This window comes from Pelecanus crispus, chromosome 4 (genome assembly GCF_030463565.1).
Source record: "Pelecanus crispus isolate bPelCri1 chromosome 4, bPelCri1.pri, whole genome shotgun sequence".
Lineage (NCBI taxonomy): Eukaryota > Metazoa > Chordata > Aves > Pelecaniformes > Pelecanidae > Pelecanus > Pelecanus crispus.
The window spans coordinates 41685964-41751461 of NC_134646.1; the positions used below are offsets into that span (position 1 = coordinate 41685964).

Consider the following 65498-nt stretch of genomic DNA (forward strand, 5'->3'; position numbering starts at 1 on the left):
TAGTCTCTTCAAAGTTTTGCATAATGTCATTATAGCCCCAAGACAAAATGGGAGGATTTTTTTCTCAAAAGTATCTAAAACAATACCCAGACAGCACTGCATTAACTATCACAGTTCTGAGGAAGCACTGTAATGCTTGGGAGGACACTGGAGGAAATGACGATGTTACATGGCAAGCTTTTCTGCTCCAAGGAAACCATGTTGTGCACTGTCTGTCTGGGACAGACCTTGCAGCAAACTACCCTGTCAAGACAGCTATATGTCAAAAAGTATTTGGTTCACTCCAGAAGGAATGAGGAAGCACGAATGCAATGCAGATATTCATTAGACCAGGACCCTGAAACAAAAGAGAGCATTAGCCGTCTTGGCAATAGAGATCAATCTCAGGTCAGTTCTCTTTAAATTTATCCGGACTTCTACCCAGATGACTTGAGAAGATTGTCACTGATGAGACCAAGTCCTGGCTGAACCTCTGAGAACTGCAATGGCTGCCACATCAGTTTTACCTCTAACTTCAACAGCACTGCAGGCTGCCAACTACTCTTCTCCCCACCTTCCTCCTCCCAGGTTTTTGGGCTGCAAATTTTTGCAATGGAGAACATGGCTTTCTAGCAAAATTACATATCTAGACTATCAGGTTTGTGTTGCAGTGGTACACTTCTGGGGAATTTTTGTTGTAGCTTGTTCATACCAACCTGAACTAAGAGGAAATGAGACATGCAGTTTTCATATTTTCTTCTCCTCTTAACTATTAGCACTTACTTGCTTTTTGTGAGGGCTCAAATGGACTTTCCATTAAACATCATCAAGAATATCACAGGCAATCACTTATTTAAAAAAAAAAAAATCCCAAAAAACCACCCACCTACCAGCCTTGTAGACGTTCTAGAAAAAGTTTAAGACATCCACGTACTTTCTGACTTCACATGCCCTTTCTCCTCATAAACAAAGTATTGCCAGATCTTCTCCTTCAGCTAAGAATAGGCTGGAGAAGTCCTGGCCCGCTGACATTTCCTCTTCCCATAGCAGTAGCTTAATCTGTTACTTCTTTCTTGAGATTACCACTCAGCTATGTGGATTCAGATGCACTTTCTACTACCTGTTTTAAGCCCTACACATTTGGAGAGAATTGCATGTATCTGGCTTTGCTGAGCAGCCATCTCTGGGAAAAAGTGCTAAAGGTTCTATAATCATTGCTTTCTTTCCAAATTTCCTCTTGGGAGCACAGGAATATTATACCAATGACAAATATAGGAAGTTTTTCTTTTGCATCACTTCCCTCAAAGAAAGTCCATTAAATCCTGCTAGCGATGCCTGTCAAACTTCCATCAACAACTCCATTCTCCATTCCAGCTTCAAGCTAAGTAATCCCTCCATTTTACCTTATTCAGTAACGCAATCCATAATCCAATACTCTCCGTATTACAGAATAAATTCAATTCAGGTAGTGCAATTAATTCTTTCAGTAAAGAAAGCATTGCCCCCAAAGCTGTTTGAAAATACAGGGGGGATTGTAGTGACCTTTCTCTTTGCCTATTTTAATTCCACTGGGAAAATTCAGTGCTGTTGCATTACAGTGTTATTTTAATCATGTAAAGAAAACATTTGACCACTTCTATATTAACCCCTTTAATTTTTCACAGATGGCTAGCTCTAAGCTTAGATTTCTGAGTGGCAGGACATTATTACATGAAAGAGTACACTTTTTTCCCTTACATGTTAAGTCAGATGAAACTATGGGTTTGCATTTTCTAGGTAGTATTTGTGTTTATTCTGTTCACTGAGATATGTCAAATGCTGTACTGGCATAATTCAGAAGAATCAGACCAGGAAAAGAAAATATCTGGAGCCTTCTTTTTCATGAGCAATATTTACTACCTGGGGGCATTAATGTCTGAACACCAGAACTCCAGACCAGCTGGGATATGTGCACAGAAAACTTCTCTACTGCCTTGTGCTGCTCTAATTCATTCCTGGTTTAGCAGGTAGCATGCTGAAATGCATAAGGAACTCTACAGAGGTACACTGTGCAACACTCTGCCCAGTCCTTAGCACAGAAACACAAAGGGAAAGTATTTTCTAAACCTCTTGGCTTGGTTTTACCTCTCTTTTTTTTCTCCCCATAATTTACTCTTTCTGTGCCTTTTCTCTGCTGTGCAGCAACAAATTTTAAAATAAGAAAATAATTTTATCATCATCACTTGGCACCACATAGCGTATACCCATACGCTACAGCATTTGGATCTGTGTAGTCACAAAATGCCACACTTTTGTCAAGTATTCCCCCACTATTTCCATCTCCAGGTCCACATTGGAGCAGGAGCCCACTCCAGGATGTGCCAGAGGGAGCAAGGACTATGTAGTTGGACCTCAGTAAAACTGTGAGACCCTGGCCAGCATGACAGAGTAAGAGTAGCAGGAGCTCCATTCGTCTTAGGGCCAGATGGAGTTAGAGAAACTCTCCCTGTGAACAGAGAAGTGCAGGGACACTCCTTGCTTTGCAGTTTGAAACAGGTTGAAGGAAAATCTGCAGAATTTTCTGGCATTGTCCATGAGGCTTTCCCATCCTTCTCACTTCTCCTCTCTCATAGTCAGTCAGCTGAAACCCCCACGTGATGTAATTTGGATGCCTTAAAACATCAGATTTTCTTTCTCTTTCTTTAAAATCAAGATCTAGAATGTTTTCCTTAACTTTTTATTCAAATGCTTCTCATTGCTCCACTTCCCCCTGAAAAGACTCTTTCATTTTGAAACTAAATCTAGTAATAAATTAAAGCACACTGAAAGAAACTTAACTTTTCAAAGACTACATCAATAAATTACAATTTCCTCTTCTTTTTATGAAATAATGTATAGTTATGTATTTTTTGTGTCCATATCTGTCTCCTCAGGGGGCAAAATTACTAACTATTAGATCTTCAAAGGTAGCATTCCTCAGGTTTAGGTCATCTGACTTACATCTCAGAAAATGCAGTGTCTACACTTTGGGGAAAAAAGTGGTGTTCTTTTAAGCCACTGCAAAATCTGTATGTCCCACATATCTATAAACATTTCCATCTGGTTTAGGTGTACAGTTTGGAAGAGGAGGACAACGATGGTGGGTAAAACTGTGTTTTTGTGGGGTTGTTTGGGTTTTTTTTTAAAACAGATCTTATTAAAATGTTGATCTATTATTTATCCTTATTATCAATGTTATTGACAAAATAATTCTATGGCTACAGAATTCAAAAAGAGGCATTAGGAAACTCTGCAAGCAAATCAAATATACATTATCCCTGAAAAAGTATAGTCCATGTAGTACTTTTGACTTAAACTTTTGACTGTGACTTTTTTTGGTTTCACAGACCTTGATTACATCTACGGTCACCATCACTAAAATAAAAAAAAAATCCTTGAAGATTACTGCTGCTAAACCTCAACTACATGAACTCTCCAACTGGAAAACTTACTGTAGGAAGGCAAAATAAAGAGACTGTACATATCAGTATTCAGATAAACAGAACAGAGACTTACTAAGGGAAAGTGAAAGTCTTGCAGGCTTCCTGAAAGATTTCTGAACCTGTTAGACCATTTCACTTATTTTGCAATTATGTTGTCTAACTTATTATTTGTTTTCTGGAAATTCTTCTCTATAACCCAATTGTTATTAAAAAAAAAAATCTATGCCATTATTATTAATTTAAACCTTTAAGGTTTAAATGGGCTGACCAATAGGTTTATCTTACCATGGTAACAAAACAGTGTTATGCTGCTTGAGCTCTGCTGCAGAGCAGAAAAATCTGTGTGTCTATAAAATTTTTAGCTAATTAACTCACTGCTCCATGCAGTGCAGTAAAAAAATATTTGACATATATGATGTACTTCAGATCCCTAGTGCTACTGCACACACTCAAATATCTGATTCATTCTCCAAACTCTTGAAACAGATATTATCTACACAGTAACAAAACTATTTCAAGGACTAACATGCAACCCATGCCACACCCTGGCAGAAGAGCACTGGACACGAGTACTTGCCTCGTCTGTTCCAGTAGTTAAAATATGTCTTCCAAAACTGGAAGTGCAATGTAAGAACCTTTCTGAATAACACTGGCTGAAATCCTACAATTTCCTTCATCTATTCATGGTAAACTGTAAAAAAGTTTGAAAGTCATGAGAAAATATGTCAGGTGTTGCTTCAGGCTGTAATTAATAAGACTGCATACACTAAACTATGTAAGCTGTGATATATATGCATATCTACAGTTGACTGCAATGATAAACAGTCATTTTCAGTCTTCATCCAAGACTCAAATAAACAGGCATTTATGGTACTGAAAAAGTACAGTACATACTGTCTCTCAAGACTACCTCAGTTGTACAAGGAAATTCTAAGAAAATAGGTCACAGAGCATTTTAAAAGTAGAATCATAGAGGCTTAAGCAGACTCCAATTATCAGAGCTATCAGGTGCTGCCATTCTACAATATTTCAATTTTCCCAGCCTGATATTTTAACAGTAGCTTGAAAGGTTAAAAAAAAAAAAAAAAAAAGAAATTACCAAGATGACAGCTCAATTGTGCAGCAAAACTAAGTCATATTATATAGACATTCAATGAAGAATCTCTTTTCACCGATTTTTTTTTTCCTTTGTAATCTTAACATATGGTTGGTTTTCCTTGATGCCAAGAAACAGTCAACAAAAAGAAGCTTTTAGTACCTTTGTTCTTCCCAAGCCTTAGCAACTGTTTACCAGTTCATGGCTGCAGTAAGAGAAGAATAAGGGGAAAGATTTAGTATGGAAGAACTCTTTATTACTTACCTGAGTCCAGCTTTAGTCTCGTATCTGACGCTAACTCATAGTACCAAAACTGCTAAACACTACCCCTAGTGACAAAACCACTAAGAACAGGAAAAAGCATCTCCCTTTTCTACTCATTTCAGACCACATCCCTTGAGCTGAGCACTGCCTGACGTGACCATTTTCTGCAACAGTAAAAGATGTGAATTTTTTATTTGAATGTATTGTGGTGAGCAAGCTCTGTTACGTAGCTAGATTAAATATAGAACATGAAGCTTCTTTGCCAGATTTTACTGAGCACAAACAGTACTATTCCACTTAATAAATTCAGAATCAGACCAGAACACTGTACTATAATAGCCACAGGCACAGCTGAGGAGGGGACCTGGTGACATTTCTCAATTCTCAGGTCCAGGTCTTGTTGTTGCCATGTCTGAAGAGCATATCAGGACAAAATATGGAAAAATATATTCTCCCATGTACAACAGATTCCTCATGTGGGAAGCCTGGATCAGGAGTCATTGGGGTACTTCAGCAGGCCCCTAGTGCTGGAAAATCAGAGGATGGGAAAAGTGGAGGCTCCAGACGAGGGGAACATTTGCCATGGAGCTCAACCTTGTGCATCAGAGTATTTTCCATTTTCCTCACCATACTTTGACATGAAAGCTTGAGTTTGTGTCTCACAGAAAGCCACATTATCATTATTTTTCCCTTTTTTTTTTTTAAAAAAAAACCCACACACCTGCTTTTTACAAAATCTGCTGACCAAAAAATCCACCAAAAATTATTTGGATTGCAAGGAACAATTTTTCAAAGAATTTCCACATAGACTTACAATGGCTATAAGCTATGGCACAGCCGTTAAAAAATATCTGGTTTTGATGCAAAAATGTCAAGTAATGAAGAATTAGCTACCCCCAACAGTTGTTTCTGTGTCAAATTACCTTACTTTAAACATGTGCTTCCTCCTTGCAATCCAAATAATTTTTGGTGGATTTTTTGGTCAGCAGATTTTCTTCTATATGTACAATTTAAGTAATAACGGACTTGATCTACTTAGGATGACGAGGAACATTAACTTCAAATTTATCAACAATCCACTTAGCTTGATGTAATAAACTCCTTGGTTACTAGAAATACTGAGGTTGTCTAACATCTTTTCTGTTTATTTAAAACAGCTAGTTAATCCTAAAATAATGCTGGTTCAGGTTACTTAGGATCTCAGGTGACATGTTAAAGACATACTAATAATCTTCTACACCTAACAATAAAAATTGCTACTTAAATCAGTGTTTCTTCAGTTTATGAATTTTTGTATGATCCTGACTATGGGATGGTTGATGCCTGAAAGCTTCAGGCTCGGTTTTGATGTTTCCAATAGAAAGAGTTATTTAAAATTACACCAAGGAGATTAAGAAGCCAATTCAAAGCCTTCAAAGAGAAAAAGCTACTTACATTAATCTTAAATACCTTTAGATCAGGCCTGTAATTTAGGTATGTGCTGAGGCTCCAAAGAGTGTGTCCTTTTTAAGAAGCTTCTCATTTTAGTTCCATGAGGACTAGAGGGATATAAAATGCACAACATTAGGAATCACTTCAGCTCCAGTCAACCTTTTTAAATAACAATGTTTTTTCTTTCATCAAGACACAGGCTAAAGATATGGCCATGTCCATCATTGATCCTAACTGCAAGTTCTAAAAAGACATTACAACAGAATCTCCAGCTGCTGAAATTATTTCACTATAAATTTAGCTTTAGCAAATTATTTAATTTTTTTTAATGTGAAGTTATGGTTCTTCCTGAAAGCACCTTATATTTGCAAGCAACTGATTTCTGTTCAGACTAGGCTTATAAAGGAGGTGTCAGCTGAGCACCATGCAGAATCTTAAAGGGAACAGCAGGAAAGATACCTCGGGATGAACACGCTACCTCAGCAACCCTTTATTTTGCAACTAAAATATCTGTCAGGCACAGAGACACATGATAATTCTGCACCATTCCTGGTTATACTGCCACTGTAGCTGCCAATAGGCACTGCAGTGGATTTTGAAAACCTGGATCATGACAGAAGTTATTGTCCTCCTATGGCAAACACCTAGTTTGTGTGCAATCATACCATTTCTGTTCTGTATCAAGGCTCTAGACTACAAAACCAAAGAATTTGCTTGGGTTCTGTTTCATAACCACAGTATGCATATAAGCAAGTCACTCAACCACATCATTGCTAACTGTAAGAGCTGTACAATCAAACCTCTCCTTTACATACAATGCCACTCCTCCACCTCACCTGCCCAGCCTGTAGCCCTCCATCCCACCACTCCAACTGTGGGACTTGTTCCACCAAGTCTCACTAATACCAATGATGTCATAGCTCTGGGAGCTGACCAACACTTCCAGTTGATCCTGTCTGTTTCTCATACTGCATGCATTGGTGTACAGGCATTTCAGATGTGCTCTGGAACCTTCCATGCTCCCAGGAATGCCCTCATGTTGACAGCATTCAGGTCTGCAAAAAAAGGAAACGAAGCGAGGGGAGAAAAGCGAAGCGAGGGGAGAAAAGCGAAGCGAGGGGAGAAAAGCGAAGCGAGGGGAGAAAAGCGAAGCGAGGGGAGAAAAGCGAAGCGAGGGGAGAAAAGCGAAGCGAGGGGAGAAAAGCGAAGCGAGGGGAGAAAAGCGAAGCGAGGGGAGAGGGGAGGAAAAAGAAGAGAAAAGAGAACAGGGGAAAAAGAAGAGAAAAGGGAAAAAAGAAGAGAAAAGAGAAAAAAAGAAAAAATAAAAGAGAAAAAAGAAGATAAAAAGGAAAAAAAAGTACTTAAAAAGCACTTAAGCATCAGCCAATTTGAAAAAGCAATTCAATGGAATTTGTTACAATCAAGATAGCAACTTATTAAAGATCCAAGAATGGCAAGGTTCGCTCTATTACTTACATGGAAGAAGTACACAAAGGAAAATTCAGCTACACTCAAGTTAGAATGATACATTGAGGGATCATGGGTGCGGGGGATAAGGGGGATCCTCCCATTGAGTCATGAGATTCAGAATAGACCCCCTTGCTTTCTAAACCCCTTTCAGAGAGGAGTCTAGGTGCAGCTCCTAACTCCTAATCTTTGTCTCAGACTTGGTCAACGGTTTATGTGAGTAGGGATAATATATATGGATATATAGCCAAATTGCACGCACACACACACCCCAAGGTTAACCTGTGACTAAAATTTCCCTTTTTGTGAGTTTCATGAATTACTTTTATGTGCTGGCATCAACAGACAGTCAGTGAACCTCACGAAGTCAGGCCTTTGAGTCCTTGCAAAATCACTGGACAATCCTTCAATCTTCACAAAATCTACCCTTAGAGGTGTCCCAGCTCAGGGGGAGATACTGGGTCACGGTCTGCTGTGGTCCCAGAGAGCTCAAAAAGATCTCCCTCTTGGATCGCTCTTTATAGGATCTCGAGATGATTGGCTTTGGTCAGTAATTTACATTCTGGCCACAATTCACGCTGAGTCATTCTGGTACACAACTCAGGCAGCAGATAGCCCAGGTGTGGACAGAGATTGCCTGACGCCCAGGTCATTATGACCAAGGTAACAGCACCATAGGGCTTATCCTGGGATCTCCTGAGTGGCCCGGGGGGCTGCACCACCACAGTAAGTTTTGCTGGCATTTAGGCTTCTCACTGTGACCATCTTCAATCTTGCTGCTTGTCTGTAGTCACCTCAGAACACAAAACAGATCCTTAGGAAAGGCTATGGAATAACCTATGAAAATAAAATTTCTCACATCTTTCCCTGCGAAAGCATTTTATCTTCTATAGGATTTCTCCAATTGCTCTTAAATTATAAATGTTTTAATTGTTAACTATTTTTTTAATAGTGTTGAGCTACCCTCTGCAGCTGAATCGGAGGTAAAAAAGTGTAGGAAAAATATTATATTGTGATTCATGACCTATTTCTAACTGCTCATAAAATCATGTTCACTCTTGCTAAGATCTCAAACTGTCCAAAATAACCCAGTGTGAGTTTAATGAGCAGCAGGTTTAGAATATTGAAACAATGTTTATAGAAAGATTTAAATCTTTTTGAAGAACTTGCAAGCATTTGTCTTCTCCATTTCAGGAACGAAAAGGGAAACTGTTTGGTGACCAAAAAAGGTTTGTTTTTCACTATTTACCTTTTGGTCCTCTTAGATCACAGGGTTAAGATAACATTCAGAACAACCTTTACAAACATGTTCACCTGCAAAAATAAGAACAGTAAAATAGAAGTCTTGCTGACAACTTCAAAGAGCAAATTCTTGTCCAAGAATTGAGTGTCTGAACCCATTGGAGTTTGACTGACTTATGCCATAGATAAAATATCAAGTGTCTCAAACTGAAGAGGCTTTTTTTCTTCTGGCTCAACATAAGATAGAATATTAGAATTATTGTTCCTACTCACTTGGATTTAGTGCCATTCATGATACCATGTAAATTGTGATCCACTGTTCTACATGCTGAATAAATACCAAATAAATGCCAGTTCCCATGAAGAAGATGATACAATTTACAAGACAAATAGTAAAAGCTGACATGGGATTGAGTACAGTCTCAAGTGCTTTGACTAGTCCTAATGACTAGTTAAGAAATCACACACATTCCTTCATGAAAAAAGAGCAAATTTTAATAATGTACACTTCAAATAAAGCACTGCCATATTTGCCAGAGATTAATAAGGGGTAATGAACGATGGATCTGCAAAGCCAGAAAATTCCATTTTCTGCCCCTAAGAAAATGCTTGTGAAAACCGAAGTGAACTTTGCAGAAAAAAAAAAAAAATCCCAGTCATGTCTTGAATGTATGGTTTTTTGCTGTATCTTTCAAATATTAATCTCTAACTGTGCTGAATCAACACCTGCACAGCATCAGCAGGAGGGGAAATACTGGCACTTGAGGCTCCAGTCAGCAAGTACAGAGGAGTTGGGTAGCTTGGCAACAGCGATACAAGTAATCTTTAAAATTTCATCCATTTAATTCCTCAGGGAGAGGACTCTTAGTGAACTGAGGTTACTGCTAAAAGTGATAGTACAGCACCTACAGTCACTGATCAATTTAAAAATGTAATAAGATTCAGAATGATTGAATGTAGTACAGAACTTCTGAAAAAAAATGGTTGCTTTTTTTTTTGTTAAGATTACTTATATTCTTATATTTGCAGGCTAGCACTGAATACCAGTTTCCTAGAAGACCACAGGAGAGATTATTTTCTACAGTACTGAATTGCTGAAGTATAGTCTTAGTTCAGGGTAGGCTTCAATTCCTTATTTCCTTGAAACACTGGCATCTCAGTAGAATGATAAAAATAAAAAACCAAAACAAACAGAAAAATCACACAGTAGTTCTCAAAGAATCTATGAGAAAACAGCTTGATTTTTAAAGTTAATTTCCAAGCCCATTTACTTATATTGTACCCAAAAAGTTAAAAGAAAGCAGAAGGCTGACTGATAACACTTACAAATTTGATACAATCTATGAATAGAATGGTTTATAGCAAATTAGCTATAATGCATCATTATTTGTAAGTACAGTCAACTGTATCAACAGTTCTTGTCTGGTCTCATTTATGAGCTCTTCCAAGTGGTTAGGAAAATGCAGATAGTCTAGAGACCACACATCAGAAAAATGTTGAAAATAACACGGCACAATGAATTTTATTGCTGAATTTTGAATGACAGTAATACTACCTTGCAACACGCAATTATACACTTATATGCACAGAGATGCTAAGTCCTTAAAGTTAACTTTAACATTATGACTACCACCTGTACTTGCTTTCATTACACCTATTTTAACAACAACAATATTTTTTCAGTCTACAGATTCCTAACACCACCATTTTGCATGCTTTCGCTGAGCCGAGAGTGCTGAGCTGAGAGTGAGAGAAAGGTGTCTGGTGGAACTTTTATCTGTCTGTCTGTTTAAAGCAGAGCTGCTTTCTGTCCCTTTCCAGACCTGGTATCCCTGAGAGAGAATGGAAAGAGAGAAGAGCAAAAGCTGATCTCAGGGGGGCAGTGGAGGGAGAGGAAACATTCCGACCTTTCTCTGCACTCTCCTCCTCCAACTTGCACAAACCCCTCTTCAGTTCATGAAGAGAAGCCTCTGCTTTTTCTCTGCAGCTGCCCTCCCAAGGATAAAGACGATGGGAAGAAGAGCTCTTTCTTGGAAAGGGCTGAGATTCCTGACAGAGCTGGAGCTTCTGGTGTTATTGTGAGAAAGCCGCCAGCTTGCGACAGAATAATTCAACTGACAAATACTTTGAAAGTTGGTAACTGTAACTCTTGCCGGTACCACTTAAAGAAAGTCTCCTTTGTGAATTTAGAGCTTACGAACAAGCAGAGTATGAGTAATGTCGTTGCCACACCTAACAAAGATCAAATCCCAGTGAATCAACCATGTGGGAACCAAAATATCACAGTGACAGGCACTTCAGAACTACATCATAAAGCCTCTTTTGTAAATATGATGGGTTAAATCTTATCCCTATTGAAGTGAAAGCTCACTCAAAATCAAAGAATGGACTAGCATGCCTCTAGGGAAATAAATTGTTCAAAGGCTTATCTTCCTAGCAGTATCAGGCTGATTCTCACACCTTGCTCTGGTTCTTGGTCTGCCTCTGACGTGCTGTGTGATGCTGAATAATTCACTCACCTCTCACCTCTGTGCTGTGAACCTCTCTCTCAGACTGAAGCTGTGCTTTAACAGGAGATAGGCTGCTTCTTGCAACAAAACACAAGTCAGCTGCTGCTAGGTACCCAAATGCTGACACTGTAGTACAACTAACAACCACCGCAAATGTATCTATTTATCTTTAGAGAGTTTGGGATTTTAGTTGTTGTTGTTGCAGTCCTATAAACACCATCTTCTTTGCACTTAGGAATCTGGGAGACATGAAAGAGAAATTGCCTGTCAAAACAGAAGCCATGAAAGGACTCACAAACCTAACGACCACAGATGAGCCCCTTTGCTGTAAAACAGGATGACAGCACGTTCCAAAATGAGGTAATGCCTTCTGAATTACAAAAGAAAAGCAGAAAATTAAAGGAAAAACAAAATAATCATTGAGGCTTGCCAATAAAAGCTATTTGGAATTGTCCCAGCCTCCAAACAGGTAATAAGTTAATCTCTATAAAATCAAGCAAAGGTCATCCAAAGTTGACAGTTTCAGCTCCCAGCACCGAACAGACAATCTGGGTGTACTTAGAACAATACTAAATTCGTATCAGCAACGGAGCAATAGCACCTTAACAAACACACAGGCTATTGACCAAGCACGGAAGAAGGCAATTTTAGGAACGTGATAAAAGTCATGGCAATAGCACCTCATGGAAAAGAACAGACATTTAAAAAGCCTTTAGCTAACTGACCCCCTTCCACTACAACTATGTCTTGAGGCCATTCAAGGCTGTGGAATAATCCAGCTCAAACAGGTATGGGACAGAGTTGTGTTCCTGAATTATCAAAGCCACAGTGTGCTCCTGAAGAGAAAAGACACACTATTATTCCACAAATTTTCTTCGCAGTCATCCATGAGAAACTAATCTTGTAGAAGATCTTTCTTTTGCCAGATCTGCTTCATGGTCTACACAGCAGTCATTATGGAATATTTCTTACGTGTAAATCTGACATCTTCTATATGGTAAAGTCACTCAGAAAGGAAAACTGAGCTACTTATTTTGGCAAATAAGCACAACATTCTACATGGTAGTTACAGTCCAAAGGAGCAGAAAAGCAGCTATATATTTCACCTAAATTAGATGACTAGTGATTCTCTTGGCATGGGCTATAGAGAGAATAAAGTTCTGGAATAATTCCTATCTATGGATGTCTGCATCTGGCTCTTCAAAAGTACCTCATTTCCTCCCTCTTGTGTTTTCACATCAGTGAAGTAGTCATCCTGTGTCCTCTCCATACCTCAATGCTTACGATTTCTTATTGACCATAGGAAGAGTTACTGCATTCAGTTACCCAGTTTGCCAGCATAAAATAGTTTTCTGGGGGGAAAAGGCAGTGTAAGTCACATGAAGACTTACGTGCTTTTTTTGGTGTTAGGTTTTAGCTGTAGAAGTATGTAGTGGGTATTAGCTTCCTCTAAAAGTGAGTGAAATACACTACCTTTAACTTTTTTCAAGCCCTTTATGGTTTAAACTTCTTATTAACACAAATTTGTTTTTTAAGCCATCAGAAAGCCACCTGCTTTCTTCTGCTTTCAAGTCCCAAGACTTGATCGCTCTAATGGAAGTCATTTTACAGGTATCCTAAACCATAAAAATCTACAATATTTATGGTTAGTCTTTAAAATAATTTCTCTAATAACTTCTCAAGGTATCATTGTCCTCTGGAAAGTAGCTGAGATTATTATACACAACATTATGTTTACTTGTTAGCTGTACAACTTCATCGAATACTTACATGGTGTGCAGCTCCTCTTCTGCAGATGTCCAGGAGAGGCTGATTTAGTGTCTGCCAGTTTATTTTTGAAAATTATTCTAACATCTTTTTGCACCTGTGCAAGGTGCCAAATTCTTTTTTCTTACCTTTTACTGTTCTTCTGTTAACTCCAGCACATCACAATAATTCTCTGCTTTTCAGATATATCCCTGTCTTCTCAGGTAAGGCCTCTTTTTTTTTTTTCTCTCCTTTTAAGAGCTTTCTTCAGCAGCCTTCTGCTGCACTTCATCCCTTTGATCTTTTGGTCATCTTACATCTACAGATGTCTTCCGTGGAAAGGAGGGCTTCTCTGTGGAGGGTTTTTCCTCAATTTTGGTTTAGCTTCACCCGACAAAGATCTTCTCTGAGGTCACCTATCTATGCATCTCACTGCTGTAAATGACACCATCTCCAAACTGGTTAAGCAAGATATTACTCCTTTACTTTCACTTCATTTACAAAGGTAAATAAGCCTAAAATACGCTCATTTTTCAAATAAATTTTACTTTGACTAAGAATAAAGTCTTAACACATTTTCAAAACCATCAGAGTGAGTACTGACCATTCTTGACAAAACCCAAGTTGTTATGTCTTGCACTCATGCCAGAGGAGTGTGGACTGCACTCACAGTTAACTACCATTTGTCTTCACTGAAGAGTGGGTAGCAGTAGAGGAAATAGAGAAGGAGCAGAAATACTTTTTATGAACAGACACTAACATACAGCACATATTGCATCTTCTTAAAGCATTATCATAAGATAGTAAGGTAAAAAGCGTCAGTCTCCATTATTGCATGAAAACTCAAAAGGAGTTTGAGCTATCTAGAAGCAGCAGCTTATTTTCTTTTTTTTTTTTTTTACCCTCTAGACATCAATATCCACCTCCTGGTCTGATGGTTAGGTTCTCCTTCAAAACATACTTGGGTTTGCATTTAATCACTGAATGCAATAGGAACATTAGATGTCAATATATATTTTGAAAAAATTGTTTTTCTTTAATCCATTTTTTCTTTTCTTCCTATCACTTGAAGTTACATCGTTCCCAGTCTTTTCTGTATCAAGCAGTAGAGTTAACACTTTTTCTGCTACGCCTAGCACATTTTCTTCTATATTACTCCCTGTAGTTCAAGCAGAGAGCTAATACACAAACCCAGTTCCTTTGCAGTAGAAAGCAAAATTACATATTGAGTCAGGCATGTTAGTATAATCTTATTTCTAAACAAGATAATAAAAATAACAACATAATATTTCTTCCACATTAAGGAATAATAATAACATTGCATGCAATCTTATTTCCCAGAAGGCCATATCTACAATCAAAGCTGTAGTTTCGGTGTTTGGAAATCCCCAAACCCGTCACTCAAGAGCCATATATCAAGCTAAAAAAAATCTGGTCTGTTTTCATTCCTGCTTACCTCTACACCTGACTCTCATGGTTCTTTGTGGCTTCTCAAATGCCCCTCCAATAACTCTACATGCATTAATGCTCTCCTGCTTTACTCCTTGCTCTATGCTAGGCCAGCACAAGCATTCATACACTTAACGCATGAGTCAGACTGGGGCACTACTGAAGCTGAAAAAGACATCTAGCAGAAGAAAATAGTTAGCCTGCTTATATTAGTATTGTCCCTAAGAAGCTATGGGCCAAACTTCATCCTAGAAGAGTGCCCAAGGTTTTTTCTGGTTGGGGGGTGGGGGGGGGTGGGGGTGTGTGTTAATGGTTTTGTTTGTTGTTTCTTAACTAGGTCTGTGTTTTTATTTAGACCAAAATCTTGCCTATGGGCATTTTCAAACCTACCTATACTTGCACAGAGCCTGCTTCAGCTGTTAGCACTGTAACTCTCCTTCTCTGGGTCACTTTGTTCAGCAACTTCTACCAGGTGCCAAGAGACTCCACAAAGCAGTACATACAAAGTTCAGAAGTACACACAACAATTATTTACTTGTGAATACACACAAGAGATGCCTAGGTGTAACAAGCAGTATCTAGACATCAATATGCTCTCCACTCTTGCAGCAGTCATCACTCAGTGGAAAACAACTGATCTCTATTGCTCCTCAGAATGGGATAATCCTGAACCTTATTGAATTGTCAACTTCTAATTCCCTGCTTTTTCTCCTAGGGCTTAATACCTTTTCTTATCAGTGTTCTTGCCTCTTGAATCCTTCAGAATTAAAACAACTCACATTTTAATAATTTTCAGAATAGAGCTATGACAACATCACATTGCTCTGCAGCACCAAACCAGACCTTCAACCACAAACTGCTGGAGCCCCAGCCAGCAGTTGGGGTATATGTTGTCCAGGTGGTACCATGTCCTTACACATTCTACTTCTTGCACCTAGGATGAAATGTGTATTTGTTACAAAGTTAACCCAAGGAATTGTCATCAACTTAATTTAATCTCAGCACAAGCAGACAGCGCATACCACCTCCAAATCAGTCTGGCCTTAGTGCTGCTGCTGCTGTCTTTTGCAGTGTGGAAGAACTCTTCTTTCCATATACCTGGGTGCCAGTGCAGGCAATAAAGAGGAGAGCAGACAAACACAGGGGAAACCTTGCACAAATCCAGCACACACAAAGCATGTCAAACTAATAGGCAGAACATTTCAGAAAAATTCCAAAAAGCCCCTTAACCAGAATTTTCCAAGTAATAAATGTTGAAAATATTTGCATAAACTTCCAGGGGACCTCCAGTGAAACCAGGCACCTTTGTCACACCACAGCCTTAGGGGCTGGCCGCTCCTGTCACTGGCCACACAATGAACTCAGAGTAGCAAACATTGTTTCCAGAGTTTCCAAGCTCCCTTTAAGAATATTGCCCCAGGAATTTCACTAATCGATACTTTTTCAAGAGATATTTCCATTTTGACAGATTGATATTTTCAGATGCACAGCAGTAATCTCCAGTTTTAAATACCACTTTAAATGTAAGGTTTTATACCTTTGTTTAAAAAAAAAAATCAAAATAAACTCAACAAATGTTTCCTTTATCTAAAACCAAATTTTGGTATCCTTGCACAAGTTTTGCAGGATCTGCACTAAAGGCTAAATCTCTACTGTTGACTCATTGCACTGGAAAAATTGTGCTCCTTCAGTATAGTCTGGAAAGAGTAATTTGACTGTGCTCTTTCAACGTATAGCTTTGAAACCACACCTAGGAGTCTATCCTAGGAGTACTTCCTGGCATGGTATTCTGGTATTCCCAAACTGGTAACATTCTAAAGTTTTCAGCAGTTTCTGCTTATGTATCTGTTCCTACATACCTATGGTTGTTATGAGTGATCTATAAATAAACACCTAGATTTTGGGAGCAGGAAAATGAAGGGAGAAATTTGGCAAGAGGCAGAAAGGGGCAGCAAGAAATCTCCTGCCCTCTTTAAAACTACTACCACAGCTTCAATGTACTTTAACAATCATCCACGATTCAACTGGGAAGAACATTAACAACATCCTGTTTCACTTTGTTCATACTCCCAAAAGAGCACAACGTATTTAAATCCTGGCACTTTAAATGACCTATCTCAGGCAGTATTAATTTTATATCAGTGGTGGTATTATGCTCTAATTTGAAGGGAGAAGGTAGGATATTGGAAGGGCAGGAATGAAAGGAGGGGTAGATTGTAGGAAGTCCAAATGAATTTGCCAAAGACAATTAAGGATACAAGTTTTTCTAACACTACATGTCCAATTCTTTACCCAGGGAAATCCCCATTGACATCAACATTGCTATTTAAGACCAAAGGTGAGATGTCCTAGGGAGTTTAAGACATTTTGCCATCAAGAGGTGGTCTTGCTCATCCCTATGCTCCTGGTCTGTACTCTTGACCTCTTCTTGTGTCCACAGTAGTAAACTGGATTACTGAGCTTATCAATCTAAAAACAAATACCTGCCTAGTACAAACACCTGTCTACCTACCAAAAAAACAGCTTAGATATTATTTCAACGTGATAGTTTTTTCATTACGGGAAAACAGTGCTCCACACTGAGCTGCTACAGTATTTAAATTGGACTGCAGTTACAAGTATCTCTTTAAGCATATTGCGTTAGTCTGGTGAGACTATGTAGGCTTTTCCCTTTCCAAAGGGTTATTTCTTTTGATCGTGAACTGAAAGGCATGTGAGCCTAATTATTCGGTCCACTAAAAAGCAAAGAGCAGAGATGAGGCAAACATAAATGAGAGGGCTTGCTAGCAATATAAGCCCTGTAATATATGAAAAATGGAAGGGTGCTTCTGTTTTTTTATAAGCCATGTGACCGATTTTCTATGCATCATTTTTCAATTCAAGTGTATTCTGAAGCATTTATTCATAATGATCATAAAATGATGTTGCTTCCAAGTTTTCACCCTCAAGAGATGAAGGTGATCTGTAACCGCTATATTTAAAGGCTATAAATGATACTTGTCTGTCATTGTGCTCTAACATACTACATTGCTTTCTGTTTAGACATAACAAAATTGCTCAGGATTAAGCCCTAAAAGCTAGATTCCATAATATACTTGGACAATTTGTGAGTATAAATACAAACTCTAAAATGTCAGTGTTGACTGATGATTATTGTGCTTATGGCTGACTATAACTAGCTCTCTTGTGTACCCCATTCAAAGACCATTTCCATTTTCTTGTCTTCTGTACAAGACATAAGACATTTGCACACATAACTTTTGTAGTGTAGCACTATTTATTAGCCTATACAAATAAGAATTCAGGAGGTACTACCAAATAAAGATTATTCACAGGTATGTTTTGTGGATTGTTTTTCTTTTGTATTATATTCAAAGCTGTACAAGTAACTGATCTCTCTGAGGCATTCAACGTCCTTAGGCCTTGTTCAGAAAACCTGTATACAAATTCTGTTAATTCTTTTGGATCGGATGCAAATAGAGACCTCTCCCTTTTGTGTTTGTACCTCATATACTATTGTTTCAGAAAATTCTTTCCATACCAGAAGAGTGAGGGAAGAAGGACTTCTTTAAAGGGGGGAGAGGGTGGGGATATGATGTAATCAAGTTTGATTCTGTTTCTGCTGCACACAAAGCATATTCTAATAAATGTTAAGGGATGTAAAATTTCATCCTAAGTAATCAACAACATCAAGAAAAATGTTTCTTTGGGGATAAAAATAGTTCTCTTTCCATGTTGAAATTTTTAAGTGCATCTAGTTACGCGTTATAACGTATCTGTTTTACTTGTGGTCTCTGGTCTTTTTGCATGATGTTGTAAGTGAAAATAAGAAAATACGTGTAAAGTAATGTTTTTAATCATCAGGATTACTTGATTGTCAAGAGGTACTGTAATTACATCTGGAAGTTATCAAATTGTTTCTTGAGGTTAAAAAACCTACTCTTTTTTATAATCACAATTTAATGGAATTTGAAATGCAATAATACATGCCACTAGAATTGAGTATAGGAAACAAGTTAGGATAGGAAAATTAAATTAATCACTTTAAAGGCACAGCAGTAAAGTTGAAGCTCCAGATTATTAATTTTTCAAATCATTGTCAGTTTGACAGTGCTAATAATCTGAAAAAAAAAATACTACTAAAATGAAATTGTAGTTTCATCATAGAGACATATGGATGTTGAAAACTTCTGAAACAATATGGAAGACCACCTACTTTCAAGACAGTATGGTAAGCTACATTATCATTCAGATCTCCTCGAGATCTTTTGCCTTGCTATTAGGTTTGCTCTTCAGCTGAGTCAGAAAATTGGTCCCACTGAAAGACGAGCACTGTTATTCTCAGAAGAAACAGACAGGAACATAGCAGAGACGACATGGCCACCTTTTCAGTGCATTTTTACATCCACTTAACCACTCATGAAACCACCCCCTGAATACTAACAAAATAAAATTAAAAAGGCAGCCAGGCACAGCTCCCGTATGACAGCAAAGCCCTGGTCTGCCAACATACCATGTGGAGCAGAACAGTAAACCACCACAGCAAGCGACTTCAGAGGAGTGTGGATCCCTCCATGCCATCATTTGCACAGGGAAAACACAGGGCACAGCCGTCCTAGCAACTACGGGTAAAGTGAGGAAAATGCTAACAGATTTTCCCAAACAAGAAGTGCTTTCTTTGTCTTGACGGATAATTTAAATTAACCTTTTACTCAATACAATGCAATGGAATAAAAGCATTAACATGCTCAGCCGCTTTGATTCAGTAGCCATGCAGTAACTGGTTAAGCAGCACTAACTCAGTATTTTGCAATTTTCTGTCTGCTGCCAAAACTTAGCATAAGGCAGGCTAAGTTATATTTGTTCAGAACAAGTAACAAATATTTGTTTATACGTATGTAGTCATATATATAATTACTAATGATAATTTAATATTTCTATTTTAAAGTGCATATATAGATTATTATATTATATATATGCACAAATTTCTTTATATTGATACTAAAACTGTTTACTGGAAATAAAACATTAGATGATACTTAAGACCAACCCTAACAAAACAAAAAAAAATCTTCCTTGATAAAAAGGGCATTTGCTTCCCAAGATTACTTCTGAAAATTAGAATCTAAGCAAGACATAAACCATAGCTTCAAAGATTTTCTATGTCTCCTCTTTTATCACATTTTAATCTAGTTCGGAGTCAGTCATGATTATTCGTTGTTTACTCGCTTATGTTCTCTATTCTGACACTGAAGCAGAACATCACAACTTAACTGCATTAGTGATTGACCACCTGTAGGAACTCAGCCACTTCTGTAGGTTTCTGGCTCTAAAGAAAAAAGGCTCAAGATTAAAAAAGTGTGGATAGGCCTAGAAATTTGACAGAGAAATACATAATGCTTTCTGGTTATGGCTGCAAAGTTGGGAAAGAGTTTGAAAGTAAGACATCTGCATCTCTACAAGCAAGCATCTAATGCTGATGTTTCCAAAACTGCCTTTTTCCAGGCTTTAAAATCCCAAATTAGTGCCAAAATATTCCACTCAAAAATCCTTGGATGCCTGTTGAAAGAGAGTTTGTTTAAGCTTTTTCCTCCCAAAACAGGTTAGAGTTCTCATTTTCAAGTCCCTCTGTGCCTTATTAAATGCATTTGCAATAGCTTTACATTTAGATTTACTTGGGTTTAATGACAAATTATGAAAAAAATTCACCTTTGAAGAATATCATCATCACCCGACAGTGAAACATTCAAAGTTCAGGAATGCCAAGATTAAGCATATCTTTACAGATATACACTTTTTCATCCACAGATAAAAAAGAAATAAGCTGGGGTTTAAATAGCTTTTGGATTAAAGACTTGGAAGTCCTGCTCATAAGACCTTTAAAAGCGGTACTATGCAGTGGGAATGTAGGATCTATACATAAAGTACATCATGCAAATACTTGAGTTATCAACAAAACACCCAGTACCTGAATCTTGATAAAAAGGCAAATCAGATTAGTCTGTAATTTTCAAAAAGGAATTAATTCCCTGAAAAGTCAAATAAATATTCAGTATGTCAACAAATCCTATATGCTGAAGTCTCATTTGCACCAGTATTCAATGCAAATAAAATTATTTTACCATATTGTAAAAATAAGTAGGAAAAGATCAGACTCTTCTAGCATTTTAAACCGTTTTTAGGTCAATCTTCTCTCTCAAAGCAATTTTAGGTTAACATTTCCCTAGAGGACTACAGAAAAAGAAAGTCATGGGATTTGGACACATTTCCCATTAACGTTTCAGGAAGATATGAATCTAAATCCCTTATACTTTAAAAATGCTGTGCTAATTTGCTTTTCTCAGGCCTGAGATACCTTGTTGTCACTCACTGTATCAGCAGTAGCTCAATTCCTACCTTCTAGCCCTTTGCCTCACACACCTCTCGTGTTCAGCAGTTTTCTTAACACCACAGAATAAATAACAAATAAATGTCAAGGAATGCCCAAATCAGAACTATGAATTAGCCTAGCCATAATAAAGCAGAGTCTAAAAAAGATACTAAAGACCCTTAATTATAAAGACACTTAACTCTAAAACTCTGAAGAGAGATTGTTTGCATTTTGTTTTGCTTATTCATAGAATCCATGAGGATGATGTTATTTTCAGTATCTATCACAGGTATGTTATAATACTCAACAATGTAAAATCAAACTGCTGCAAAATGTCTTTGTCTTCCTCTTTGTCTGTAGCTGCTTTAAACGATACAAAATACATTTTCTCATTGGCACTGTACAGTTCTAATTTATATGTATCCTGCTACAAATTAAATTCAAAGTAACCTTTTCCAAGATTACACTTTACTAACCAAATTATGTGCAGAAGTAATAAAAAAAAAATGACTGAGTAAAAGCATTTTACACTAATTTCTATGCTATCCTTATGTCACACAAATGCATAAAGTTGGGTCTTTAAAAGTTTCTAAGTGGTTTAGATTCATGAGCATGGGACAAGAGAAACCTAGTATCTGACCCCAAGTTCTCTCTGAAATGCAAATTGAATTCCTCTGAGGATCCAAAGTTTTAACGTTTTCCAGGTGTCCATACTAGCCAGATTGATTCTGACTGAAATTGCTTTTTAAATGTAATCTCTGAAGCAGTTACAGCATACAAGAGACACTGACCCAACTTGTGACAAACTAGAATCATCTCTTCTCTAGAAGAACACTTTCTCTATGGTTAGTTATAATAAAGTCATCTTCCAATATGTTGTATATTCCACCAAAATGAGTTTGAACTTAATAGGAAATATTTTGCGTAAGAATCCAAAACTTGATATCAATGCCATAGGTTTTTGCTGGTTTTCCCCTCCTGCTTCTCCAGTGGAAGAAATGGTTAATTTCCTAGAGAGATTGAGGGTGACAATGATCCTAATGTCCTACACTGTCACGCCCAGACACGCCTCAATTTTGGCGGGGTATGATAAAACCCTTCCTGAAAAAGTCAACAAGTCTTTCTTCTTTTACTACATTGGAATAGTAAAATGAATAGCAAAAAGGATTCTCTACTTACAGACAAAAGAGCATCATGACCTACATAACTTACCCAAGGCTGTATTTTTTGTTTCCATCTCAAACTTCGATATCACCACTTCATCACCTTATGCTGGAGGGGTGGAAATATTTAATGCCTAAGCAATGTCAGGGTCAGAATTGTACTGAAAGCAAAAATCAGATATACCATAAATAGAAAGAGAACATAATGGGTATATACTGAATACACTGCAAGGAAAAACACAAAACGGCCAGTGACCAAAAGCAGAATATCAATGCAAGTGGTACTGAGCCTCTTTTTGTTATATAACAGAGGAAGAGATGAGTGTTGTGGAGTGTCAAGAATTGGGAAAAAAAACCCCAACATACCCATGTGCTCTCTACCTTGCAGAATGTGTTAACCAAGACCAAAGACCAAGTACATCGCTATGTGGCAAAGTAAAGCTGTGGACACTGAGGATTGCAGGGTATAATAGATGTATGTAAAACGATCTGTGAAATAAATGCATCATAGTGAAGAGTATAACCAAGAAACTAAATGCTGACCATGATTTCTGAGAAAAAAAGCTCACAAAAATGCCTCTTAATAAAGTTTGCTCAGATATAAGGGACATACCGTTATATAGGACAACCTAGAAATGGTGGCATCAAGCGTGTGAAGATCCAATAGAAAGGTTAAACAGGTCTTCATAGTCTAGGTATACTTTTCACTTGTAAATTGAATACTGTAGAAAGTGTGCTTTTGGTCAAACACTCAACTAAAAGATTCAACTGAAAACACACAAAACATGCTCTTTTCTTTGGTTCTATGAGGAGGAAAATATTTTGTTATTTCAGACCTCATGTGCATGCAATCTCCACAAAGCAGGTTTAAGATTACCTAATTTATATATTAAAAACTGAGTAAAGATTATTAAATGAATATAGGTAATGACATTTTTCTTCTCTTCAAAGAAAATCTTACCTGTATCACTTCTTCCAAAAGACAGAACTCCGTGACAACTTAGTCTGAGATTAAGTAGCAGCTTATTCTTGATGATTAAGAAATTCCTAGATTTTTGTTTCCTACTTTCCACAGTAGGAAACTTACAGTGAAATCTTCCTGCTTAGAACATAATGCAAACAATAGCCTTTGAGACTTAATATAAACAAACTTAGACACTTCATAACCATCACCACTCCCATATTGGTTTCAGCACTTGGTGGATCAAGTTAGTTTATGCTTGTGTAGTCGCACTACTCAGGTGGGCACAGAATAGCCAAAGAGAGAAAATTCTCTTTCCAAATTCAAAGGTAGAGTATATGACAGTTGCCCACCGCTGTCTTTGTGTATAGGTGGCTGGCTTTGTGCTAATAAATGGCAGGCATTATGCATAATTTCCATCTATTTTAGACTTCAGAAGTCATATAGAAAATTCTAATAAGGCCTTTTCGCAAATCATTACCTATAAAAATTAAGGGCATCAGGTTCACAGGAAAACCAACGATAATATCCTTCCATAGTTACCACAGATTTCATTTACAGCAAATGAAGACTAACACCACATTCCATAATGCTGGGTAAACTTTCAAGTGATTAACATAAAGAACGAACATTACTTGTGCTTTCCAAAATTATAATATATATGCCCTGAAAGGTAAGCTGTTCTGTAAAAGCCTGGTGCTATACCTACAGTCATACTTTTTTTTTTGGCTTGTCATCCTTGGCAGTGTTTTCCATATTTTCACCTTTCACCATACCAAATTCTATTATCAACTGTTCTGTGCAGATTCAGCAACCCTTTAAGTTGGACTATGTGCATTGCTAAATTCACTAGACAAGAATAACTGACTATACCTTTGACTTGCAAAGAAATAGAAAACAGAACCTGGAAATAGCTGAATATAACCTACAAAAAAACCTGCTTATTTCTAGTTTTCATCTGTGTAGCACTAATATGCATCCTGCCATGAGTGCCCAGTGCGATTCAAAAGGTCTCCACTCAGGAAAAAAATCCCTTCTTTAGAGAATATTTGTTACAAGTTATTCTCAGGGTTTTTTGGTTTGTGTTGTGTTTTGTTGGATTTTTTAAAAACTTTTTTGGGTACTTTTATTTATTACATCATTCTCAAAATAAATTGTACAATACAAAATGTTTTACCCCCTAAGGGAAAATGACAGCAACTGAGACTTTCATTAGCTTCAGTTCCCAAACAACTAATAGAGGAACAATTCTTCAAATCAGCTTACATCCAGTGAAATGGAAGCAGTCATTACTTTCCACAGCAAGTCCGACTTTTAGCACAGCATGCATATTTTAGATACAAAAATCTGTAGGATAACGAAAGAGCACAATAGCACAAATGAAAAGCTAGGCTTCCTGAACACCAGTAATTCAGGCTAGGCTATTCATGCCTTTTAATATCTAGAGACAAAAAGTCTCTGGTGGGAAGACAGAACTCCAGAAGAATGACAGCAGTGACAAGGACAGTTTAGGTTGGGATGGCTCTCATGAGACCCTCTGGTCCACCTCTCCACTCAAAGTGAGACTAACTTGGACATTATATATCACACAGGCCCTTGTCCAAAGTCAACTTCTGAATCCCTCCAAGACTGTAGGTTCCACCATCTCCCAGAGCAACCTGTGGCAGCGTCAGCTTCCCCCCCTCTCCTCACAGCACCTGCCAGAATTTTCCTTTAAGAAACTTGTTTGTCCTTTTGCTGTTCATCTCCAGGAAAAGTTCAGCCCCTTCTCACTACTGACTCCTGTTCAAACTGGAGTTAAAAGCCAGGAAAAGTACTAATGTTGTTTATTTACAAATTTAAGAGGAATGTTGTCAAGTATGTGATTACAATTTTCATTTTCCCATGTTACCATAGTTACAGTCATTTATACAGTACAACAGTTTACTGCATCCATACTTCTATTTATAAACCTCAGCCTTTTGAGAAATGATAGCCAATTTCCCTCTAAGCCTCTGCTTTTCCTTGAGCCTCTCCCCTCTCGCTTTTCACTCATCCCATACCTTAAGCTTTCTCCAGAAAGCAGCCCATGAAGAAATGTTAAATCCCATGGGGGAGTAACTAAAAACATTACAGAAGTGACAGGAGTCTATTGCAGCTCTCCAGGCAGAATCTGAAAATAGACATCATATGAGTCATAAGTAGAGAAATACTGGCCCACTAGAAAGTATTACTTTAGTGAAGACTTGCATCTGACCCATCACAGCCCCAGAGCCTAGTGGCACAGACGGAGGGCTGGTGAGAGTCACCTCTGAAAATTCTGTCCTGGACTCGCAATTTTTCTGATGTTGACATTGCTTCACTCGCCTTTTGAGAGGAAAGAATAACTACAAAGTAAGAAATGCTCTCCTCTTTGGAGGCTTTTACAGACTTCCCAATTATATCTCATTGAATAAAAGCAAACTACTGTCAAGTTCTAACCTCCCAATAATTTAGTAAATCCTAACAAATCAGTAAAAAAAAGTGAGAGAAAGTTAAATACTGTATAAACATACCATCATAGTATTCCTACACCAAATACATTTATTTGGAAAAAACAAGTCAGTATTTCAGACATAAGTAGTGGATTAGGTTGGTTAGTTGAAGGAACATAACTGAATTCACAGGTGAAGGTACTCCACAGGGAAGACAAGGCATGATGGCATTTTTTCTCCAGTCTGATTCATCTTAGATCACTCTACAGTGTAATTTCAAATTTCTTGTATTCAGAACAGAATGACCACCCAGCAGAACTGCAGAATTATATCTGTACATAGGAAGGTCAAATTCTGGAATGAAGGGAGGACGTTTTGGGTTTTCTGGGTTTGTTAGGTTTTGGGGTTTTTTTTGTTTAAACACATGGATTAACATCAAGGGCATTCAGTAAGGGTTGCAGAAGCTAGGATCTGCCTCTTCTTCCCTCACAGATGAGTATTTCATTGCACAAATCTGATTCACAAATTTGGCATGAGGTTTTTTTTGTTTGGGTTTTTGGGGGTTGGTTGTTTGGGTTTTTTGGTTTTTGTTTTTTTTTTTTTTTTTGTTGGGGCAGGCAGAGGGGAAGTTGGATGGCTTTGTTCAGTTTTAAACACAACATATCAGATATATTCCAATGATTTTTTGCAATAGAACATTAGCTTCATCACCTTCTCTGATATCAGTGCACTAATCCAGCAACCTGCCAACTGCTGAGACATAGGTCTTCGTGAAATTCCTAGAAAATAGGTGTTTTCTGGTATTTCCAACTGGCCTCAGGATTGGAAGCTATTGATTGCCAGAAAGAACAGTGATTTTTAAGGCCTTCGGTCTTTGCATGCCTGTATTAGAAACATTAACTACAGTAATGCCTAAGTAGTATCTACAAAAAAAAAAGGTTTATTGCAATACATGCTGAACATTAAAATTACACCTACATTAGCAAGTAGTGTGGACCAGCTGGAGCAGATCTGTAGAGAAGCTGCTGATGATGAGGGCCTGATGTCTGCACAATTCACATTTCATGGCTTCTATTTTCTGGCTGGCTGGCTTTTTTAATTTGGAGTATCTCTAGAGAGGGTGCATTACACACCAAATTATTTCAGATTAAAAAGCTCAGCCTACTCCTAAGTAGCACTGATCAAGAATTGAGCCAGTGTGCATTACTGTTCGATTTCCAGCAGCAGAGAAAAAGGAAGATGTCTTAAAGTGCTTCACTTGCCAAGATCTGTCCCTGTTGAGCCTATGACTGAACCAGTGTCCCCCACACAAGAGTGTAGTTCAGCAGATGAGTTATTGTAATCCTATTATAGCATATTGCTCTAACACTTTAATATAGTATTATGTCTAATGTAACACAGTAACATAGATTTCTATAAAACAGCTTGACATAAAAATAGCCAGGGCCAAACGAAACCAGCTATTCTTACCACTAAAATTGTCAGGCCAGTCTTCCCAAGTTTTACAGTTAAGGCTTTAAAGGCCTGTGGACAAAGAGGGAGACATTTTTCAAAGAGTTAAAGGTGCAAAAGAAGTATTTCCACAACATTCATTTTTCTATCAAGTGTACCCAGTTTTATTTTCCTTCCCCAAACAGCTGAACTTGCAAACACACCTCGAGTTCTAGTCTCCCCAAATTAGTTCAAGTGTATACTGTTTTTTCAATAGCAAGCTTCCAGCACATTGAACAAGGGTCTGACAGTATCTGTGCAACACTACTGACTACAGCTATACAAGGAAACTTAATAATCAATAATGACTGCATTCAAGATTTTTTTCTAAAAAAAAAAAAAAGGACAGTTACAGTAGCTCTATTTTCAAATTAGGATGGTGTGCTACTCTAGAAATCTATTGCAACACTTACTCTTCAATGTAAGGGACATTGTGTGTAACACACTATTTTGGGGCAAGAAAATCAATCCTCCAAATATTTCAAACTCAGTAATCATACTTAGCTCTCAAATAATTTTATAATGAAGAACTACAGTCGATTCCAAGCGAAGTTCTGCAAGTGCGACCTGTACTCACTAAATGCAGAACACCTGCAAAATTTGTTTCGACATATAAAACAAGCAAGTGCACACAAAACCAGTATTGCAGTGAACAACCAAGCATTAATAAAACAGCTTAGACCATAATAAATTTCTGTCAAACTACATTCTGTAACCTAATTTTATATTGGGTTTTGTTACACGCAAAGTGTTGTTATGGGAAAAAAGAATACACATTACTATAGGCGAAACCTTAGCAGACTAATAAAAGAACTATTATTAGTCCAGATCCAATTATTGCAGAAAAAAGTGAATATTACTATACATAAAAAAAGTCTCAATAGCAGTAATAGTTAAAATTGCCATACATACGCTTCCTATTACCTCACTCCTTTTCCTGGTGTTATGCTTACCCTTCAGCTTTGGATCTCAAGGCTGATGGCGTCCATTTGTGCCAAGGGACATACAGCAAGTCATCAGCATCCCAATTCCGAGTATGACCTTGGCTGTTTCTTCCTCCTTAATCTATAATCAGCTTGGGATCGCTTTATCTTTGATATCTTTGATAACACACTTGTAACGTCTTGCTCTTTCTTCATCTGTCTGCACGTTCAGAATTACATTTGATTTTACTGTATATGGTACATTTTACATGTATTACATACTTTTCCTCTCCATTATACTCAAAACAAATTTTGTCTACAGCCAGGATTGCATTTCTTCAACTGACCTTTGGGGAATAGTTTGCAACCCAGAGGTTTCCAGTGCCCCATCTCTTGACACCCCAGGTACTCCTCTACACTGCATCCTGTGCTGCCACTTGAGGCTTCTATTGTCATGTCAGGTCTCTATTCCTCTACAATATCTTATTCCATTAAAGCCATAAATACCCTATTCCACACAGAATAACTACTTGCTACCACCATCTATGTAAAAGCCTGTGTGTATACCATAGGAAAAAAAAAGTACATGTATCATACCCACCTGGTCATTAACAAATTGCTGTTCTAGCTAAATCAAGTTACAAGAAAGCTCCAGGTGAGTCAAGGCAAGCTCAGACAAAACAAACTTGCTAAGCCTCAGTCATGAGGCTGTAGTGGGTTTACTCATGCCTGTGACCTATCACTAGCAACAGTAACAGCTGAGCTACAGCTTAGATAGGCAGAAATTCACCCCCTCCTCTTTTCCCCCAAAACACAGGCATTTGCAAGACTAGAATTGGACATTCTTTTTAAAAAAAAAAAAACCTGCAACAACCTAGTTAAACCTTAATGTCTGGAACGCCATTGCTCTGAAACAGTTTGTTGCTACTGTAGAGTACCTGTTTGCCATAAAATTTGAGATCTATACAACTTTCTCAGTGGCTGTAGCTGTATCAGAGAACCAAATTATTAAGTATATTACAGAAAACGTTAGAAGTCTGAAATCAAATTCTAATTCACAGTAGCAGCATCTTGACAAGATGGTCCCACCCTCTGTGCATCAAATTTTTGTTTCATTCTTATTTTGGATTAGAGTAAAAGTCTAAGAAATACCTGCTGAGCTTAATTAGCCTTTAGATACATATCCAAAGTAATGAGGCCAATATCAGTTTGAGAATAGAAATACATACTGCACACTTCTATCAGTTCTGTTCAATGGTTGAATGATTGTATTGTTGATTAAAGATTCAAAAATCATTACAACTAGTAATGATCTTTCAGTGGAAAAATTATCTTTAAGATGTCTCTGTCCCACTATTTTTTTTTTCTTCTTTTTAAAATCTTCATGCAGTGTAAGGGTTTCCATTCTAGTTAGTCAGAGCCACTTCCATGGAGACTAAGGAAGTCATACAATTGTATGACTGACCCATTGGACAGGTAGAGGTTGTTCCAGGCTGTCTTTGGTTGACAATTCCACCCCCCTCCTAGAAACAAGCTAGGAGAGGTGATGAATCTCATAATTTCAGAAGAGACAGTTTTGACCATAAAGACCAATAAACAGCAACCTAGTACTATCTGCATTTTGGATACAAATTTAAACAAGGGAGTTCTGAAATGGCATACTTTCTCTCCCTGACGGGTCTGATGACTTCTTCCTGGAAAGGCTGACTACATACTGTATGTATCCATGGGCATTTCTGCACTAGGAGCAAAGACGAGCTAGAGAAGTTATGCTGGTTTTTAATTTCCCCATACCATGCAGTTTGACATCCTAAAATTAATTGCAAAACATCTAATCGATAACTTGATCTTCTATAGTCATTGTAGGACACTAAATCTGAAAGAGTAACTCAGCTGCTGGTCCAAATTCTGATCTAGCTACTCCAGCTACCAAAAAAAGACCATCCAGCTCCAGTGTTTTAGTTAATATGAAATTAATGAAATATTAAAAAGTTGGATAACACGAGTTTATATGAAGAGTGGCAAACCTAGCTCAAAAATTAGGTGTCAGATTTCTAGTTTCCATGCAAGTAGATTTCAAAATTTCCAGAAACTGATAGAAGTGGTTTAGCATAGCAATAGACAACCACTCTAAAAATATTAAAATACCATCTATGTGACATATCCTCATCAGTATTAGACAGTAGTTACATAAACTCTTAAATTTATTACAAAATAGATTTCTACCACTACATACCAGTCTCCAAAAGGTTTTTATTTATCATCCCAAACTAGTAGATATTATAAAAATAAACCATTATTTAATATTTGGTTATTTTTATCATACAGGTTTTTTTTCAAACAGAAAACATATATAGAAAAAAAAATAGTTTTCTATGGGTGTCCCACAAAGCATCAAACTCTGCATTTGTTCTATTGTTGCAGAAAAATGAAGCATCTCCAAAATAAGGGAATACAGTCTTGGCAGCCTGTTCTTCCTCCCTTTAAACTGCAATGCTCTGAATGCACATTTAAGGAAACTTAGTAAGGCCTGAACTGAGAAGGATGGCTATCTGGAGGAGGTGGAGGAGGTGGCGGTGGAGGCGGCAAAAATGGGTACGATGAGTTGTACATGTTTGGGCCTGTCCAAATCATATTCAGATTTGAAGGTGGAAGGTGGAATTGATGCATCTCATTAACAGAACCAAAAACTGGAGGAGGAAAGGGATACTGTTGCATCATTGGATTTTCTTTTCTATGAGGTTGTGGAAGCACTGGAGATTCCGGATGTATTTTGTTGTCTGAAGAGTATACCTGTGGTGGTCTTACTTGTGGTCTCAAAAAACCTGGTGGGCCTGATGGAGGAGGAAATGGATCCCTGGAGAACCCTCTGCCACGGTAGCCCCTTGAAAAACCTGAAGCAGGCTGCTGCATTAACTGATGAAGTCCTTTGTTCTCACCTTAAAAAACAAACAAAACCAAAAAACCACACACAGTGTTAATCTTATTTTGGAAAGCTTAAGTTTAGTCCTCACAAATCTTTCAAGCTGAAGTAAACCTATCAACAAATAAGACTGGCAAATAATACATAAACAACAAAATAATACTGGCAAGTCTCTTGTTTAGTAACTCATCTTGATTTATTAGAGTAATATAGAAAGAATGGTCCTGAGGGTTGCAGATTCAGTCATTAAAAAAGAAATTTCACTTTCTTCCTCTCCAGGCATTTTCATTTGTATTAATGAATCACAGGGACACTCAAAACTGTGAGTATTTTGGAAGCTTTGGTTTAAAACAAGATTTAAAAGCAATACATTTTAAAACTGAAGATAAATCAACACTGCATTCCACTAAAGTGGTATACAGCTTTCAGACGTGAGCTGATATTACAGCATAGACACATGACACAAGAAATTATTCAAACTCAAATTAATAAAATTAATTTACTCTATCAGAAAAAAAGGCAGCCTGTAACCTTTACCCAATTAGCTTTCAGCATTCATCTTTCAAAGATTAATTTTTCCTTGTACAGGTCACTGTAAGCCTATATTTAAGGTTCATAACAAATGTACCGCCACTTTATACAAATACCTTAAGAGTATTAATGGGATAAAATTAAGAGCACTAAAATATTAGCAGCTCTTTCGAACACTTTTAAGATATTCAAAAGGCTGTAGAATTTAAACTGAAACATGATCTCTAAAGGATTTTAGGGCTACAAGCAAAAAGGTATTTAGGAACATAACACCATATAAAATCACTGAATTTTGAGAACCTACGTGGACCTAATCCTTGGCACTTGACTACACAGAAACATTTTCACCTTTGAAAAGCTAAGTCTCAAAGGTAGTTGGATACCAAAATTTCTACTAATTTTCATGGGGGATTAGGACTTAGTCTCCTTTGGTCCATGCAGTCCTCTCATAAGCACTGACGTGAAATTACTTCAGTGAATGGTTTTGTTCTTTCTTCTCCTATCAAAGACTATAACAATGAGCCAATTTTAATATACTCGGAGTTTTATGAGGATGCAACCAAGCAAAACTCCAGCTGAGACTTTTTGCCTCAGTTTGCCAGATATCCTCATTGTTGAATTCCACAGCCAAATTAAATTGCACACAATGTCAATTTATACCATGTTATTTACAGGAAAAACACAGCAAATCATAACCCATACTCCCTTGGCAGATTGAGACAGTTCCTCCCGTTGTGTTCTTAGTTATGGAACATAGTTCAGTAACAGCCTCAGCAAGCCCTAGGCAAAGGTAGGTCTGCAATAAGCTGGCAGAATAAGGATATGGTGGAAAACTTGCCATATGCCAGATAAGCAGAAACCAGGAGAGAAAATAACTATCAGCAATGAAGGGAAAGTATGGCACAATTCAGATCCTTCCTTTAAGGGAGAACTGTCAAAACTGTAGGGTAAAAGCCAGTCCAAGAAAGATCGCAGCTTTATTTAAAGAATACAAGGGTGGGATGTACTGTAAACAGAGTAAAACAATTAACAGGACAGTTACTGACTTCCCAGATCAAGAAAAAAGGGGTTCAGTGGGGTGCAATGTCTAGCAGCTTTACAAAGGAACAGCAGCAAACTCACGAAGGAGTCAGTCCAAGAAAATCAATGGGGGGGAAGCACTGTGCTGCAGACAGTTGAAGCAACCTGATATGTAAGCAGCAGCAGAAGAGGAAGAGGGGGCGGGATGAGAGTCAGTAGTAGTTAAAGGGAGTGGTATAAAAAGCATGCAACAGAAGCAGACCAATGAGAACAGAAAAAGAGGGGTGCAATTTAAATTATTCAATCAAAATGGCAACCAAAAAGCAGAAAGTTTTGTCAGTAGAGAGGCATGAGAGAAGAGGGATAGGAAAATTTGGTTATTGCAAACAGAGTACAGCTGCAGCCATACACCTGGACAGATCTGTCAACAGCAGAAGCAAGGAAGGTCAAGAAGGCTATGTATATTATGAAAAACTATACACAGTTTATTAAACAACTATAGGTTTGTTAATCTAATGACTGTGTTAGGTAATCAGAGAGGTTCTCAGTGGGCTGAGAACAGTTATTTTAAAGGAGTATTTATAGGCCACAGGTGAGGAAGAGCTTCCTTTTCAGACAGAGGAATAAATTCCATATCTTGAGAAGACTTGTGTCTTCTCCCTGATTGTCAATAAAATGGGTTTCCAAAAATTGCACACGGCCTTCCTCTACCCTCTCCCTGCACTCAAAGGCTTAAGCTGAACAGGGGCCCAAATAACCCCTGCAATAAGCAGGCTCTAAACTCCAAAAGGTGGCATCTGCTCTATATCCTCACAGTGAGAGAGCTGACACTGTCATAAAAGCCTTTGAATCTCCTCTGACAACTGTCCTGCTCATATACCACTTCCCTTCCACAGTTTAATGGAAAAAAAACCTTCATTTTCCCTTTAGAAAAATTAAGGAACATGGTGACAAATTCACGAAGGTAACTCTGAAAAGCACAGAAATACTGATTAACTGTATGAAAGCTCAATCATTAAGATCAATATCATTGTCTATTTCAAATTCAGTTTAACAGATAAAAGCATTCTCCCATAGCATTCACTCACTTGATGCATTTGCTTCTGATCTGAGTTTCTTCCTTCCTTGACTTTGAGGCTTCTTTTTCTTCTGTTTTGCCTCTCTTTCTTTTTCATCATCACTGAAATCCAAGGCCTGGTTGGGGGCAGAACAAAGACATATAAACACTGCACAGAGAACTTCAGTTCTAGCAATAAATCATTATTTAGAAAACAATCCATCCTGCAGTCAGCTTAGAAGAATATTAAAGCTGCACGTTCCTATTTTGCATTCAAAGAGCCATCATGTGTTCAACTGGCTTCTCAACACAATCAAAATCTTAACACTCCACAAATTTCTCATAAGCCAATTATACAATACTCAGTTATTCCTTCTAATTTTCCTAAAAACAGCAACATTCAAGTACTGAACACAAATTTTTGATTGCCTAGAGGTTAGTAAGGAAAAAAATGGGAATCTCTGAGTGAGCTGACTAGTTATTGCCAAGAAAAAGCTTTCGAAGGGCAAACTGCAGACTAGGTGAATTCAAATATGGATTTTTAAAATAAGTTAAAACTAATTTGGCAACCAATACGTAACTCAGCACAGTTAAACTACATTAAAAAATAACTCTAGTCTAAAATTGTCACTAAATTGGAATTTTCTGTAGTATGTTTAGTAACAGTTCCCATTAAACTTGCAATAGCAATGTTATTCCAAAGGAATTTTCAGCTTTGGAGAATGTTGTCATTTACAACAGATTCAATGTCACTGTAGCATTTTGTTCCTGTTACACAAGGTTTTGCTCCCTTTCAAATCCTAGCTTATATTTAGAATGAGGAAAAGTTATTAGTGACAGGAAAGACATCTGTCAGCATAATTAGTTCCCTGAAAAACAGCTCGCTCATATGACTTAAAAGGGTTTAGTTCCCACCCTGCCCTTCCCAATTCTGAAAGGAAGGGGTTTGCTGCTTTCAGATGTATCTCTATAGTATACAGAGAGCATGGATCTCAAAAACACTCCACTAAAACAGTGCTAAAAAAGCCACATAAAAGTTAATTCCGAATACAACTATTTCCTCTTCCACATACTGGATTATATTCTTACTCAGAAAAAGCCACAGCATGATATATACCATGAAGTAAAATCTTTCACTAACTCCTGATTTTTCTAAGGACTTCAATATGCCATCCTTTGGTAGGGCAGAAACAGCAACAGAAGGTACCTGTTGTTTGGTAACTCATTTCCATGTAACACTCCATAAAAGCCATCTCACACAGAAATCAGTTATCTGCTCCTGCTAACCTTGCAGCATACAGATCACACTTTGTCATTCTATGACCCCAAAGCCAAGGCCGAGCGAGATTGTATTACTTAGTCTACAGTTAAGCTGGGCTAATTACAAGCCTGCCAGAAAAGGAACACTTACCATATACCTTAAAGTAGCAAGCAGAAGAGGCCTAACATGGATTAATTTAATGTTCATACAAAAATAAAGCTTCACAGTATCACAAAAAGAACTGACTCCAGCATTTGCATGCAGTTGACAGTGGGAGCTGGCCAGAAAAGTTATAGAATCAGTTGCCAGTTGAGGGCTCTAAGAGTCTGGCTGTAGGAGACAATTTCAAGCATCAGTACCATAAAATTTAATCTGCACCCTTGTCAACAGCTATTACCTTCACAGAAAAAGCTACTTTCTATCAGCTCATCAGCTGTCACAGTTTAGATATCTTAGTGTAAACTAACTGCTAGAACTATCCAAAGATTATTCTAATTAAGGATTACAAGTTGTTAGATGTGGTGTTTTCTCCAAAACAGTACACAGACATATCACAAAGTCAGAAAAGCCACAGAAACAAAGGAGTCATAAAAAGCAATCAAGTTTCACCATCCTTGCCATCACTGATTTCATTCAAGCTTCCTTTCTTCCTATAGTAAAGTACAGTAAACCTAAAGTTCCCCCTGTACTTTCAGATTCTAACCTGAAAGTAACAGTATCATAATTAAAATTAAGGAAAATCATTAAAAAAAAAACCAACTCTGGAAAAAGCAATGAATTGATATCTGCAGAAGACCTCACTACTTGAATGTATTTAGCCAAATTTTAAAGTTACTTAGGTTCCTACAAATGCAAATTACACATTTACAAGCTTATCTCCTGAACAGCTTTAAAAATATTACTAAGAAACAAAAAAAGAGCTCACCATTAGCCAATAAGCACATTTTGTGTCATCATCACCAGAAAACTGTTTGACAAAGGAAAGCTAAGACTAACCAAAAGTTTCTAAGTAAGCAGTCTTTCAAAGCTCTATTAATCACGTACCTACAGTCCAATTCTATGCAACACTTCTAATTCTCAAAAGATGATTCTCTGTGAGATGATGTCTCCCCGAGAAAGGAAGGCAACTTACAGTCAGAACTGACAGACAAGCATTCTTTGAGCGAAGTTAACACTGCTCAGCTCCGTTTGTGTGAAGGAAAAAAAGGTATCTCAAAATGTATCATCCTCACCACAGTGGAAAAAGCAACCTTCTGGGTTGACAGAGTGATACCATTACAGGACCTATCTTCAAGCATAGAAAAGCCCATGTCACAACATCTCTCCTTCAGGCCGGAACAACTTGCCTGGGATAAGGACTGTGAATGCAAAAATTGATACTGTCCCTCATAGCATCCTTCTAGACAAGTTGTTGAACTGTGTGATGAGGGGGTTCATGATGCACTGGGTGAATAACTGGCTGAAGGGCAGAGGTCAAAGGGTTCTAGTGAATGGAGCTACATCTGGCTGGTGAATGGTCACCAGCTGTACTCCTCCGGGTTCAATTCTAGAGCCAGTTCTGTTCAATACATTTACCAGTGATCTGGATGCAGGAGTTGAATGCACCATTAGCAAGTTTGCTGATGATATCAAACCGGGAGGTGCTGTTGACTCTCTTGAGGGACAAGAGGCCTTGCAGAAGGATCTACATAGATTGGAGCACTGGGCTATGATTAATGGGATGAAATTTAACAACTCCAAATGCTGGATCCTGTACCTAGGACAGACTAACACCAGGCACAAGTATGAATTGGGAGAGGAGTGGCTGGAGAGCAGCCCTGCAGGAAGGGATCTGGGGGTGCTGGTCGACAGCAGGCTCAGTGTGAGTCAGCAGCGTGCCCTGGCAGCCACGAGGGCAAACCACATCCTGGGGTGCATCAAACACAGCATCACCAGCCGTCAAAACAGGTGATCATCCTGCTGTATTCAGCACTGGTGCAGCCTCACCTTGAGTACCATGCACAGTTCTGGGCCCCACAGTTCAAGAAGGATGTGAAGGTCCTTGAATGCATCCAGAGGAGGGCAACAAAGCTGGTGAAAGGGCTGGAAGGCATGTCCTATGAGGAGTGGCTAAGGACTTTGGGCTTGCCTAGTTTGGAGAAAAGGAGGCTGAGGGGCAACCTCATTGCTCTCTACAGCTTCCTGAGAAGGGGACGTGGAGAGGAAGGGGCTGATCTCTTCTCCCTGGGATCCAGTGATAGGACACGTGGGAATGGTTCAAAGCTGCGCCAGTGGAGGTTTACGCTGGACATTAGGAAGCATTTCTTTACTGAGAGAGTGGTCAAACACTGGAACAGGCTTCCTAGCGAGATGGTCGATGCCCCAAGCCTGTCAGTGTTTAAGAGGCATTTGGACAATGCCCTTAATAACATGCTTTAGCCGTTGGACTAAAAGATCGTTGTAGGTCCCTTCTGACTGAAATAGTCTATTCTATTCTATTCTAAAAATTGCTTAGAACACTAAAAACCAAAAAAACCAACCACCCACAAAAAACACCTTTCCTACTTAACTACAGAGTAAGAAGCACATACTACATAGCTTAGAATTTTTGGAAGATTGTCGTGGTTTAGTCCCAGCCAGCAACTCAGTACCACGCAGCCGCTCGCTCACTCCCCCTACCCTGATGGGATGGGGGAGAGAATCGGAGGAGTAAGAGTGAGAAACACTCCTGGGCTGAGATAAGAACAGTTTAATAATTGAAATAAAGTAAAATAATAATAATAACAATATAATAATAATAGTAATAATAATATACAAAGCAAGTGATGCACAATGCAATTGCTCACCACCCGACGACCAATACGCAGACAGTTCCCGAGCAGCGGTCGCTGCTCCCCGGCCAACCCCCCCAGTTTATATACTGAGCATGACGTCATATGGTATGGAATAGCCCTTTGGTCAGTTTGGATCAACTATTCTGGCTGTGCCCCCTCCCAGTTTCTTGTGCGCCTGGCAGAGCATGGGAAGCTGAAAAAGTCCTTGACTAGCATGAGCAGTACTCAGCAACAACTAAAAACATCAGCATGTTATCAACATTCTTCTCCTACTAAATCCAAAACACAGCACTATGCCTGCTGCTAGGAAGAAAATTAACTCTATCCCAGCCGAAACCAGGACAAAGATTCAAAAGAAGCAAATAGAGAGATGTCTTTAGGATACTGTGGTACAGACAAAGCTTCTAGGAATTTCAGCTGTTTTGGATAAGATAGGCTTAATGTTGAAATTGCAAGGAAAAGTGACTCAAGTGTTGAGCTAGAAAACAAATCTCATGAAAACACCTCAATAAAACTATCAGCCTTGTGATTCTTACTGAAGAATAGAATAGTCATGAAAACTATAGTTACAGTGGAGTTAAGGAGCACTGGACAGGAAGCCTGGATGTCATTGAAGAGATCTTTACAGATCCTACAGTAAATGATGTCAATGGTCATGAGGAGCTCTCACTTCTACACGATCCTGTATGACTGCCTTTGTAGGGAAGAAGCTCATCTCCTCTCATGAAACTAGTGTTTTATAATAGCAAACAGTCAGGAAATCTTACTAAGAAACCATTCAAAGAACACAACAGAGGAGGCGTCAAGTTAATCTAACAGAGCAGGCAGCTTAAACACCCAAGTAGAACAGTTTGCAGAATACTGGCAGGCCTTTAAAGACAATTGCTTGTGGCTAGGTAAAAGACAAAGCTGCAGTGAAAGAACAGCAAGGACAAAAATTCTCTAGCAGAAGCAAAACTATTAGACAAGGTAAAAGCACTGCTACTCAAAGTTGAATGTTCAGGTTGCCAAATGTGTTCCTGAAGGACTTGAGGTACTGAAGATATACATTTTCCCAATTGGAAAGAGCAAATATAAAAAAAAGACAGCTAGTACTCTCTGTCTAGACTGTGAGGCCTCTCCAAGAAAAGTATGACCTTCTTTTCAGTGAAGAAAAGATGTACATCCAACTCATCTGCATAAAAGAATATGCTTGCTAATTATTTACTCTGCACAGAAATTTTTCTACACATATCTTGTGTAATCAAAAACAATAAATTAAGAAAACCTATAGTTACTTCAGGTGGTGGTTCTTGGTCATCCTTCCAAGATGCATCTGAACCTTTTTCCCTAAAAGAAAAAAAAAAAAAAACAACAAACCACAAATTAGACAATCAAGATGAAGGAAAATGGTGTAAGGAGGCTACAAAACCTCTCGAGTTGTGTAGTAGCAACATATTTAGGGTTAGAAATACTTTGCATGAACTGTACTGTAGCAAATAGAGTAACACTTTCTTCAAGGTATCAGATCTCCTACACCAGGAGCTGCCTGTTTTGAAAGAGGCAAGGAGCATTTGTTTTTTTAATGTTGTTTCTAAGTGAATCGTAATGTATGTGTCAACTTAGAACTTCACTACATATGTCACTTGAAAAGTCTTCCTACTTTGAGTGAAGACTGAACATTTCACACAGCTAATATTAAGCTTTGATCAATACTCTCTCAACATATCCATTTGAACCTAAATTGCCTTGAACCTGAATTGAGGTAGTTCACTGCAACTTTCTTATGCTAACTGCTGACTAGTCATAAGTTTTCTTATTCTTCTGGTTTCAGAATACATATCTTCAGTTAAAAAGGACAATGAACTAGGAGTCTAGTAGGACAAGGGCTTTAAGTATACTTATAGCAAAGTGAATTCAGAACCAAAAAAAGCCTCTGAGCTTGGCTTACAATTCTATTAATAGTGTTAGCTAGATAAATAGGCTTCATCTCCTATTTTGTTGTAAATATAAAATGAAAAAGCAAGGTAAAAGACATTTAAGGAAGTAAAAACTCAATCACCTTGCCCAACAAGCACCAAAATTAATTTGAAGTGGTATCATTTATTTCACCCACCATTTTAAGAACTTCACTAAAAATCAAGCCATTTCTTTGATTAGCAACAAATTTATGGAACAAATTTAAATTATGCTGTTAAAGTCTGTTCAAGGTTTTTCCACACTGCTCACAAATTTAATACAGCTTGGTCTGAAATGTCAAGACGCAATCCTTACCTGTGAAGACAAACTATATAAAATAATGCAATACTGAAAATTCTTACTTGCAAAATGGAACCACATAGTTAAAAACACCAAAGTGTTCACCGTGCAAAGTCTTCAATCAGCGCTCTAATAACTGAGGGGCTTTTTTCTGTATTCACCAAGTCAGCAACAATCAAGCAGCAATAGCTACATTGAAGTACATAACCATCAGCTCTAGGTAGCCTGGACTTAACAGACCCTTAGTCAAAGGCTGCCCATGAGAACACTGGCAAGTCATCTGGAGGTACTTTGTGCCTCAACCCCTAACCATAAAACTGAAACTCAATTTCTACATATGACTAGAAAACCATACGGACACACCACCTTTGTGATGATGAGCAAATCATATTAGCATGCAAGCTATTTTAAAGTTCAGTCAGAAGAAAATGTTACAGGGAGGAAAGGAAGATAAGGGCTCTATACAAGTAATTTCTCGTCTGCAGAAAACTCTTCACCTATGCAGTAATGAAAAGTAACACCTTTTTTTTTTAAATAGGAACCAACTTCTTTGTTTCTCCCTCTCATCTTGCTATTTTGGGGCAATACACACCTCCCAGAAATACCAGAGCACACAAGAAACTCCAAGGCCTGTGGTCATGAGGCAATATGTAGTACTACTGCAAAATGTAAACCTTGTAAGTGCTTCAGGCAGCTTATCTCACTCTCCCAAGGCAGCCTTCCCCATTTCAGCAAAACACAAAATGCTTTTTGTGCTCTGAGATACGTAATAATCTTCTGCAAAGAACAAGATAGTAATTCTTTGATTTCGGAACTCAGATACTGTAAGATCTGGAAGTCTAACAAAAGGTGACTCAGAGGAATCATGAAAATACATGAGCTTCTTTAGAATTACTTTGTGTTTCAGGCAATACAACATAAATCTATTTTTAGCAACAAATTATTTTGCATTCAAGAAGTTTTCTGCTACACTTTCATGTATTTTGCTATAAAGTATAAGGCTTATTCGTAGCACTGCAACTTTGTACAATGCAATCAGATTGCATGCCAGATTTCAGAAGAAGATTCAAACTTCAGGTTTCTTTCAGATTTAATCCTGATTCCTTTCCTTTTCAAAGTACCATCACAGTTTTGACCAGCAGTTCTAAAACTTTAAGCCTATAATAACAAGCTGGTTTGCACACAGTCAAACTAACAAAAAGCAGAAACCAAAAATCATCGGTCATCAAATTTGCAATCTGCTAAGGTCCAAAAGCTTTCTTGTGAAGCACTGACTGATGCTCAACTTTTCCACTGTCCATGCCATCTTGGTTTCTTTATATAGACATCACAGCACAGATCAGAAATCAGAATTCTTTATCCTTTTTTAGTGATACCTACTTTGTAAAAAGACAGCTTCAATAAACAGTACCAACTGTCTCACAAAAGCTTAAGAACCTTTACTGGCAAAACTCAGAAATAAAATAAGTTACATTTCAGTGAAACAGTAAGTCACATTATTCAGAAATTAAGGTTTACATCAGATTACACAGGTGTTCACACTGCTCAATGCAGGGCAAGAAACAATGTCTGATGCACTCTTCAGCTGTGCTGATAAATCATGAAGGTGCAAAACATCTTACCTAGTGTTCAGTTTTGTACCATATACAATAGTAAAGTACTACCAAAAGACAGCGTTCTCAAAACTAGTTGCAAAGCATGTAACAAACTAAAACATGAGTCTCGCGTCTCATATGCTGAGTACCGGCACACAGTAATTGATGTAGTAAGCAGATGATTAAAGTCTGTGCAGTTACTGTGCTAAGCAACAAAGTTTAATAGCACAAGTCAAAGACCAGCTGGCATCAAAATGCCGCAGAAAAACAAACAGAGTGAGAAAATTATCTATTTTTGTCTTCACTGAAAGGCAAAAAATATGCTTGTTGCTTCCACAGAAATGGGAAAGGAAGGGAAAAAAAAAAAGGACTCCTGCAGGCCTGGCCACATGCATGACTAAAGAAAAAATTATTCAGCATGAATACTGGCAGAGTTGCAATTAATGCAGACATGAATATTATTGGCTATAGTCAGAAAAACATTTGCAAGATGGAGGAGAACTAATCCTAATAAATAGAGTCTAAGTCACTTGTATGACAAAGGACTTTTTTAACCTATAGTTATTTCATACAATTATTCATCAATAATTAGAACACTAATGTCTAGCAGTCATTTATTATGCTTATTCTGTATCTTTTCATTGCCTTTTCAATGGCAATGAGTTCTATTCATACATGCTACTTTCCTCAGGCAGACTGAGATACATAAATACTATAGAGAAGTTTCTGAACATCATACTACATTGCCACTCAAATCCCTTCCCTCTCGCAAATTTACAGCAGGTAATTTTCATATAGAATTGTTATTCTCCAGCTGCTCAATAGATTTACTGATAATTAAATTTCAGTTCTGTCCTTGTAACATGAAATAAAAGTAGTAAATAAATACAAACTTGTTCAGAATTCAAACAAGTTTATTATAAGTTATGAAACTAAACAAGAATCTGCAGAACAACAAAATCCAGAAAGTTAAGCTTGCAAAACCCATGCATGTGTATGTGTGTGGGAGGGAAGTATCAATGAATTTTTTTCTGGTTATGATATTTTAGTTAACACAGCAACATGAAAAGCAAGCAAGCTTAATATATTAAATTGAATAAGAAGCTACTAAACTTCAGTAATTATAACACTTTAGAACCTTACCGTTTACAGCTACTCTGTACTGTTCTGACAGGCAAAACAGTACAACCTGGTTATTACAACACAGTTAAGAATATCTAAAAAAAAGTAAAGTTTTAGTGTCAAGCTTAGTCCTACATTTTCTCACTCAAGGCTAAACTTTAATCCAGGATTTTTAGTTATGTTAAAAAATACATTATAGCCAGATTAGAAAAGTCAGACTCACTGTTTTAGTTTCTCTGCAAATATATACTGGGTGAAGTCCTCCAGTGATGGAGCAAAATACATGCTATCTTGCACATTAATACCTTTTGCTTTGATATGCTCAGAGCTGTTAAATCTTAACACGTAAAAGGGATGTAAGACAGGACCAAATATCTCAAATATCTGAAACACAAACAAAAATAAATGTTTAAATAAACCACCAAAAGCAGATAGGTAATTTCATTGTAGACAACCATGAAACTTTAAGATGCTTTGTATTTAAGAAGTTTGATATATTTTCAAAATGCAGCATGAAATAAAGTTCCTTTCATGTTTTAGTTTTATTACCACATTTTGTTTAACAGTATATTTCCCCAGCTACTGTTTAAGTCATAATGTGGAAAAGTAAGTTTTCCTTACATGTTGATGCTGCCTTTGCCCACCCAACTGTACTGCTTTCACTGTCTGCTTCATCTACTTTAGTAATCTCTCCTTTTGCCAAATCTCTATTCTTCTCTCTCCACTATGCTTTCAAATCCTTTACACCTGGAACAATCTCCTGATCATTTATTCCTCAAAGTTCATATTTACAAGACACCTTTACGTCAGTTCCCCTGTCTGCTCCCCAATTCCATGGAGAGCAGAGAATTCTGAAATGTTGTACAGAACAGCTGCAATTTCAGGCTGTGCTTTTTTGTTTCTCTCACATCTAACATTCAAAGATATTACAGTAGTAACCATTCTAGATGATGGTTTTCTTTCCCCAAAAAACATACAAAATTCAATGCAACACCCCTCTCAGCAAACATTCTTCATTATACTTGCATAAAGCACACACTGGCCTTAAACTAGAACATAGTTCTAGTTATAGAGCATAGATATAGAAACATTCCCCATTTTTCCCGAAACTTGACTCTAATTTCTCCAATGTTTGCCCCCAACTCCTGGCAATAAAAGATCACAGCCTGTTAGTCAAGACATCATACATCTGAAAACAACCTCTCCCCCTCCACAAGCACTCTCGTAAATAGCACTCATCACACATTGGAATTCTCTAAGGATGAAATGAATTCCAGGTTAGGAATTCTTGAAATTAAAAAAATACATGACTATAGCAAAGGTCAAAAGCACAAAGAGAAACTACATATCAAGGAAACATTATCTTTCATTTAGTCTACTTCAACACTACTTGTTGGAACATAAAAGAATACTTTGAATTTTATATTAGAATAACAGGTTTTTATGCTTTACACACACCTTTCCTGCTGCTTGCCGATCTTCTTTAAAAATTATGCTTTCCTCATTTACTGGAGGTAGGCCTCTCAGTGATTCAATTATTACTAAAATGGAAAAACAATAAATCAATTAGAACTTTGTTTCAACAGCAGTATGTAGTTAATTACAGAGAAACTTAACAAACCACTCCATTATTTGTCTACTAAAGTTCATAGAGCTTCACCTGAAAATTGTTGTGCACACACAAAACTACTTACAATCGTACACCCCTTCTCCAGTGATACATGAGTGGTAAGATTTACGTCTGTTTACAGAATTACTGTTCTCTGGGGTGGAGAAAGAAAGGATACCAGATGATACGTACAAAAGAGAAGTCTCAGATATGTATGAGACACTCGTATTTACCCAGGATGTTTCTTAGTTAAGTGCACAGCAGCGATAACCTGGTTGGTTGAGTGCAGATATATTCTGCCTTCTTAGTATTCCAAATGAAATTCTCCTCAGAAAAAAAGAATGGAAGTGGCTACTCATTACAGCTTCCCATAGTAAGTCATAAGAATCAGACCAGAACACAGAAGATGTCTAACAGTCCAGTCACCGCAGCAACTGGTGATGTCATTTATGTATGTAGATACATAATTTCAAATACATTTCTGCAATTTAATGTCATACAATAGTGTCATACTACATTTGGGCCCAATCCATGATTAAGGTCAGAGTGAGCAAGTCATTCTAGTAGCTCAAAATATGGAATCTTAACACTTAGTAGACTTTAGCACTTACAAATGGACACAGAAGCATGTTCTTCATTAAATACGTAATTTGATATACAGGCAACTTCATTTTTAGGTTTTCCAGATTCAGATACATAAAGAGCTTATTCTTTACTGAAATCTTTAGAGTAGTTAATCTCTTCTTTGGTAGTAGTTTGCATTTGTTGCTTTAGTCTACAGAAATATCAGGTCTTCCTTTACATTCAGCAGGATTTACGTGTAAAGCTGTCAATACAGAGGCCTAGCAGCACTACACTCAAAAATTCTGATTCTGAAGGTAATCTTTTCTACCTCTAAAACAACAGAATGCTCAATTAAGCATTCTCAATGCCTCTCCATCATCAAATAAAGTCACTCAAGCACTTAGTGTCACTCAGACTCCAACAAAAACTAACCATATTATCAATGCTACACTTACGTAACAGGATTTAAAGCCATAAACATCTCGTCAAGCTAAAACTCCAGCTTTGCTACTATTTCCATCTGCAAACAGCTTGTGACATGCCAAGCAAGCCTGTGACAACGCTACAGGCTTAATAGTTCACTGACTTTCAAGAGAAGTAGGGAAATCAGTTTATTTTGTGCCTACCTGTAAGATCAAATATAAAGTGAAAGAACCCAATGTGTTGCTTAACCCTCATGAGAAATACACCTTAGCAAAAACAACCAAAACAACCCCACCAACTAAACACCCAAACCATGACACAACAACAACAAAAAAAAAATCTCACAACAAAATCTCTCAGAGAACGCTCTCAACTTGATTGATCACAGATAGCCCCCAGTCTTGCAGTAGGCTAAGGAAAATATTCTGAAAATGTAAGTCATGCCAGTCCCATGAAACCCAGGAAAAACATTATCACCTACAGCCTATTTGATTTATAGCTCCCCCTACCTCAACCCACCCAAAATCCTCAGCTTCTACTCTTCCAGGGCCCAAAGGACAGTCCCAGGGCAGGTTTCTCATATATACCAAAGCTGTGTTCTTTCCAGGCTACAACCCACACAGTCAATTTCTCTTTTCTCTTAAGTACTTTGAAGCAAAACACAGCAAAATTTCTGTTAAATACTGATACACTGAGCAGAAGTTCACAGAATGTAGTCATCTTGCTTTTAGCTAGTGTGAGGCAAGCATGAACCTATATGGTTCTAGCCTTAGATTCACCTTATAGTATGAAATAGCCAACTTACAGGTATCACACATTGCAGATTGATGAACTTGGAAGCTTGCTACAGAGAACAGCAGAAATTTCCAACACAAAGGGACAGAAAATGTTCAGGATACTGATTGTTGTGCAAAAATATTTGCAATTTCCAAATGAGACCTCAACTCCCCTCACAGTACATACAAACCTGGTATACACAGGTACCAGTTTAGCTTTAAAAAAAAAAAAAAAAATCAAAAAACAACCCACTATTAGCTGGCAGTCCCTAGTCCTAATGTGGCCACAAATCAATTGAAATTGAGGCCACTCAGATACCTGTTCCCAGAACTGAAAAGAAAGGAAAACGTAGAAAGAGGAAGTCATAAAGCAATGCAGTAAAAGCAGAAAAATAACACAGATATCTTGGGGTTTTATTCCATTCTTAACAGCTTTATTTCATGTATGATTATTAGTCTGTTTTCTAACTTTCACCAAAGTTCAACAATTTATATACTTCAGTTACATAAAGTAGAATACAGACTCAAGAATTCTATCAGTAAACTGACAGGATTTGAAAAGGTTATACACACCAATGAGGGTTAAAAATTAAAGACAGTTTTCAAAACTGAAGTCTTTAAAAACAGCTTTGTTTAAACATTCACATACTAAATAAAAAATAAGAATAATTGCAAACTATGATTCAACCATTTCTCTTTTAACTTATTTTCAAACTATCATTTTAGCTGAAAGAAGCCTTCTTGAAGTCCCCATTATTATAAATAAGCAAGAAAGGGCAAATTAGAACAAGAGGACAATGACCAGATTACTGTCTTCCACACTCACAAGCCAGCTTCCTGCACATGAATGAAATTAAATGTAACTCCAAACCAACACCACCAACAAAAATACTGTAAAGGAATTGCCCGTATTACCCAGAGCCTTTTACAGTAAGAGAAATTTTAACAGCAAAGGCTATTTGCTTTAATTCTTTTGTACCCCACTCAACATAAATACTTCAATTTCAAAATTGAACTGAATTTCTAACTTTCATAAGCAAATTGCTTTGAAAGCAGTTCAAGCAGAATGGAACACTTGAAATAAGCTTAAATACATACTATGGATACTTTATTAATACCAGCTTCAGCAAAACTTTTATTTCACATATCAAAAACTGAGGTCCCAGGTAGATCTGAAAAGATCCCTAAATGCATATCGACTGCAGTTAAGCTTACTTACCGTGTCTCAATCCCATTAAGCTTAGCCTCCAGCAACTATGTATCATGTTGGTCATGCTGTCCTAGCTCTGCTGACACTAGTACCTTGTATTTGGTCAAGGTGTCAGAAGTGGGATGAATTATTAAAGAAAAAAAAACAGAAAGAACATACATAACGTATCAATTACCCAAGCACTCCTACAGTGGCTAAAGAAATAAGTCTTTTTCCTGTCCTCACATACTAACAAGCAAGCACGTGGGACTGCATTGTACTGCATCTGTATTTTCAGTTATACACCTCCTGTACCTTCAGAGATAATTCAAACATAGCATGTACAACTGGAAGATTTCTTAAAATACTGCAAATGTTCAATCTTATTGTTGCCAGAATTAATATAAAGATTATAATACCTGGTGAAAAAAGGCTTTTTTCATTTAAAAAGTGGAACATGAAAGTCACACAGAAACACATGCATAATAGTCGCAGTACCTTACATCTTTAGAAGATGTAAGCCAACGAAAAGGGAATTCAAGACAAATGTCATTTGGTAGTCTGAGTTCTCATTCAGCAACCCACTACCCCCTGAAATAGAATGCTGCAGTACTGACACTTTGAGGGAACAGTTAAGTACATGATTAATGCAGAAAGATACAGAAAATATTATAAATAAAAACAAAGCAAACATATCTTGCCTACCTAGCTGCTCAATGATGCTGGAAACTGTCCCAAAGAGCTTCAGTTCAACGTCATCAGGCAGAATTATTGATAAGTCTTCAACAGGAGGCAGTTCCTGAATATATCAAGTCAATGTTCAGAATATAATCTTATCACACTAAGATATTCATCACTCTGTTGCTGCTTGAATTTGACAATCAGAAAAACCTCCCAGCATTTTGAAGATTTATTAAAAAAAGAAATCTAGTTTGATTTGCCTCTTTCAGAATAATTCTAAATGAACTCGTCTTGGGGGAATGTCACTTTTGAAGACACCTTTTCTTTTGAGATCCTACTCTACATATTTCCATTGCAACTACAGTATAATCCAATTTTATTCAACTGGAGAAAACCAACAACTGATAGCAATTTTGTTCATTTTGTTGAACTTTCAAGTTAGATAAATTAAGTTCAATGTACAATGCAATAATTAGATAATCAATAATAAAAAAAAATCAAACAACCTGTAACCATATTCAATGCATGACAGACAAAAAATGTACATAGCAAGAGATAAAATAGTATGAAATACACCAGGTATGTATCATCTGATTGAACAAAATGGTGTCTGTCTATTTATGCCATGACTCAGACCATTATAGAAGATATACAGATCACAACAACTTACACAAAGAAAATTATCTTTAGCTAAAAGTTGTATTTGGCACAAGAGGATAATCATAGCGAACACTTTGGAAAAAAGCACCAAACTTCCAATATACAAATCAGTACTGCACAAATAATATTCAAATTAAACTTTTTCTTCCAATGTAAGCATCAAAATCTGTTATCAAAGGCTGATTAACAGCAAACTCATCATCTACCTCCAATTTACTCATAAACTAAGATTTTTATGTATATACTATACTGCTGTGAATTCAACATGGACTGTATGGAATAAAAGGTAAGGGCAACTAGAGTAAGAATTATCTTCACATTCAACATCTTCTGAATTTGGAGGTTGAGTCCAAATCTTAGCACTGAACTGCACTTTTAAAGGCCAACACCAGAAATAAAATCCCTCTCCAACAGAAGAATCTTCTCCTGTCTTATCAAAACTTCACCTGATAATCTTCACTCTTAACAAGCTTGGGAAAGGCTTCTAGAGCAACTCAAAAGACCAAACAGAGGGCAAGACCCTCCCAGATCATATAATATAGCATTAAAGCCAAGACACGAATTCAGATAGAAACACCACACCTTTCTACAGGACAGTAGGTTTTCCAACATTAAACCAACTTCACTACTAAGACTTAAGCGAGTCACAGATACCAGAGCAAGTCAAAGGCCAAAGACCAGTTGGAAGAAAGCTAAGATTTTGATCATAAATCTCAAACTGGTAAACTGTACCATCTGTCATACTATATACAGTATCTGCCAATCCTACACTTCAAAGCAGGAGGTTTCTAAAATAGTTCCACTAACACTCCTTAATATGCGCACGTTTCTTTCCCCTGAAGCACATATTCCAGCTAAATACTTTCTTTAATCTTTTATCTTTGACCCATAGTTGCTAAAGCAAGTTAGCTATTATTGGGGACTTTTGGGTAAAAGACTAATCATATTTCATTTTTAACAGGTACATTTTAATTTTCAAATTGTATTCCCTCAAATTTACATATGACAATCTACAACATTTTTACACAGACTAATTCTGTTACTGTGGAATGGCTTAGTACAAGATACAGTAAATAATGTAGTTGCTAGAACTTCAGTTCTTATTAACTGTCACTGGCAAAAAGCTGTAGCTTTGCTGGACCAATGAAATTAATCAGGCCAGTACTTAAAAGTAAGACAATGTTTCATAAACACTTGGACTTGAAGCTAGTAAGCTAATGAGACAAAAGAGCAGATCAACAAAGCATTTTCAGATTAACATGAATTTTATTTGAGATAAAAGGTAAATAAAACCCAATAAGTACCTCTATTTGAGCAAGGATTTTTGTTCAAAAGTCCAGTGCTGTAAAAAAATGCTGTCATAGAAGCACTTACAATGCTTCTACTATTAATCATACTTCAAAACAAAGTGCACATAAGCAGGAATTGCTCTGATGTTTTGCTCCTTCGGAACACAACATTATGCATGTTTCTCAATCTCCGATTAATTTCAGGGATAAAAGAATATCCTAAGAGCTTTTCTTTACTCCAAGTGTCTCTACAGCAACAGTTTAAGAATTAACAACATACTCCCATCTCCTGTTGTTGCTACGACTAATGCATGTCAATGCCTCAGCCTTTCCAGACAGTCATCTAGCACTTCGTTACAAACCCTTACAGAGCACTAAACCAAAGGCAAATGTATCCAAACATATCTGTTCTTCAGAGGTTTTTTCCCACTACCTTTCTAATAATTTCACCAGACTTGTTTCTCATTCCAGAAAGCATTTTTTATGAAGGGGAGAAATCTACAGAATAACAGATAAACATATACTGCTAATGTAAATTGAGATTACAGTGTTACATTATCCTTTTATTTGTAATCCATTACAAATGATGCACAGCCAATCATCTGTTAGCAGTTTATTACTAAAACTCATTCCTTTAAACCTCTTAATTTTGAGATAATGAGGAATAAAGGCAGCAATACTTAATGAGTATGTTATTTATGAGAACCAAAACCAATAGACAGTATCTTGATGCAAATTAAGGTTCTGATCTGCAATACATAAGACAGTGCTGTAGCAAAAATTGCAGAATAAAACAAATACAAAGCACTTTTACGATCACGCCAATAATTTTGCTTAAGTGAACCTCTGGGAGGCTTAATACAACATACAAAAGTTTTACCTCAGGGCTAAACATATTTGACATACATCTGCAAACATATCAGACCTTCAAGTCTCTCACATAGAGAAAGGATGATGAAAGTCTGCAATATACAAACAACAAAAAATCTACTAATATATCCAGAAATGTAGTTGTTTTCATTAATTACAACTGTGATTTTACACAAATATGAGCCTAAAATGAGCTGTGAACCTCACTTCAGAGTGGTCTTAATAAACTGAAAAATAAGATATTTGAAGTTATCAACTGTGCTATACCTGAACTAGTGTAAAAACATACATTCAATCACTAGGTATGGCAATGACTTAAAAATACATTAAGTGAAAATATTTTAAGTTGGGTTATTAGAAAAAGTTTTAAAAGGTAACACATTGAACTTACATCAATAGGCAACTCATCTTTTGTTTTAACACAGTAAGGTCTGTTATCCTTCTCATTTGGATGATCGTCTTCATCAGATACTATTGAAGGAGAACACGACGAGGAGGATGTAGTTGATGAACTATCTGAATCTGTATCACTGAATAAAACAAACATGGGAGTTAGAATATAGACTTCCACATTACAGATGAAAAGAGTGCTAGATTATACATTACTCAATTACCTTTGGTTACCAGATATATTTTTCTTAAATGTATAGATCTGTATAAAGAAGATCTGCAATCTTTCCTGAACCTACAAGCCACTGGACAACATAATAAGAAAATCTCAGAAGAGCAGCAGCTTTGGCAGTTCAGAGCAAGCTAACAACTACAACGGCTCGTTTGGGTTAACAACTACAATAGCTTGTTTGGGTTCCCACTGTTCCACTGTCAAATGGTGCAGGTGGCATGAGAGCAATCACCTCTTTAAGTTCACCTAGGCCAGTTTCTCCCATTGGCCACTGCATGCAAAAGTCCAGCACCAGGGTAACTCTCTCTGTCAGACATATACGATAGTCACAGTTTGGGACCTACACCTCATTGATTTGCAACTGAAATGAGACATTAAGAGTCACAGGATGATCACTTCAGTATTGTACCTAGATAAATACAGCCAAATTAGGACCAGAATGTCTATTCACTGTCAGCATATTTCCATTTTGTGCACCACTTGAGTTCCCAGTATTGAACATCACTTGACATAACTGAGCACAAAACAGATTTTCAAAGACAACACATTAAACTACCTTCTATAGCTCACATTCACTCTTCTTGTACAATCCCAACATTAACATAAAGCTGAGTGAAAGTCAAGAAAATACTTATTCCAAGCAATGCATCTTGCACTACAAAGGTAAAAAGAAAATTCTAATTTTTACAGATAAAAGGGATTAGTTTCCTAATTCATGGCCTGTCTGAATTCCCCCAGTATGTATTCACACAGATTAGTAATTTAGTATTTCTCACTGGCACATGCATAAGAGATGTTTATTGTCTAAAACACCTAATACTTCAAGCAAACAGCAGAGTAAGAAACCAGTCCTTATTCATGTCAACGTGTTCCTTTTAGCAAAAGTTTAAGTTCTTCAAGAGTTGGTGGAAGAAACAAACACATGGAGTAATTGTTCCTGGTGACTGAAAAAACATATTATAAACCTTACACAAAAATACAGCGAGACATGCATACTTTTGTAAAATTGCATCTATCCTTTCTTACCTGATCTGCCTGTTAACAAAACAGCATTTAGAAACAAAGTGATAAAATACAAAAAAGCTCCCTTCTAGATTCGTTCATATTACATTGTCTCCTTCAGAAGCAAACGGATGGCTTTCAATCATCTGTTGCTGCATTTTTTTTTCTTCCAACAAATGCTGATAGGAAAGTCAACAAATAAGAGCACCTCTCCCAATAAACCTTTTGAAAAAGCCAAATATGGACTTCTTGGAACAAAATCAACATAGCAGAAAGACATAAATCAGTCAGACTAATGGAGACCAATGGGGGCAGGTGTAGAAAAAAGTTTGAGATACACACAGACAACTAAATAAGTTAAAGCTATCAAAATTTTGTCTTTAATACTCATCTCAACATCAGCACAACAGATTTGGGAAGCAAAAAAAGACTACAGGGGAAGCCCCTGCCATAGGTCAGGAATTTAACTCCCCATCACTTCACGATGTTCTAGAAAAACTTTGAACCAAGCAAACAAGGTATTTCCAAAGTCAAGCTTTAACCCCTTAACTGCTAATGAAGCTCAGTGTCTTCTTTTTAAGAGATCCTTAGACTTCATTTCAATCTCCACTAGGAGCACATACCCATCTTGCTGCAATGGCCCAAAAAGAAAACACAAAACTCACTGAAACCAGCAAAGTGTGCAGGCTTCTAGGACTGAAACAGAGCCCACATCTAACCAAAGTTACCTTTCACCAACTGTACTGAACACCAAAGCACAGATGCAAGCAGTAGATGGAACCTTTTTTATAAAACATACAGGTTGAGAATGCACTTTTCCACTGAGATGCCAACATTAGAGGACAAGTTACGATCTGAAGGCTCTTCACCTTGAATCCTACACTCATTTTTTTTTCAGCAATAACACTGCAGGTGTATTGTCACAAGTGACATAGGAGCACTCTGTGAGGAGCATGTAAAGCAAGGCGTTCAAACGGTCACGGCGGCCCAACTACCGCGACGCTCTACAGGCCACCACCACCAAGCTCGTGTTTTTGTTAAACCCTGTACCCTTACAGTCATTGTCTGGGAGGCTTATTAATCCAACAATAAACCTTCTAGAGAAACGTAACTGAAAATGTCACCTTTAACTGGAAAGATGAAGCCACAGAAGCCGAAACACTGGGGCGGGGGGAAGGGGGCGGACTGGGACCCCTCGTTCGCAGAGCGCTGAGGCGCAGGACCGGCGGCCAGCGCCGCGGGCCCACAGGCACCGCCGCGTAAGAGCCCTCAGAGGAGCAAGCGGCCCGCGGAGAGCGGCCCAGCCCCGGGGCTAAACCCACCTGTCCGAGTCCGACGAGGGGGCAGCGGCAGGAGGCCCGTTGGGACTCGCAGGCGGCGGCGAGCAGCGCGCTGCCTCCGCTGGGGGCGGCGGGGCCTGGTCCTCCCCACCGCCCTCCCGGGGGCCCGACGCCCCCTCCGTGCTCGCCGCCTGCTCCTCGCCCGGCGCCCCCTCCGTGCTCGCCGCCTGCTCCTCGCCCGGCGCCGGGCCGTTGGCGCTGGGCTCAACGGCCAGGCTCTCCATCTGCGCCACCACCTCCATGGCACCGGCGGCACGCGCACCGGCAGCCCCACGCGGCCCGCGGCCCCGCCCCCAGCCACACGCTACTTCCGGCCGCCCCGAGCACCCGCGCAGCGGGGCTGCCGGGCCCCGGCGAGGGGCAGTGCGCATGCGTGGGCGTGGAGCGCGCGCCGGGAGGGGCGGGCCCTCCGGTGACGCAACGCGAGGGGCGGTGCGAGGGGGAGGGCGGAGCCGCCGCCGCGGCGGGAGGTGCCGCTGTAGTGTTGGGTGGGTCTGGGCCCGTTGTTAAAGTAAGCCACTCAGGTAAAGGCTGGTGGAAGGTAACAGTAATGGATTTGCTCATCGCTTGTAAAGTCTTGTTTACGTCAGTCTTAACGCTGAGTAAATTTAATGGTTAATTTCAGTCGAACACCGAAGCTTTGTTTTGATGAGGCTTGCCTGAAAGATGAAGCTAGAGGTCGTGGCTACTCTTGCTGGGGACCTACTGGGGTGGATTAGTTTTGGTATTTTATGCATAATGGTTGGACTGGATGATCTTAAAGGTCTCTTCCAACCTAAACGATTCTATGATTCTATGCTGACAACACACAGAAGATGCATGTAATTAAAATTAAGAAAAGCTCTATAATACCAAATTACTACAGTAATACCTAACCCTACTGCAGTAACCCTATAACAATACCTAGATCTACAAAACCTAACCACATCATCCTTAAGGTCACCAAACCATTTGCCACGACATAAATGTCCATTTATATTCTAGGTTTACCATAAATATCCACTGTTTCAGAGCTTGAGGTTTTTTTGGTGTGTGTCCAATGCCTCACACAATGCTGTGGAGAAGCCTGTTGGTGCCTTAGTCTTTTCTCTTGTCATCCAGGGACCTGGCCATAAATACTGACCTCTCCTGTAGGAGAACGGAGGAATTCCCCCTGCCCTCCCCCAACCTCTCCGTGTTTGGGTACTTAAAGCTCTTCCCCATGACAATAACTCGGGAGGCAAGGTAACGTGTCTTCTACTGAACACAATTTATCCATGGCAGAACCCAAAAGATGTTTCAAAGACAAGCATCATCAGGAGGTTGCTGTGACTGTGAGCCTACAGAGAAGCTCCTTTAACCCAGACTCCACACTACAACCTGACAGCCGCGCTCCTGTGCCAACACTATGTGCTCCAGACCACCACAGAGCTTCATCACGCTGTCCTTTGGACTGGCTTCCAAATCACAAGCTAAGGCTGTCTTCACTCCCAGGCAACAGGGTGAGCGGCAAAGTGCAATATCGGTCTGAGGAGGAACCCCATAAATAAATACATGAAAAAGTTACGTGTGGTAATGCTGAGAGCACCAAAGAGGACTGGGACTTAAATATCTGATGAGAGCAGAGGAGAGAATGATACCTTTTCTGTGTAATGAACTTCCCCTCCAGCTCTGAGAGAACCTCATGCCCAAAGCTCAAAGGACATTTCATTCTTCTCCAGAATGTCTGGGCTATGTTGAAAAAACGGTCACAAGAGTGCTTCACAAGTACCACACACAGGCTGAAGGGAGCATCTGACAGGCAGAAGATGTTTTTCTCTGGTGGTTCCACTCTTCATTTGCAACATGACACAGCAGATGCAACTAGCAGAATCTATTTAGTAGGAAAATTAAACATACACAAATATGTATATAATGTAATTTATCGGTATTTTTTTTTTACATTTATCTAAAATTATGTATAGGTCAAGCAGAATAGGCACATCATGGGCATTTGGTATTTTTTGCACTATCTTAAGTGAGGAGCCTGTATAGGCTGTATGTATAAACAGCAGAAGTAAACTCTCACCGCGCAGTTACTCAGAACACCTAGGTTAGGAATCATCTCTCCAGTGACAACACTGGGATCCTGAAGTGAGGGTACACAGGGCACGGGGTCTGAATATTACTGCCCTGTACTTCGAGCTCTTTAACAAAAGGGATCTTTAGAAATTCATGCAATTAAATGTCAACAACAATTAGATGCCAATTGCACAGAGATTAAATATTGAACAATCATAAAAATGGTTTACATTGAATCTCACTGGCAAATACGTTTTCATCCCTAATGAAGTGACAGAAATGAGATACATATCCAATTAAAGAGTAAGTAGAGGCAGAATCCTGCTAAAACCCAATCCTGCAAAAACAGATCCTGCAAAACCAGGTTTCATTTTAAAACTAAGCGAGGAGAGTTTATTATTAGTTTGAGGGGTTTTTAATTTATGTCTTTGTTTTTCAGAACTGGGACTTGAGATGTACCTGAAATGGACCATATTACAAGATCTATGAGTTTGTGTGAGAAAGTTGACCAGTGTGGCTGGGGGGGAATAATTCCCCCAAAGCAGACAAAGCCCTTATATCGGACAAATCCTTTCTGAACAAAAGGTAAAATAGTTGATGTTGTCATGTAGGACTGAATTAGTTGAATGCTGAGGAAATGAACATTAATTTTATTTGCTAAATATAAACTTGTCATAACTGTAAAAGCATATTCAAGTCCCTGCTTTGCACTTACGTAAGTAAAATTCTTCAACTCTCTCATGAATCGTGTCTTTCCTGCTTTTTGAAAGACTTCAGTGTTTGGTAGCTGTACTCTGGCACCTAGATTGTGTTTCGACAGTTTCCTCTGTGTTTGTGCAGAACTGGCAGCATCTTTCAACCAAGAAGATGCTTTCTTTCATCTGAACGCTGCAGCGTAGCCTGTAACATGTAAGATAGCATTTCTCTTAGAATGAGGAGAGTGAAAGTCATGATGCATAGTAAACATCATTAGACAGCCAGCCAGGGCATTTTTAAGTAATCTGCAAAGTAGCGGCACAAGCACGAAGGTGTTCTAGGAAAAGTCATTTCATAGGTGAACACTTGAACCACAGTAGTTCTAACGCTTGTTTTCAAGGTCTGAGCAGTTAAGAAATGTTGCTGCTGGGACTGGAATCCAACGTCACCTGTCAAGGCAGGGCTAAAAGTGATTGTAGGCCTGTTTTCTGCCTGCAGTTTCTTTGATGAAGCTCTCTGGAGGTGTTGTTTTCTACATTTATTTTTTCTATTCCTGCTGCTAAGACAGGTGTGTATAATTGTTCCCATCATACTTTTAAAGCTAAAATGACACCATTCAAACTATTATTACAATGTTTTATTGAATTTCTTTGGATGCAATAGAGGAATCTGTCAAAAAATGGAGCTTCATCCTGATATCTCTCCTGAACTTGAAGGTGGAAAATCGCTTGGAGATTTCAGTATGCTGCTTTTCATGTCTTTAGAGGAAAAGGCATGAATAGGAAAGGAAGTCATGTGTCCTAATATATTTGAAATATGAAAACAAATACTATTGTGACATTTATCATACATTCTATGCTTTCATATTCTAGTGACTATGCACAGTGATATCAGAGATTATAGGTAGTATGAGAACAGTGCACTTTAAATCATAGAAGGAACACAGTAAATTTGAAAAATACACTTCTGAAAACATTTTTTCTTAAATTTCAGGTTGGTCTATTTAGGTAATTTAACAGTATTTTGTGTGTAGCAATTTCAGTGTTTCATCAGTATAATCAGCTACTTAGATCTTCCTTGAGATTCTTGTGTCAGTTAAGAATTATTTTTAATATAAAAAAATAAGCAAGAAGAAGAACCCCCTGGAAATACTGTTTTAAAGGTGTATAAAAATAGAACCTGAAAGTGAGTTGCTACAGTGTCCTGATGGTTTCAGTTGCCATATCCTCTTCCCTTGCTTATTACTGTGCAATTTAACTTTCACCCAGCTGCAGTGTTACTAACTGAAGCTGCAGACAGTTTGTAGTGACAAATAGCTCCTCACAGCTCTAAATGTGGTCTCCAGGTACCATGAGGTGATAAAACTTCTGGGAAATCTGTTTACGCATTCAGAGGTATAGCATTGAATGGACTAACGAAAATGCTTTTTTTTCTTATCTAATAACCTGCAGTGGGCTCAGAAGAAGCCTTCAGAAGATCATTTCTTCTCCTGATGACAGTGTTCCCTCTTTTGGGCCAAGAGGTGATGGGAGTTCCATTAGTGTTGATTTAGCCTATTCATTAGCGCTGGTCAGAACAGCATTTACTACTCCTTCATATGATGATACCAGTTATACAGCTGGTCAATTTTCAGCTCAGGTCTGCACCAGTCCTTCTGTAAATAGAGAGGGAGAAGAAAGAGAGAGAATGTATGGATTTGATGAATACTTGAATAATGGTACTGGAAAAAGCATTTTAAACACATAATACTGCAATTACAGTAGGGCTTTTTGCCAGCATAGTGATATCAAAAAATCACATCCCTATGTGCCTTTGCCATGCTTCAAGTTTCTGGTGTAGACTTGCTCCAAGTGACCCAGAGCAAAAGGATGGCACTTCACATCACTCCTCACAATACTTCACTTTTTAAATTGATGAAGGAAATCAAATTTCTGTTATAGTTCCCCAAATTGCTTTCATTTTGACCTACAAAAATAGATAGGTACATGAGCTGAATGTGTCTTCTAAAATGACCAGCAATGTTAGAATGCTGACATCTGAATTGCCACTCTAACATCTGAGAATTATTACTCCGGGGAATTGAACAAATCACTTTAAAACTTTCTTTGAATGGTTGCTTCCATTTGCAGACTCAAAAAAATCCCTTCAGAAAACCAATTTTTTGTTGTTACGCGCAGTAGCCTTAAGCTGCCTGTCGACACCACCCATTGAATAGAAATAGAATAGGAAGAGACTGACTTATTATGTCCCTTACTAAACAAGGTCAGGGAAAAATTACATTTATCAGCTCTTCTCTTGTATTAGACAATCCTTGGTGACACATCCATATTAAAATACCTGTATGCCAATTCCTAGTGAAGACTTTGTCCGAGGATGCTTGGATGCTCATGCAGTAGGTGGGATATTCATTGTATCTGGTGGCAAAGACTGTGCTTCCCCCATAGCATTATACATTAATTTTATTCCTTACATTTAGTCTAGTTTTAAGGGGAAACTATGGGCTTAAATTTGCAACAGTTTTGAAACTGCTGCTCCTATCTCAGAGCCTTTTTTTTCACTCATCAACTGAACTATTGGAGGTTAAGGTATTCATGGTCAGGAGCAGTGAGAGGGAGAGGAAATCAGATCAACAGAATTTTTCTGTGTCACTATTGCTAGCCATATTTCATTCCACGCAGATGAATCAATATTGTAGCTTGCCCAGCTGAGATATCTAGTTCTGCAACAAGATTGAAATAGCTACAGTACAGAATGTTTCACTCATTTCAAAGCTTCGAATTATTGTACAGAGTTAAATTACACAAATTCCTTAGTTCTTTCTAAAGAAACCCTTACAAAGAACCCTTATAAAGGGTTGGGCAGTTTGTAACTAGATGAAAAGAAACAATATGACTTCTAAGGACAAAAGACTTTTTCCCCAAAATATATTTTTAAATATGGAAAAATACACAACTTTATCTTATAGTCCCATATTCTTCTTTTACTTTATTCTTCCAAATATAGCCAGTAATCTTCTGATGATTAAGCTGCCCACAGCCAATTTCATCAATAGCAATCCAAATCCCTTCACTGATGGACAGACTGGTTCACCTCCAGTTATTCTAAGCATTTGTACAATTCATTTATCATCTCTTTTATTAGAGTCTATTTATTCTTTTTCTAGTTATGATTCCAGTCCAATATTTTAAATTACACCAATATAAGCATAATTTGGTTAGTTGCCAAACCAACTGCATCCGAGCTGCATCTATAAATGTGATTTATTCTGGTATGTATAAATAGCTCAGAAATTTCAACTGTCTGCATAGCTGAAATCAGCATATTGGAGTTGGTAGGGAGTCACATTTGGAGAGAGTAATATGCTCTGTAAAATTGAGTGTGGCTTCCCTGTAATGACCTCAATATAAGAAAAAGAACAAGCTTTAGTAAACTTGTTGTTTACCTGATTGTCATAGATTCTTGTGGTTCAGGCATGTCTCCCACAACCTTGTGTGAAGTTTTGGTGGCTATCAGAGGCTGTCTCCGGAACCTGGAAGACCTCTCTTTCCATCCTGCCACATGCTCTCAACCAATCCATCTCATTTTGGCTGCACAGCCTAGCATTCTTTCTGTGCTTGCAATAATGTTTTGGGTAGACAGGCAGTCATTAAAGTGTCAATATACGACAGGCGTTAGGCATGAAATCTGTGAAGAAATTAAAGAACATAATTTTTAATTCACTTATGTAATAATTGAATCTAAAAGAACTTTCTCCCTGTATTCAGATGTTTTGCTGTAGATTTCTGCACACTTGACATCTCAGATTGTATTTCTTGCATTGCAGTTCATAACTTCAATGCAGCATAAACTGGCACTGCCAGCAAAACAGACAGTTTTGCTCTTCCCCCAGTTCTCATTTTCTGTCCTGTTCCTTGTGCCAGCACTAATGTTCATGCAGACATGAGTGAGTCAGGGTAGGGAAATCCAGTGAAAATTAAACCACCACCACCATTCCCCAGGTTAGTTTTCAGCCAGATTGGTCCCAGATCCCACATTTCACTGTGTATTCACTACAAATGCTAGCATCAGCGTAAATGGGCTGTAGGATGAGAAATGTCAAGACACAAGAGCTAAGGTATTTTAGAGTTAAGGGACAATACACAAGCTCCTGGCACTGAAAGTTGTACTTCCTCCCAGTCATGAGGAAGAACTAGTTGGGTTTTTTAAATTTTTTTCCAAAAGACCAGTGTTAAGAAACAGAATAAAGAAAGGACTGTGAAAAATTCTAAAAAGTCCCTTTGAAACAAAAACTGTTTTGCGTGGAAAACCATAAAAAGGCACTTCTTTGAAGTATCCAAAGAAAGCAGTCTAACCTAAAATAACATGAAGGTTCAGGAGACCAGCAGGTGAGAACGTTGCATATTTAGACTCATTGTTGAATAGCTTTTGGGAAATCATTATGTCCTCGAGAATTTTATGCATATTTATTTGGCCTTCACATTTCTTTTTGTACTCAGGGAGTTCCTTCCACAAAATACACTGATTTTTCTCATCTGGAACATGATGATCTTTCCATTGCATTCAGACTTAACCACAGGGAACCAATGTACATTTGACCTTGGGCTCAATTATAATTGTCTGTACATAAAAAAAAAAAAAAAAAAAAATCAAACTCCAAACTAAAAAACCAACACCAAAACCTTACAAAAAATGAAAATATCTCAGAAAACAGAAGTTTTTCTGCCTAGCGAAAATGGCTACTGAAAGCACATTGCCTTAGTGCTTACACCTTGTTACTGATTCCTCACTGATAGGTAAGATCTGCATCACACTGTCCCTTGTGAGAGCTACAAGTGAATTGCAAACCTCACAAGTAAAACTTATGTCTGTAGAAAGCAGTCTTTTTGGAAACCCACCTGATGAAGTATGGAGTTCATTCTTGAGAGAAATTATGGTGCCTGTGATCTCAGTATCTTCAGACAAAATTGAAAATCTTGTAGATGGAGTCATCTTCTCATGTCACCAGTAAGACACACGTGGAAACACAGTTGAGAGCACTTACTCAATGATTATTCTGAAATAATAGTCATCAGAAAGACAACAAGCAAGCACATTTCACATTACATGCACAAGTTGTACCCAGTATACCACAATAATCTAAAGAAAGTGGAAAGAGAAACTAGAATGAATACATTACACAGGACTTCCTAAAATTCCTTGTCTCTGCTTTCCCTCTTTTTTCCTGTCCAGGGAATTTGTGTTTCACACTGCCCCTCCATCTGTCCCAGGAGTTTTATATGCCCTCTGTTCTCTTATCATGCCATGTTCTTTTCCTTTTCTTCCTTGTTTGTTTGACTTAATCCTATCTCTTTTTTTAGTAGTAATTTGTTGTAGATACAAGGCTCTTTGAGAACCAAGGAACAGAGACGTGGAAGAGACATGGCTCATCAAATCTGGTCTCCTGCAATCTCAGACAATCATGTGATGCATGTTTGGTCCAGAAGGACTAGAAAAACACCCACTCTCTGCATCACAAAATGGAAAATACTTCATTTTGTTTGATGAACTGTACAATAAGATGAAAAGCAATGCTACTACAGTGCCTCAGAAAGTAAAACAGACCTTATGAAATGATCAAAACCTTTCTCCCTATAGCACTAAGTGGCCATTTGTTACATAAATTACCTCAGTTTTGACCAGGGAAAGGGAGAGGTACAGTGCAAATGGGATCAACAGTGCCAATACCCAGTCTCCCCTTATTTAAGTCAGTAAAAAGTAAAAACTAATCCATATTATTATTATTTTAGTCCTGAACCATGTGTCCTGAAACTGTGAGAGATTCTGAATTCTGATTTCTGGTCTACTTGCTGATTCTTTTTTAAAAGTGAATTTTGAATATGTGGAAGAGCTGAACTGCTTAACCTGCCTGTGACACATCTCAGCCTGAAGCATTAGTTGGATAATATAGGAAAACTTTGGGTTGCCTGTTGTCACAAGTGATCTGGAAAATGACAAGGTGGCAAAATTTGCTGGCTCTTACACTAATGAGGGTGGTAAAGATATGGGTGCCTGTGAAGAACTGCAGAAGAACATTGCGAGGCTGAGTGGCTGGGTGATAAAAAGGCAGGAAAATTTCAGAATCAAAATTTGTAAAAACACACATACGAGACAAAACAGCCCTAAGTTTACAGATACTATAATAGATTCTGACCTGTTTACTGCAAATCTTGAAAGACATCTTAGCATTATAACAAAAAGGTCTACAAAAACATTAGCTGAGCACTCAGTAAGAATCCAAAAAAGGAAAAAGAAAAGACAAAGACAGAGAAAAAGAGGAAAAAATAAACAGAGAACAAGCTAGAAAAAATATTATGCTGTAGAATAAATCAACTGTGCTTCTGCATCTTGAATACCGTATGCAATCCCTCATGTCAGAGGGGGTATAGTAGAACTGGAACAAGTGTAGGGAAGATTCTGTGCTAAATAGACAGCCTTCTTCAGTCTGCAAAAAGACAACCCAGATGTACTGTCAGAGAGATTTATGAGGGAAATGAGTAAGAAACAACACTTGACAATAACAAGAGGCATTAAAACAATGAGATTAAAACATTAAAACCTTCATGAGGCGGGTCAAAATGAAAAAAGAGAAAGATGGTCCTTCACACAACACGTATAACTGAGCTATGGAACTCCTTTCCACAGAATGTTTTGGTTACCAGAAGTTTTTATGAATTGTAAAGATAATGTCACTGCCTCAGAAAGTTCCTGAGCCACAGATTGCTGCAGGCTAGGAGCACCTATGCTAGGTTTGTTAATTATGTTTTTCCTTTAGACAAGCACCATCATCTATGGCTGCAGACAGGACATTCAGCTGGATGGGTCTTTGGCCTAAACCAATACAGATGTTTTTGTGTTTTCTCAGAGCAGTAGTTCCTGAGTGCCTGATTCCCCTGAGACATCCTAACATCCAGAACTCCTGAAACAACGGCTACTGCACAGGAACTCTCTGCCTGATCTGCTTATGTACACTAAGTCACATACAGAAGGGATGCTCTGAGCTATTGTACACACACAGACTTAACAGTCAACTTAGTAATATATATACACAATTGGTTTGACATTGCCTAAGAGACAGACATAATACATGTGCTGCGTGGTGTATTTACTCTTATTACTGTGCAGAATTTTCCCGAGACATATAGGCATCTTAGCCAAGAGTAAAAATAAATTAACCTTTTTCAGAAATGGTTTACTATTCCTACTCAGAAGGTTAATTTCAACCACAATATGGCGCTCTAAAGCACAAAGTATTTTTACTGAAAAAAGGAATGTAGAGTCTGCATTTCATGTTGTATTTTAATGATGATAATTAGTGGGCGCCTCTCACCAAAAAAAAAATGAGCGTGCTACAAGACACATCACCCAGTATATTCAGACTGGATTTTGGTTTATTTCAGGAAATGTCATATATCCCTTAATAATCTTACTTCTCTTATTGCTTGGATTAATTAAAGTATCTCAAAATCCCATTTGTCAGTCAGTATCTGAGGTTTGCTTTCTGAATTTTGGAAATAATCAATAGACTTTTTTTTACTGTTCAAGATGGATTCGGAGAAAACTGGAGAAGTATTGGTTGCTTTATTGATCAAGCTAAGAAAAAAGGTCATATGCTAGCAAAAGTTGCAGCTGAACAGATTTATCCTCATTTACCGTCTGTATGCAATAAGTCTACAGATGGGAGGTTTCATACCTTCAGGCATTCTCTCTCTTCTTCAGATTTAATTTTCTATGAAGCTGTTATTGTAGATATTCTAGGACTTTGTCTTCCTTATGGGTGTAAGTACTACCTTCTATCATTACCTTATTTTATGGATGAAACCCTCCATATAAGCTGGCATACTGCCATCAGAAACATAATTCTGAGACAGTGTGGAAAAGGAAGCAAAACTTCACTAGAAGTTCAGTCCCTTCCATTCAGAAGCAATGTGTTCATTGCAAACCAATGTGCACTGCCCCTAGCCAAGACCATACTTTGCGGGGTATTAGAAACTAGACCACTTTGCTTTGTCCTGTTTTCTTTGGCGACAAGAAGAGAAGGAAGTGAGGAAGAAGGTGCTCCAAAAGCAGAAACCAGAAATTTGGAGTAGAGAAATAAAATATTAACAAAACGTTAGAGAGACATCTGATTTCATACACTGTGATGAACTCCTTGATAAATAGTTAGAGCTTAATTCCATCAGTGAGAAAGGCATCCTTCATCTTGTGGCCAGAAAGTGAGACTCTAGAACTTTAAACAATCATGGTCCTCTCTGGTAAAAGTAAGAGAGGGCCTATAATTTCCTTAACTGGATTTGCTTACTCGGGTAACTCAGTATATTCAAAGGAAGTACAATCCAGAGATGTTAATTTGTTTTCTATTCATGTGGGAAGGCCTGTTTATTGTAAATGATTTAGCTCCTTACCACCACAAAGCTGAAATCATGTATACCCAAAAGGCTACAAGGACACACAGAAAGGTAAGGCAGCTATCTGCTCCTGCTTTTTAGCCTTCTTAGATAACCATCCTGTTTGTTCAGTGCCAGAGTAGAGGAAGGAGTTTCAGTTGCAGATGAAAAAGAAGAGAAACTTCAGGTGGCAAGTTTACAAGTGGAGCCATTTCCTCAGACTCACTTCCTTATATCTTCAACCTACGTCTTACACATTCAGACAGCTGGTGCTTCTGATCTGATTTCTCATCTTTCCATTCTCTAGAACTCAACACAGAGTACCTTAACTTAATAGCAGTAATGATATTTATATCTTTTCTCTCTGGCAATGCAGTAGGAATCTCATGCTTTGAAGAGCTCAATACAAGAGTGGGAAAGTACAAATGGTAAGTACCAATGATAAGTACAAATTATACCAGATCAGAGGTCACACTGCCATCAGGGAATCGGTTGCTGTAGTGCCAGGGAGAACCGATTGGATTGACTGGGAATAAAAGGAATTACTGACAGGGCACAAGTCAGCCTTTGTGACGAACAGGCTGGTGAAAACACTGATTTAAGAAGATTGGGAGAAATGAAACAAATGAAAGGGCAATTATTTCCATAGAGAAAAACACCAGACTTTTGATGCTAGAATATCAAACACTAGAACAAGACAATGCCCATTGTGGCAAGGGGAAATCTGGCTACTGGTAAAAGTTGGAAG

At 38.0% G+C, this 65498-nt stretch overlaps 1 protein-coding gene across 1 annotated transcript; it reads right to left on the bottom strand.

The window, feature by feature from the left end:
• Positions 1-30134: 30134 nt before the first annotated feature.
• On the bottom strand, positions 30135-53833 carry NAF1 (nuclear assembly factor 1 ribonucleoprotein). Its single transcript, XM_075709405.1, has 8 exons — positions 53574-53833; positions 51019-51157; positions 47833-47926; positions 44025-44107; positions 42790-42950; positions 38889-38940; positions 33569-33674; positions 30135-30945 (listed from the first exon to the last, which is right to left on the bottom strand). Exons 1-8 carry the CDS (start codon positions 53831-53833, stop codon positions 30527-30529), a joined length of 1314 nt encoding a protein of 437 aa, XP_075565520.1. The 3' UTR covers positions 30135-30526.
• Between the last annotated feature and the right edge of the window lie 11665 nt (positions 53834-65498).

Bases quoted from the DNA above. Each gene is read 5' to 3' on its own strand.
- NAF1 (XM_075709405.1), bottom strand. From the start codon at position 53,833: ATGGAGGTGGTGGCGCAGATGGAGAGCCTGGCCGTTGAGCCCAGCGCC. The intron at 44,108-47,832 runs GTAGGCAAGATA...TTTCCATTTTAG, and splicing joins CAGCATCATTGAGCAGCTAG to TAATAATTGAATCACTGAGA. The intron at 30,946-33,568 runs GTGAGTGAATGC...TTGTTTTTTAAG, and splicing joins ATCAGAAGCAAATGCATCAA to GTGAGAACAAAGGACTTCAT.